The sequence below is a fragment of the Myotis myotis genome, unplaced genomic scaffold, assembly GCF_014108235.1.
Source record: "Myotis myotis isolate mMyoMyo1 unplaced genomic scaffold, mMyoMyo1.p scaffold_m19_p_26, whole genome shotgun sequence".
Lineage (NCBI taxonomy): Eukaryota > Metazoa > Chordata > Mammalia > Chiroptera > Vespertilionidae > Myotis > Myotis myotis.
This window is the reverse complement of record NW_023416331.1, coordinates 1-72089: the sequence shown is the minus strand read 5'-3', so window position 1 is coordinate 72089 and position 72089 is coordinate 1. Positions and strand designations below refer to the sequence as shown.

The 72089-nt window shown below is 37.3% G+C and overlaps 1 protein-coding gene and 1 non-coding gene across 5 annotated transcripts; both read right to left on the bottom strand.

Annotated features, from left to right (window-relative positions):
* Positions 1 to 17884: 17884 nt before the first annotated feature.
* LOC118679663 (butyrophilin-like protein 9) lies at positions 17885 to 52575 on the bottom strand. Of its 4 annotated transcripts, none has more exons than XM_036356673.1 (16): positions 52560 to 52575; positions 50125 to 50145; positions 46888 to 46899; positions 46585 to 46662; positions 44295 to 44315; positions 42738 to 42758; positions 34631 to 34651; positions 33800 to 33820; positions 33076 to 33096; positions 32172 to 32192; positions 31446 to 31466; positions 29270 to 29290; positions 22731 to 22751; positions 20061 to 20081; positions 19069 to 19095; positions 17885 to 18895 (listed from the first exon to the last, which is right to left on the bottom strand). In XM_036356673.1, exons 1-16 carry the CDS (start codon positions 52570 to 52572, stop codon positions 18684 to 18686), a joined length of 573 nt encoding a protein of 190 aa, XP_036212566.1. In that variant the 5' UTR covers positions 52573 to 52575; the 3' UTR covers positions 17885 to 18683. The 4 variants fall into 4 exon arrangements, with proteins under 4 accessions (XP_036212566.1, XP_036212567.1, XP_036212568.1 ...); XM_036356675.1 differs by having other exon boundaries at positions 18820 to 18895; positions 31450 to 31466; XM_036356676.1 differs by having other exon boundaries at positions 18820 to 18895; positions 31446 to 31462.
* A 15635-nt stretch (positions 52576 to 68210) lies between these two features.
* On the bottom strand, positions 68211 to 68353 carry LOC118679667. The gene has a single exon (XR_004975283.1). It is a non-coding gene; the product is annotated as a small nucleolar RNA SNORA57 (small nucleolar RNA).
* Positions 68354 to 72089: the final 3736 nt, after the last annotated feature.

The window sequence follows — 72089 nt, the reverse complement described above, 5'->3', positions numbered from 1 at the left end:
GAGTGGCTGAAAAAGCTGTGGTACAGCCACATATGTATTTTTTTAAATGTTTTGTAGAAAATGCCTCTGATGGCAATAATGTGATCTATAAGTCATTCAGATAATTTAATTATTTTTAAAGGAAAAGTAATTAAAATATATGATAAAGTCCAAAAATTTAAATAACTGAGATGTTGCCATCTTTACTTAATTGATTTGGTAGTGATATGAGTCAGCTGTATTATCATTGATTTTTGTTTGTATTTTCATCTTTCTTCTTGCTAGAGACCAACAATTCCCTACTTATTTCTCAGCCTCGAGTCTGATGGAGAGAATGGATTTACTTCCACAGCCTGTGGGTACTGTTGTAGCAGGATGTTTTGTTCCAGCTGTGCTGCTAGATAAATGGTCATCCCATGGTTTGGTACCTTTGGTCTTGCACCCAATCTTCTTTCTCACCTGCCTCTGTCTTACCTATCATCTGAAGTTACACTTCTTCCTCCCAATATTACACTTTAAGTATAAAAGCCCTCGGCTGATAAGGTCTGCAACAGTGATTTATTGCTAATTGAACTGATCATTTGTCAATCAATGTTCTTAAATTTTCTATAGCACACATAACATCTCCAACTCTAGTCTTTTTTTTAATATAACTTGATCTGTCTTTCTATAATAATATTGTTTTCTATTTCCCCTCTTGCCCATATGATTCTCATTCACTGTCACTTTATTAATTTTAAATATCATTGGTATATAATATTATAGTAGTTATATTAATTTCAGGTATATAATATGGTTATTTAATAGTATTATACCTTCTGTCACTTATTTTTGTCCTCATATGTTTCTACTTTTGAGTATTTACTTGATGTGGACAAAATATTATGTATCTGATATACACAAAAAATCAAGTGAGGCAATGAAAAAAACTGAAAATTCCAAAAGTGATACATAATTATGACTGAGGAAGAGTAGATGACAAGTTATAATTTCTTTTCTGTTATATTTTTCTAATTTTGGATTCTAAAAGATTAGTCAATACTAGCAAAAATGCTTCAGTGTAAGTTATGATTTTTTATGTAAGAAAACACCAGAGAAACTTTTCTGTACATCCCAATCATTGTACTGAAAAAAACAACAACAAAAACAAACAAAACAAAACAAAACAAAAAACAACTAGTGTTCATTAAATATTGCAAATCAAGTACATTTTTAAATCCTCACCCAAGGAGGTTTATTGATTTTAGAGGGAAGAAGGGAGAGAGAAAGAAATAGAGAGAGAGAGAGAGAGAGAGAGAGAGAGAGTGAGAGATTGATCAGTTGCCTCCCATATACACTCTGGGGATCAAACCCGTAATCTAAGTATGGGTTCAGACCTGGAATTGAAACTGCAACCTTTTGGTGTACGGGAGGTTGCTCCAACCAACCCAGCCACCCATTCAGGGCAAAAACAAATACATTTTTAAAAATTAGGTCAAAGTAGTCAGTCTAATGACACCTTCTTGCATAAAACATTTTTAGAGCAAAATATAAATCTCATGTTAGGGTAACTTAAATGATATCCCACAGATGGCCAGCAATAACATTTTTTACATTCTCTATCTTTCTATGAGTGTTACTTAAGAAAAGGTTTAACGCCGAAACCAGTTTGGTTCAGTGGATAGAGCGTCGGCCTGCGGACTGAAAGGTCCCGGGTTCGATTCCGGTCAGGGGCATGTGCCTTGGTTGCGGGCACATCCCTAGTGGGAGATGTGCGGGAGGCAGCTGATGGATGTTTCTCTCTCATCGATGTTTCTAACTCTCTATCTCTCTCCCTTCCTCTCTGTAAAAAATCAATAAAATATATTTAAAAAAAAAAAAAAGAAAAGGTTTAACAAAAATTGCCCACAGTCCATTTAAGCATCAATTTCTTTTTTAATGTGAATCAGAATCATGGCCACTACACATTGGATCTCTATTTCACTCTTAAACCTCCCAGTTAGTGCACATTAAATGTACTCAGCATGAATATTGATAGCCTCTTAGAATTCCACAGCTATGTGTCCTTAAAGCTTTTATTTCATTATTATGCAGAGTGGCCAGTATGAAAGTGTTAGTTTTCAATCCCATAAGGTCATATTTAATGACTTTTAGACTGTATATATCACACTTGTTGCTAAATCGGGTTATATTTTTTTTAAACCAATGATATTCTAATGAGATTTGGGAAAGGGTGAATTAAATGATATCGCTTTAGGAGATTAAATTGTGAGGTTAGCGTAGATAGAAGAATAAAATTTAGAATACACAGAAATGATAACATTCATGATCTTTACAAATAGGAAAAGGAAAAATATGGGGAGAGAAATATATCACCAAATTAGAGTGCTCTAGTGGAAGTGAGAAAGGATGATAAGGTAGGTGGAAAGGATGATAAGGTAGAAGAGAAAGGAAGTGAGAACGGTGGATAAGGTGGGGGAGAGGTAGTGAGCTGATAGCTCCTTTGGAAAAGCTAGTTAAGAAAAGAGAAGAAAATAGAATTAGGTTGACCAGACCTGAGAGAATCACAGATCCAACTTTTAGGCCTTATATCCTGGGGTCTGCTCTATCCTTGTGGCTCAAATACTTTTTTAGAGGCACTAGATTCATTCTTTCTCTCTCTCTCTCTCTCTCTCTCTCTCTCTCTCTCTCTCTCTCTCTCTCACACACACACACACACACACACACACACACACACCATAACAGCAGTCACAAAAATGAAACTTACTTTTAAGGTGACTATCAATCCTCAATGGCATGCTACAGTGACCTAGAGTTTCCATCTCAGGAAGGAACCTGATTCACACCTGTCGCTCATGGCCCAAAGGAAATTCCCAACTCTGTTGGCTGTGTTGGCAGATTCTGAAATGTCTTTGTGTTCCATCCACAACCACAGAGGGAAGCTTCAGTCACAGCAGCCTCCCGAGCTCCATAGCTAAGTGGAGTTGGAGTTAATCTAGGAGCAGGAAGGAGACTCTGGACTCTGGACCTCATAGGATCATAAAGCAGTATTGTAGTTGCCGTTGTTCATTTGCTCATGTAAATGCATGCACAAATAGTTACAAAGACACAGAAAGATCAATTGATAAAGAGCAGACTAGATTTGATTTTTCTTTTTCTCTGAAATCAATCCCATTGAGACTGTCTAATGCTGAAAGAGGGAGAGGTTGGATGTTCATTTGATAGTTTATACAGGCGGATAAAATTAAGGCAGGATGTTATACAATAGGTTCCTCTATTGTCCACCCTTCATTTTTGGGCCCTCTCCCTAATCCTCTTTTTTCTTTTGTTTCCATAGACAAATCTAGATGTTACTTTTTGTATGTTCCAGAGTTTTAATATTCATATTTAAAGGGTGCAAACTATATTCAACAGAATTACATAAGGAAAAGGAACACTTTTACAGAAAAGCTCCCTATCCCCAAAAACCTATTATATTGTCTTACTATGTTTTATTTCCTATATATAAATTGGTAACTTGTATGATTTCCATGGACAATAAACAAAATCAGACAGCAGGAAAAAGTGAAAAATGCATTGAGAGAGGCAGGAAAGAGAGGATATAATCTCTAATTCAGTACAGGCAACATGACACCCTGAAATGGTAATCACAGTTCGTCATTTTTAACTTCATTGAGCACAGATGGATGCAGGCATGGATTACAGAAGGAGTGAGAAAAAAGAGAAACAGAATAACAACTGGATATGAGTTATTCTAATTGGCCCTTCATTAATTTGAAAGTCTTTTGTGGAAAAGAATGTTTAAGTGACTATATTAAGTGAGTCTATTGAACCAGGCACTGTAAAATTCACTGAAGTCAAAGTAGTGCCAAGAACAGCAAAGAAAGTTCTAATAAACAAACTGCACACAACGTGATAAACATGTAAATTTGTAAGTCTCTACAAATTTAAGAATATTGAAATCATAGTATGCATTGTCTCAGATCACAATGGCAGAAAATTAGAAATCAACTACAATCCAAATCAACTACAATAAAAATCAACCAAACACATGGAGGCTAAATAGCATGCTATTAAACAATGAATGAGTTACCAAACATTTCAAAGAAGAAATAAAAACATCCTGGATACAAATGACAACGAAAACACAACAATCCAAAATGCATGGGCCACCCTGAAAGCAATCCTGAGAGGGAAGATCATAGCACTATAGGTCTACCTCAAACACACACACACACACACACACACACACACACACACACACACACACACACAAAACAAAAAAACAAAACAAACAAAAAAAACTGGTAGTAAATTATCTGACCCCACGACTAAAAGAATTGGAAAGAGATCAACAACAACAACAAATGCCAGAATAAGTTGAAGGAAAGAAATGATAAAGATCAGAGTGGAAATAAATGACATAGAGAACAACAAATATAAAAGATCAATTAAACGAAGAGCTTGTTCTTTGAAAGGATAAACAAGATTGATGAACCTCTAGTCAAACTCATCAAGAAACAAAGAGAGAGGACCCAAGTAAACAAAAACAGAAACAAAAGAGGTGAAGTAAAGACTGACCCCACAGAAATACAAAAGATTGTACAAAGAAAAATACTATGAACAACTCTGTTCCAACAAACTGGATAACCTTGACTAAATGGACATATTCCTATAAAAATACAGCCTTCCAAAACTCAATCAGGAAGAATCAGAAACCCTAATTAGGCTGATAACTATGGATGAAATTGAAGCAGTAATAAAATAACTTCTATCAAACAGAAGCCCTTATCAGGACAGCTACACAGAGGGATCATATCTCAGCAAAAGCTTATATGACAGTCCTGCCTGGTTTGGCTCAGTGGATAGAGCGTAGGCCTGCGGACCGAAGGGCCCTGGGTTCGATTCTGATCAGGGGCACGTGCCTGGGTTGCAGGCTTGGTCCAACATTCAGGAGGCAGCCAATCAATGATTCCTTCTCATCATTGATGTATCTATCTCTCCCTTCCTCTCCCTTCCTCTCTGAAGTCAATAAAAAGTGTATTTTTTTAAAATAAAAGCTTATATGACAAAGCTACTGCCAATATCATACTCAATGGGCAAAAAACTAAAGCCATTACCCCTAACAATAGAAACAAGACAGGGTTGCACACTTTCACCACTCCTGTTCTACATAGTACTGGAAGTGCTAATAATAGCAACCAGACAAGAAGAAATAAAAGACATCCGAATTGGAAAGGAGGAAGTAAAACTGTTATTATTTGCAGATGACATAGAAAATCCTGAAGACTCCATAAAAACTACTAGATTTAATAAATGAATTTGGCAATGTGGCAGGATATAAAATTTACACTCAGGTAATAATGAACTCTCAGAAAGAGAAACTACACAAACAATTCCATTTACCATTGCAACAAAAAAATTAAGATAGTAAGAAATAAATGTAACCAAGGAGGTGAAAGACCTGTACTCGGAAAACTACAGGATGTTGAATAAAGAGATAGAGGAAGATTTACACAAGTAGAAGAATATACTGTGTTCATGGATTGGTAGAATCAACATCATTACAATAGCCATATTACCCAAAACAATCCATAGATTCAATGCAATCCCTCTTAAAATACCAATGGCATATTTCTCAGACTTAGAACAAACTGAAAATTTATATGGAATCAAAAAAGAGCTCGAATAGCTGCAGCAATCTTGAGAAAGTAGAACAGAAGAACAAAGTTGGAGAGATCACAATGCCAGATATCAAGCTATAGTACAAAGCCACTGTTCTCAAAACTGCCTGGTACTGGCACAAAAACAGACATACAGACCTATGGAACAGAACATAGAAACCAAAAATTGACCCAAGCCATTATGTTCAATTGACAAAGGAGGTAAGAGCATACAATGGAGTCGAGAGAACCTCTTCAATAAATGGTGTTGGGAAAATTGGACAGATACATGCAAAAATGAAACTGGACCACCAACTTACACCATACACAAATATAAACTCAAAATAGATAAAATACTTAAATGTAAGATGTAAAACCATAATAATACTGGAAGAAACCATTAGCAGCAAAATTTCAGTCATCTCTCATAGCCATGTGTTTGCTGGTACATCTCCTAGGACAATGGAAACTAAAGAGAAAACAAATGGGACTATATAAAAATAAAAACTTCTGCACAGCAAAAGAAACCATCAACAAAATAATAAGAGAGCGCACTGCATGGGAGAAGATATTTGCTAATGCCATCTTATAAGGGGTTAATCTCCATAATTTATAGGGAACTCATACAACTTAACAAAAGAAAGACAAAAAATCCAATTTTAAAAAATGGGCAAAGGATCTAAATAGACAGTTCTCCAAAGTAGACATACAGAATGCCAAAAGTCATAAGAAAAAAATGCTCAAAGTCACTAATTACTCCAGAGCTGCAAATCAAAATGACAATGAGGTATCAGCTCACACCTACCAGAATGACTATCATCAACAAATCAACAAACGACAAGTGTTGCTGAGGAGTGGACTTGTACACTGCTGGTGAGAATGCAGATTGGTGCAACCTCTGTGAAAAACAATATGGAGTTTCCTCAAAAAATTTAAAATGGAATTCTCATTTGACTCAGTCATCCTACTTATAGGAATATATCCCAAGAAATCAGAAACACCAATCAGAAAGAATATATGCAACTATATGTTCATAGCAGCACAATTTACTATAGCTAAGAATTGGAAACAGTCTAAATGCCCATCAGCAGATGAGTGGATTAAAGAACTGTGGTACATCTATACAATGGAATACTGTGCATCTGTAAAAAAGAACTCTTGCCCTAGGCGTTTTGGCTCAGTGGGTAGAGAATTGGCCTGTGGACTGAAGGGTCTTGGTTCGATTTTGTCCAAGGGCACATGCCCAATCCCCAGTAACAGGTGTGCAGGAGGCAGCCAATCAATGACTCTCTCTCATCATTGATGTTTCTATCTCCCTCTCCCTTCCTCTCTGAAATTAATAAAGAAATATATTTTTAAAAATAAAAAAATGAACTCTTACCATTTTAGCATGGATAGAACTGCAGAGCATTTTGCTAAGTGTAATAATCTAGTCAGAGAATTATAAGTATCAGAAAATCTCATTCATATGTGGTATATAATGAACAACATAAACTGATGAACAAAAATAGAGCCAGAGACATAGGAGCATTGAACATTCTTTCAAACCTCAGAGGGAAGGTAGGGGAGGGAGGGTGTGTGCGTGGCGGGGGAGAGATCAACCAATGAAATCATGTGTATATGCATAACCCATGGACACCAACAATAGGGTGGGGAAGGCATGGGGTGGAAGTGGGGGTGGGGTGGCAGAGTTCAATGGAGGAAAAAGGAGACATAAGTAATACTCTCAACAATAAATATTTATTTTTTTAAAAAAGAAAATGCACACACCAATAAAAAAGGACACCAAACAAACAAACAAAAAACTCCAAAGAACATATATGCGTAACCCATAGACACAGACAACATTGTGGTGATAGCCACAGGGAATATGTGGTGGGCAGGGGCTGGGTGGAGTTAATCAAAGAGGGGAAAAGGGAGGCATCTGTAATAGTGTCAATAATAAAAAGCAAGTTTAACAAAGAAAAAAAAGAACCTAAACCTTATCTCCTCTAATACCAGAATCTGGCTGTTCATTCCAAAACACTGTCTATCATGGCATTATCTCACTTTAAAGTTATACTGACAAATCACAGGCACTTACTCCAGCATAGGGAACTAGAAACTTCCATGAGTCCTTTGCCTTCACACATGCCAATTCTACTGTTCTGCCTGCCTACCCAGGCCCATTTGTCAATTATCTAAAGAAACTCAGAGATAGATGCTGAGATACCAAGTTCTTATAAGACTATTGCTTGTTTTGCCTTTCACCTTTTCCTACTCTTCTATTAGTTACTGACTCCTTGGACCTAGGCATTGGGTAATTTTGGACAGCACAATCACATGCTTTATTCCATGAACTTGAAATGTAAGTTAAACATATGGATGGGAGGTGTCTTAAATCTCTTGACAACACTTGAAAGAGCAAGGGAATCTCCCCCCTTTTTCGTGAAAGTCTCTACATATCTGTGATGAGGAGGAAAACTTAATTAGAATGAATGTTCTCACCAGTGCTAATTTCCAAGGATGTTCACCTAAAGACTAAAGCATAGCTTATCTTGCTTCTTAGGTAGTGGCAACTGGAGCCTTACCCTCTTCAAACTTTCACCTTTCCAGGTTTATGGAAGGAAGCTCTGTATTCTCCTTATTTCCACAACCTTATTCAAAGAGGAAGGAGACTCCTAAGGGAGGTGGTCTCTACTGTGTATCTGTTGTTCTTGAATTAGGTCAATCCATAGCCTCTCTTATGTGCCTCGTGTGGAATGAAAAGACAGGGAGAGAGAATGTGGTTAGGAAACAAAAAGCAGACTTCTTCCATGTCACAACCACCACAGAGTATAAAATTAATCCCAAAACTTGCTTAGGGAGGGTACAAAAAGCTTCAAGTTCTGCCTAACCAACCAGCCAAGAATCAATCTTCATTGTAATTGCTAAGAATACATATTTTGAGTGATACAGTTCAAGGAGGTCTGGCATCACAATCCATTTGGCTACTCAACTGCTTTAAAAACTTAACATAGTTCTAGATAAATGTTTCTCAACTCCAGCTACACATGAGAGGTACCAGAAGAATTCTATAAAAAAGTATCATTGCAAAGGTCCCACCTCAGACCAATCAAATAAAAATTTCTCGGGGTAGGGAGGAGGGGAGGAAGAGAAGGTAGGGCTATGAACCAGTAATTTTAAAAAAAATTGTCAAGTAATTATACTTGACCCAGGATTAAGGAACACAGGCCCAGGCTGCCATCTCCATGCCTCCTGCTCCTTATCTATCAGCTCACACTGTGCCTTCAAGGCAGATAAGGTGGATGGGAGTGCATTGTTCAAGGACCCTCTTATCACACCAGCCTCAGAGGGAACAGACAGGAAATATTCTGAACTCTGTTCTTCTCATTAAGAGTTTCACCCACAAGTAACTGAAGGTTTATGATCCATATCACCATCTTCATGGTGTAAAGGTACTGTGGAGCCGCACCTGTAACCTTTGTTCTGCACCACTAAAGCCATGAGGGCAGCTAGAGTGGGGTTGCTCTTTGAATAGAGCTATGGCAGAATCCTGTGATTCTATCTGAAGATATTTTATTTTATTTATTTTTTAAATACTCTGACTTTAAAGAACATATAAAGTCATCTTTGAAATGAGATTATAAAAATAAGAGCTTGCTTATGAAGAAATTGAAGGTCATTACTCTGTGACTGCACCAAATAAAACTTGTAGCCACCTTGTAAATGTAGAGAAGCCAGCCCAGAGTTCCTTGTATCTGTTATTCTAACAAGTCTATTTTCACTTTTTTCTTCATTGTTCTCAGGTAGACTTAGGATGGTGAGCTCTACCTTTCATTCTAGCATGTGTGTTTATGAACCAATTCTGAAGAATCATCTGCCCAGAACCCTATCTCATACCTGATTTTAATAAATCTTTTCTGCTATTTTGTCTTAACCTGTAACCTTTAAACTTTTCCATGCTCTTAGATTTATTGATAACCATTAATATTTCAACTCTGTGTCAAAATTGTAGGATTTTAAGGGTTGGATTCTCCCCTCACCACCCCCCCCCCCCCGCCTTGCATTATTCTTGGCTGAGTAGGTATTTCGTGGTGCAAAGTATAGCCAGCTGAACACTTTAGATAACCCTTGTGTGTCTGTCTGTGAGACTGCAGAAGCATTTCATCAAGACAAAAGGAGAAACTCTTTTAACTCCAGCCAGGTGAGTAGCGTCTAAGATCTCATCCTTTGAAGTTACTGGATTTGGTGTCATTTTAAAAATCTCCAAAACAATGGGCTTGACTTTTATGTCCTGTGGGTTATCCAAAACCCTAAGTTTAGCCTCAGTCACTTAATATGAGGTGACTTCTTGTGGGGTTTTGTTTTGTTTCTTTTTATGTTTAATATTCCATAAGGAGTGTGTGAGTGTGAGAGAGTGTCAGTGTGGCAGCTTGCCATGAGGTGAGGCCCCCAGTGAAGAGGACTGAGATGCAAGGTCATGGCATGGCAATGGCCAAGGGATGTTTACCTGTAGGGCACTCACACATTGAGTTTACTAGTGCCAGGAAGGCTGTGTTCCTACCCCTTTCTGTAGACATAGGAAGTGCTGGAGCTAAACAGATTGGAGGGTGAAGTCTAGTTTATCTGTGTTCTAGTTTATCCATTTTGCCTCACTTTCCTCATCATTAAAATGGGAATATATCAAATTACATGGTATTGTAAGATTTAATAAAATGCTGTGTATAAAACTTTGTGTAATATCAATTTGGCTTTTTAAAAATATACTCAATATAAATTATGATTTGGATTACTAATTGTGAAAAGGATACTTCTAAAATAGATATAAGTACCATGTGGATTTTCTGAAAATAAAGTGAATTGTCATGGTTCTTTTAAGATTCTGTCTTTCATGATTCCTCCACAGTCTTCTCCAGCCTCTCCTGTGTAGTTAGGCTACTGGCTTTGAAGCTGTGAGCCATGGGTGAACCTAGTCTTGGTTTGGGGCCCTGTCAGCTGCTACCACTTTTTATATATAAATCTGTTTATATAATTTCTGTAGAAGTTGAGCTAAGTTTCAAAATGATTACCTTTGCACACCTTCCCTCATCCCAAAATAACCCATTGGTGGCTGTATAACTAAAGAACCGAGGGAGAGATTAATAATTGGGAAGAACCTGGACAATGTGAGGAAGTCTCAGCTGGGCTACAAATGGACAGCTAACAGGATCTGCCAAGTTTTTCTAATGCACTAACATAATACACAGACCTTCTGGATCTCCACATCCATTACCTGAGGATTTAACAGACCTTCTCCCAGTCACACCTCTGAACTGTATTACAAATATCTAATCTAATAAAAGACAAACATGCAAATTGACCGTACCTTTGCTATACCTTAAGCCACGCCCACCATCCAATCAGAGTGACTATATGCAAATTAACCCAACCAAGATGGCGGCCGGCAGCCACAGAGCTGAAGTGAACAGTGATGAAGGAAGCCAGCCTGCCAATGGCTCTCAGCTCCACTCAAAAGCAACAAAGTTTCAATTATAGAAGGTAAATAAACCCCAGATACCTGCTTTCAGCAGGTTGTGGCCACGGAGCTGGAGCAAGCAGGAGCCGGCTCTCAGCTCCACTGAAGGCAACAAAGTTTCAATTACAGAAGGTAAATAAATCCCAGAATAAAAAAAATAATAAAGAAAAAAAGGAGAGGCTGGGAGCTTCCGTTGCCAACGTGCTTGGCCAGCCTGAAAACGGCCCTAAGCCCCTCACCCAGACTGGCCAGGCACCCCAGTGGTGACCTCCACTCTGAAGGGGGTGTGACCACCCTGCAAACAGCCATCAGCCCCTCACCCAGGCTGACCAGGCACCCCAGTGGGGACCCTCACCCTAAAGGGGGTGTGACCAGCTGCAAACAGCCATCAGCCCCTCACCCAAGCTGGCCAGGCACCCCAGAGGGGACCCCCACCCTGATCCGGGACACCCTTCAGGGCAAACCAGCCAGCTCCCACCTGTGCACCAGGCCTCTATCCTATATAATAAAAGGGTAATATTCAAACTGACCCTAACAGCAGAATGACTGGGAATGACTGGTCACTATGACACACACTGACCACCAGGGGGTAGACGCTCAATGCAGGAGCTGCCCCCTGGTGGTCAGTGCGCTCCCACAGGGGGAGGTCTGCTCAGCCACAAGCCAGGCTGATGGCTGCCAGTACAGCAGTGGTGGTGGGAGCCTCTCCTACCTCCTCAGCAGAGCTAAGGATGTCCGACTACAGCTTAGGCCTGCTCCTTGCTGGCAAGTGGACATCCCCCGAGGGCTGCCGGGCTGCCAGAGTGATGTCTGATTGCCAACTTAGGCCCAATACCCTGGGGAGTGGGCCTAAGCTAGCAGGTGGTCATCCCCAAGGGGTCCCAGACTGTGAGAGGGCACAGACCGGGCTGAGGGACCCCCCCACCCACTGAGTGCACAAACTTTTGTGCACCGGGCCTCTAGTTTATTATATAAAAGGTTAATATGCTAAGTGTCTGACCATTCGACCATTGGAGCTTTACACTGGTAGCTAAAACATGCACTGACCACCAGGGGGCAGACATTCAATGCACAGACGTGGAAACATGGAACAGATTGATCAATCTCAGGGGGAAGGTGGGACGGGGAGGGGGGAAATTGATTAACCAAAGATCTTATATGCATACTAGAGGCCCAGTGCAAAAATTTGCTTACCAGTGGGGTCCCTTGGCCTGTCCTGTGCCCTCTCACAATCCTGGACCCCTTTGGGGATGTCAGACTGCTGGTTTTGGTCCAGTCCATGCAGGATAACCTTATGAATGGTCCTCTATAAATGAGGGCCTTTCAGATGATGTCTAATGAAGTCCACTAAATCATCAGTTCCATAATGGGTCTATTCATGTAGGTGTTTGAGGATGGGATGTACTAGAGTCTCAGGGAATAAGATCATACCATGAGTGTTGATCTTCCATAAAACTTTTGGAGCTCCCTCCTTTCTCCTTTCTGGATCCAGGGTGTGGGTGAAGCAGATTTGGGGCCAACAGTGCCCCAGCAGCAGCCTAAGCCATGGCTGATTCCATGAAGAATCGGGCTCCCTCCTTCCTCCTCTCTGGGTCTGGGTGCAGGTGAACCAGATTCTGGGCTGACAGTGCCCCAGCAGCAACCTAACCCACATCTGATTCTGTGAGGAATTAAGCTCCCTCTCCTACTGGTCTGAGCATCGGCCCCCTGTTTGTCATTGCCTGTCATAGCTACCGGTTGAATGGTCCAATGATCGGACGGTTGCTTAGCCTTTAAGATATATAGACTAGAGGCCCGGTGCACCCTCTCACAATCCGGGACCCCTCAGGGGATGTTGGAGAGCCAGATTCAGTCCGATCTCCATGGACCAGGCCAAGGGACCCCACCAGTGCATGAATCTGTGCACTGGGCCTCTCGTGTCTCATAATTTCATTACCATATTTCTTTCATTTATTTTCAACTTCTTGATTTGCAAGAAGTCTGAGGATGCATATTAAAGTCACTATTAACTTTGTACATAATCTGACACTACAGACACCAAAAAAGCTTTGGGATTAATTTATGTGAAAATTGTATTGTTCTTATCACCAGTTTCTTCTTGATTCTTCTTATTAATGGGAATATCTTCAGTTTAAAAACTGAATTGGCTGTGTAGCTCTCTTACAGCAAATGAATAATAATGAGCTCCATAAACAAAGACACATTCTGGTGAAATCATTACTATGCACTTTCCCCCTTTTCCCTCCTGAACTGACAAGTGTCCTGTTCAAAGCTGTATACATCACATGACTCTAGATGCCCTGCAACACAAACTCCATATCAGAAAAATGTGATTTTCACAAATAAACCTAGATGCAGAGATTGTGGTTTAGTGTATAGATTCAGGGGCGAGTGGGGTGACCTTGGATGTGGGATACAAAACACAGCGCTGACATCAGAAAGGCTTTGTCAGAGATCCATATACTGTCACTGGCAGCAGTTGCCATAAGCAATGCCACCAGCTCACTGACAAAAGCAGGAGTTAAATGAAGTATTTGTATTTAGCAAAAATAATGCCTCACATACTAAATATTCAACCACAAAAGTAATAAACAACGTTGATGCATATGTTAGATATTTTTCTTTTAAAAGTGATGGAACCCTCTTGCACTGCTGGTGGAAATGCAGACTGGTGCAGCCACTATGGAAGACAGTATGGAGTTTCCTCAAAAAACTAAAAATGGAACTCCCATTTGACCCAGTGATCCCACTTCTAGGAATATATCCCAAGAAACCAGAAACACCAGTCAGAATGGATACATGCATCCCTATGTTCATAGCAGCACAATTCACCATAGCGAAGATCTGGAAACAGCCTAAGTGCCCATCAGCAGATGAATGGATTAGAAAACTGTGATACATGTACACAATGGAATACTGTGCTGCTGTAAAAAAGAAGGAACTCTTACCATTTGCAACAGCATGGATGGAACTGGAGAGCATTATGTTAAGTGAAATAAGCCAGTCAATGAAGGAAAAATACCACATGATCTCACTCATTTATGGATAATAAAGACCATTATAAACTGATGAACAAAAATAGATACAGAGGCAGAGCAGCATCGCAGAGACTGTCAAACTACAGAGGGAAGGCTGGGGAGGGTTGGGGGGCAGGAGGGGGGAGGGTAAGAGATCCACCGAAGGACTTGTATGCGTGCATATAAGCATAACCAATGGACACAAGAAACTGGGGAGTAGGGGAGGCCAGGGGAATGTCAAGGGGAAAAAAAGGAGACATATGTAATACTCTTTGTAATACTTTAAACAATAAAGCAAAAATTAAAAAAAAATAAAATAAAATTAACCAACACACACACACACACACACACACACACACACACACAAATAAAAGTGATGGAAAATCTAATTTATGCGTAAAAAAATATTTTTTTTTCTGAAAGAAAAATAAAGTCAAAGTTGACTGCTTCCAGATATAGCATGAAGTCAGAACAACATCTTTATTTTATTTTAAGATCTTGGAGTAGAAATATCAATTATGAAGTGTTTGCAAGTTCCCTTAGTCTTCTTTCACACTGTCAGAGACAGCAGCTGCTATTGTTGTCCTTAACTCTTTTAGTACATTTGCAAATGGGGAACTTTTACAGCTACATCCCCTGCTGCTTTCACAGATCCCAGGGCCACTTAAAATGTAAAAAATATTCCTAAGTGTAAATGATACAGCAAGATACTGGGATCTAGAATTGGCCCATGGATGACATCTGGACTTGAGAAATGCACTATGCTAACTGTCCAATGGTAACACAAACTTATATTAGGAGGATTTTTCAAAAGTCTAAATGATTTTTCAAAAGCATGAGAACATCATTCCTACCTATGCCAAACCCCAGCCTCTTTGGGAAAAAAAAACACAATTCTCTAATGAGATTATTAGGTACTTAAGCAAGTTTCTTTGCAACACCAGGATAAACATGTATTTAGGGGTTTATTTGTGTAGGTAAAGCCAGGAAAGGTTTGGTGTTGTAAACACTCTGACAGTTCTTGATATAAAAGGCCTATAGGAGAAGTGTACAGGGCCAGTTCTTCAGGCTACATACAAATAACTATTAGACATACTTCTTAGCATAGGCAAAAATATACCTTTAAATAATAAAGGTATAATAAGATACATTGGACAATATATGCAGCAACTGGAGCTTCCTCACCTTATTTGCAACCACAAAGGCTCAGAGTCTGTAGATCACATCAGCTTCAGAAAACCTTTCCAGGTGTCAGCAGCTGTGCTATAAGTAACTGACCAGTAAATGGAGGTTTGTGTACCTGCCACAATGAAAGCCAAACTCATGAGGCAGGTGCTTGTGGAAAAGAAAAGAGGATTTATTCAAGAACCAAATGACCTGAGAGAGTGGCAGGCTCCTGTCTCAAAGAGCAATCCCTTCACCCTCTGTCTCAAAGACCATCTCCTCTTCCTGCTCAAGTCTTCTGTTCTTATATGGATAGTGAGAGGAGAGCTTTCCCCCTATCAGATTATCTTGCTGGCTCTTGGTGTACTAATGGCCCTATCCATTCATATTGCTAGCTTTTGGCAGCTCAGTGTAAGAACCTCCCCCTAACGCCATCTTGGCCAATGGGAGACACTCTCCTGGGCCCCAGATGACTGTCTGCACCCATGTAACAACTCCCCCTTTCCAAATTCTGGATCCTTGCAATCTCACAGGGTAAATGAATGAAGGTCTCATCTTCTGTGGTTTCTTCCTGTTGCCAAATGCATACTCTCACCTATGCCTGGGTCCAGGGATTCTTACTGTCTAATAAAAGAAGTGGGGGAAGAGTCAAGAATGGAGGGAAGCCTTTACAGGAGGAAGACTGTTGTTTTCTGAAGATGGCGTACGCAGTGTGTAGAGGATGGGGCTACTGAACTAGAGGAGCTGGTTAAGGGCTTCATATTGTAAGAGGCGGTGCTCCCAAAGTGAGACCTATTGTGCAGACAAACAATCAATTCTTTAGTGAGGGCTATGCCCCATAGTGTGTGTGTGGAGAAATGTAGTGAAATCAGAAACTGGGGAGACTAAAGGACCCCCATCATCTAATCTTGAGCATGGCTCTGGGTGTCACTCTCAATAGCAGGATAAGTTTGCTAAGGAGGTCCCTGTCTGGAAAATGCAGAATAGAATGAAAAGTCACGTTGTCACTTAGCTTTGGGAGGCTGTCCCTATCCAAAGAGGAATTTTAAAAGTCTTTCAGGAGTGAAGGTCCAGCTTTCCCTTGCAGTATCAGCAGCTTCAGCAAGATCTGAATCCTCCTCAGGTGGCACCCACTTCATCTGTGTGTGGTGGATCCAAGGAGTGAGTCCCGTGAGCTTTAGGAAAGAGTGTATTGTCAGCAGGACATCATAGGGACTGGCCTATTGCTCAGCTAACTGCTGCTCAGGACCTTGAGTCTTCCAGGTCTTTAGTAAGATTCGGTCTCCCAGCTAGAATGTGTGTAAGGGCCTGTCAGACAGGTAGATGGACCTGCAATGAGCAAACTTGTGCAAAATTGTCAGTTTTTGCCCTAGGTGTTGTACATATTGTTTGATTTTTAATTTATGTTCTAAATCTAAAGAAGGTGTCCCTAACACAGGAACTGGGAAGGGTCTCCCATAAACTGTCTAAAAGGGTCTGGTGTGCTTTGGGCACTCCCCTACCTACCCCAGAGCAAAGCCATAGGGAGCATCTGGTCCCATTTCAAATGTGTTTCCTGCATATTTTCACCAGGGTCTTTCTTGTGTGGTTCATTTTCTCATTCTTCCCATAGATTGAGGCCTCCAAGATGCATGTAGTTTCTATTGAATCTGTATCTGTGTTCGTCAGCAATAGATGTGTCCTATCTTCTGGGGGGATTTTTGAAGCGAACAATGGTTTATTGTCACTTTGAATGCTATAAGGGAGTTTAAACATAGGAATTGCTTCTTCGAGTAGAAGTTTTGCTACCTCAGTTGCCTTCTTAGTTCTAGTGGATTATTCCTCTGCCCATCCAGAAAAAAAGTGTCTACAAAAACTACTAAAAATGTAAAGTTTCCTATGGTTTTAGGCATCTGTGTGAAGTCACCTTGCCAGTCTTCAAAATAGGCATATCCATTTATGTTACACTCCCTTTCCTATAGGGACACGTTCTGTTTTAGATTTGTTTCTGGTGCCTATCTGACAGGCTTGGATAACGTTCTGAATGGTCCTGTGTAAATGAGGGCCCTTCAAATGATGCCTAATGAGGTCCACTAAAGCATCGTTTCCATAATGGGTCCATTCATGTAGGTGTTTGAGGATGGGATATACTGGAGTCTCAGGGAATGAGAACATACCATGATTGTTGATTTTCCATATAGAATTCGGGTCAGTGCTAGAGAATCCCCATGAATAGCTCTTTCCTCATCTCATTCTGTGTAATAGAGTTTAAATTCTGACAAGGTCAGGTGGGGAATTAAAGCCCAAACAAGTGGTGGACCTCAGGAGGCTGGTCTTGGGGTTTTTATCAGCAGTTTGGTTTCCCAGGTAGAAAACACTTCAAGAAGAATTAATGCCAATCATTCTAAAATTCTCCCAAAACTTCAACAATCAGGGAATGCTTTCAAATATACTTTATGAGACCAGAATTGCTGTATACGAAAACCAGACAAACACACTATAAGGTTGAAAACTCAAGCCTGATATTGCTGACGAACACAGATACAGAAATTCTCAACAAAAATATTAGCACAATAAAGTCAATATTTAAAAGATCAGACACCATAATCAATAAAATTTATTGCACAAGTGTAAGGATGGCTCAATATTCACAAATCAATCATGTTAAGAAAATGAAGGACAAATACATGATCATTTCAATAGATGAAGGAAAAGCATTTGACAATATTCAATATGCATTCATGATAAAGACTTTGAACTAACTGGGTATAGAGGAAAACTACCTCAACATGTTGGAGGCCACATATGACATCATTGTCAACAGTAAGGAATTGAAAGCTTTTTCTCTAAGATCAGAAACACAGTGATGCCCACTTTTATTCATCATGGTTCTGGAAGCCTTAGCCAGAGCAATTAGGCAAGAAAAAGCAATAGGAGTAATTTTAAATCAGTCTGTGTACCATAGCTTCATCTTGAGAATGAACCAGTAAGATAGAAAAAAATAATTGTGGCTGCTGGGAGAATTGTGATCATCTTTGGGGCCCAATGTCATCATTACTCAGGGAAGGGTAGGCCTATGAAGCACATAGTCACTTCTCCTCCACATGGACGATGCTCCAGGGCCCTGAGCCAGAGGACCAAAGTCTGAAAAGTGGTCTTAGAACACCATAGAATGTGTTCTTGGGAAAGCTGAAAATATAGGATCCAACTGTCATGTTACAGAGGATACTTCTCCAGACTCATAATCCAGGAATATCCCCACACTAAGGGGTCTTTCTTTTAGAGTAAGACGAGTTTCTGGGGAGGTGAGAGCCCAGTATTCCCCGTCATAGAACCTGATGGCCCAGAAACCATTCCCTGGGGACATTGTGACCCTCCCCTTCTTTTTTACATTATCCCACAAATTCACAGGTCCCAGGACTGCATGTGCCCAACCTCTACCTCCCAGTGGCATTTCCCTGAGCTGATGTCCTGCTGACCCAGCACACAGGGAAGGGAGTCAAATCTCTGCAAGGAACTGGGTAGATCCTGACAAGTCTCTTGCCAGGTTACTCGCTTCCCATCTTCAGAACGGAGGAGGGCAGGATGGGCAGTGGCTGCATTCAGAGTCACATTTACTGCAAAGACAAATGAACCATCATATTTCCTGGAAAATTCTGTTGCCTGGGCCCAAGGGTCCCCATCCTGTGAGGGCTTCTCTGGTTCCGGGCAGACCCAGCGCTCCTCCACTCATCCTCCCCTGACAGTGCCTCCAAAGGAGCAGGGTCCCTCTGTACCACCACACACTCACCAGCTTTCGGTTCTTCTTTCATCCAAACTGCAAGAAACATATCAACATGAAAACCCACCACCTGAAAGATAAAGCTCCTGTCCTCCCAGAATATCTGAGTATGAATTCCGAAGCATTAATTCAGGAATGAAAGCAGCAATGGAAATATTTGTTCATGTACTTGCACCTCTTTTCACAGCCCGCTGAGTTATATCTGACTTGAAGAACTGACTCATCCTTATGTTCTTCATCTGACTTTTGTATCTGGTAAGTGTCTTTAACCTATTTAGAATATTGGAAAGAAATAAAGAATCTACCTGTATAGCCAAATACATGTTTTTGCTATGGTTTCCTCATCCTTTATCTATCAAAGCATACTGTGAGATACAATATATTTAAAAAGCTGTTATTTGTCTTTCTCTTACTGGATTATTTCACTTAGCATAATAATCTCTAGGTCCATCCATGCTGTAGAAAAACGTAGAGGTTTTATTTTTTACTGCTGTGCAGTATTCCAGAAATACAATATGATTTCACTTATATATGGCATCTAATGAACAAAATAAACTATCAAACAAAATAAAAATAGAGGCATGGATACATGGAATACTGACAGTTCTCAGCATGGAAGGGGGGGAATGGATGAAAGGAGGTAAAGGGATTAATTAAAGAACATTATGCAGAACCCACAGACACAGACAACAGTGTGGTGATGGCCAGAAGGAAGGGGGAGTGGGGCTGAGTGGAGATGAGCAATGAGAGGGGGAATGGGACATCTGTAATAGTGTCACCAATAAAAGTAAAGTTAAATAAAACCACTAAAATTTAATATTCCAAACATGTTATTATCTGTTAAAATATTGAGTAATCTATTGATTTCATAAAATGTACGTTTTGTAGTTTCTTTGATTTTCAATATATTTTATTGCACACTCTTCAATGTGTTAACACTCTACAGTGTTAAGATATATTTGATAATAGCATTATTTTTCAACAGTGTCCATGGCACTCACCAGCATATGATTTAGTCCCAGCTGCAAAAGAACAAAAGAGAAAATCATTTTTTTTCTTTTCTTTTGTGTTTTCTCTCATTGTCTCTTCCATTTATGTCTGTTTTTGTCATATTTCTTCTTTTGAATCATTTGGACCTTCTCTTTCTCTACTATATTCTCATATTCCATTTTTTCAAACATGATGATAAAACTTAGGTGAGGATAGCTAGAAATAGGAAAGCAACTAAAGGTGGGAGGGGAGGAGGACAAGTGGAAGAAGTGTGGCTAAAATAAAGACAGGAAGGAAGCAGGAGATGGGGAAGAACTTGTGGCTTGAACTTTAGAGAAAATTATTGAAGTTTAGAAAGATAGTGCTTTAAATGCTTTTTTTCTGACTAAAGTATATTTTATTGTATTACTGTACCCTATTCTACTACTATAGGGTAGAATCAAACAAAGACAGAAGATTGAAAGCTTTGAGAGATAAGCATAACTCAATTGAGCCTTCCTCCCATCACCCAATTGCAGGAGCAAGATTAATTAAGATCAGAAATAACATCATGAGAGAAAGTAGATATGGCTTCCTGTGCTATAAATAATACCAATCATTTGTCTTTCATTGAAGCTTGTACCTTTTTTCATAATAAAATGCAAGCACACTCACATGCACAAGACAGATATTTTTTAAGGTAATGAGGAGAATACAGTACAAGCGTTTTCTGACCAAAACTGCATCTGTAGCACTCACTAGTCATATGAATCCTGCCACACACATTAAAGAGATATATTCCCAAATACCATTCAATCTGAAAACAAAATAAAATATTATTAGAAAAGATGAATATTATATTTTCAGAAACATCTTAGGATGTGAGCTTCTCAAGTCATTTACAGAAAAAAAACTAAAATTTATATATATATATATATATATATATATATATATATATATATAGTGTGTGTGTGTGTGTGAAAAAATTCTTCTATATTCATAAAGTATTTGCATTTTGTAGAATTATCTACTATGCCAGTGGTCGGCAAACTGCGGCTCACAAGCCACATGCAGCTCTTTGGCCCCTTGAGTGTGGCTCTTCCACAAAATACCACGTGCGGGCGCGCACGTACAGTGCGATTGAAACTTTGTGGCCCATGCGCAGAAGTCGGTTTTTGGCCTGGGTGAGTCTATTTTGAAGAAGTACTGTTGATATTTGGCTCTGTTGACTAATGAGTTTGCCGACCACTGTACTATGCCAATAAAATGCATAAATATAAAGAATAAACCCTATGGTGGGTAGAAAATAGCCCCAGGAAATTTTGTGTAAAATATTTGTATTCTTGTGAACCCTTAGGTAATATGATTAAGGGCATTGGATGACTGAGCCTCATTTTACATTTGACCAAAGAATGACATCAGAATTTACACATTTCTGATAGGACAGTGGATGGAGGAACTTAGCAAGTTTGCTGACTACTGCCATCTCCGAAGGTTTGGGGAAGTATCAATTACATAGAAATAGGCTCTAATACATGGCAGACATACAGCGAGAGAGAGAGAGAGAGAGAGAGAGAGAGAGAGAGAGAGAGAGAGAGAGAGGAAGAGAGAGAGAAAGAGAGAGAAGGAGGGAGGGATAGAGAGAGAGATTAGAAACTTTGAGTACATCAATCTAAAGCTCTTATAAACTAATGCTTATAAGGGAGAAGTGAACAATATGGAATGAAAAACAAAGAAATAGCAAAGAATGGAACATAAATGGAGAGAACTTAATATAGGAGAAGTCCATACATAAAAGTAGTTAAAAAGGAGAAAATTTATTAAATCAAGAAAAACAACTTAGTAATATTAGTATGGTGACTCCCTTTAAAATGTTCTTAATCCCTTAATACTTGATATTATTTAAAGTTTTATTATTTGACTAAAGGCCCAGTGCACTAAATTCATGCACTGGGGTGGGAGGTAGAATCCCTCAGCCCAGCCTGCACCTTCTCGCAGCCCAGGAGCCCTCGGGGATGTCCGACTGCCAGCATTAAACCTCTTCCCCCTGGTGGTCAGTGCGCATCATAGCAATCGGTTGTTCTGGTTGTTCCACCATAACGGTAACTTTTGCTTTTATTATATAGATTAGTCAGTTCTTATTATTGCAGTAGCTATGTGGTATAAAGTTGCTTAAAGCACTGAATTAGAGAACACTGAACCACTGCTCCTAAGCAAATGTGGGGTTAGTTTCCAGACACATCTAATCACAATATTTTTGTCTATCTGTGAACAAAACCTACCTGTATTTGCATTTCTATTTTAATTTATGCCTAAATGAGCTCATGTAAAGAAAATCACTTGAAAGAAAAAGAATTGAGGTACTGACAGTGGAAGATTTAAAAATCAAACAACCTGTCTTTGTTGGAAAAAATTCATACATCAGAAATATTAAATGTACAAAACTTATGCAGTAAGTTGTTAATAAAATTATATTGACAGATGGATCTGTCCACATTGATTGCAACAGTAGGAGAAATCAGAGGTAGTATGGGAGAAACTGAATGACAAATGATGAGGCAAACTTCATCTGAGAAGATAACAAAGCAAAATGATAAAAATGTATATGTTAATTAAAAACATGATCATTGAGAGTAGAAGGCAAAAATAAAGAAAAAAATGAAAGAATGAAATACACAGTGAAATGTGTTAATTGGACTTGCCTTTTTGTTGTCCATTCTTACCTGAAAAATAAAAGAAAGAACCAGTTCATTAAGAATGAGAGCACAATGTTAGGAAGGAGAATAAAAATTTGAAACCCTTTTATAGTTTGCTCCATGGTATAAATTGATCTATATCTCTGATTCATCAAACAGAGACAAAACTCTTTTACTTTCTCACACCTCTTGGTGCAAAAGGAATTAACACAATAATACAAGATAGCACAATGGGAGGAGATAAACTTGAGCATCTTCTGAGATAAACTGAATCAATCATTTGTGTTTCATTGGGCTTTCCTTTTTTTTAAATAAAGTGCAAACACTCTCACATATATGAGATAGATACTTAAAAAGCATATTTTTAATACTTTTTGTGCTTGTTTTTAAATGTTTTTTGGCTGCTACTAAATTTATGTATACATTAAAACACCCATCTGTCCATGACCATTTCTGTAGCTATTGTCATATGAATCCTTCGTTGTAGATTAAAGAGATATATTACTAAATTTCATTCCTTTTTGAAAAAAATTTATAATTAAAAAATATCAGTAGGAAGAGAAGGATGCTAAACCTTTAATGATTATATTAATGTTGTATGAAAAAAATATTTTAGATATATCTTAGGGTAACTTTTCATGCTATGAAATTAAAACTTTGTAATTGAGATATACTATTAATGACATTTTATTAAGTTATAATGACTTTCTACAAACATAAAATAATTTCATTTTGAAAAACTAATGATTTTGTCAATGGAAATTAAAAAAAAAAGTAAAAGCACAATGGCGGGAAAGAAAAAGGAAGAAACCTGTAAAATTATGCAAAATATTTGTATACTGCCAAAAACTTGGGTTATATAATCAAAGGCAATGGAACAGTGATCCTTGAGTTCACTCTCCAGCAATGAATGACTTCTGAATTTACATGTTATTTGACAGAACAATGAAAGTTTGGAGTCTTCTCCCATTTAATAAAATTTGGGGAATTATTGATAGTATAGTAATGGCCCTGTCAACTTGAATACTTAAAAAGGTCCCAACTTAAAGGACATTTTCTAGAAATATATGAATGGTAACCATGTGCCTATTTTCCTAAGCTCCTTCATCTGACAATATTCATCATGTAACTATGACAAGTCCTTGGAAGACAGATGAAGACAATATTGTAGGGAAAGAAAGGTATGGAACCAAGTAGGGTGCAATGATAATGATGGAAGATAACAAAATAGAAATGGAGATAAGTTAATAAGAAACATGTTAATATCCAAAAATGGAGGTTGGAAAATTGTACATCCAGGAGAAGGGGAGCCAACATATAGAGAAAAAGACAGGGAATGGCAAATATACCAAGAAATAAGTCAAAGAGTTTTTGGATATAGGGTTGTCAGAAAAATATATGAAATGATTTCTTAAGATCATCTGGCAAATAAAATAAAAATATCTGTGTAGCAAAGATGGTGCTGCTCAGTGGTTGAGCATCAACCTATGAACCGGGAGGCCACAATTTGATTCCCTATAAGAGCACATGCCCCAGTTTCAGGCTCAATCCCCAGTAGGCGACATGCAGGAGGCAAATCAATGATTCTCTCTCTCTGATGTTTCTATCTACCTCTCTATCCCTCTACCTACCTCTCCAAAATAAATAAAAATAAAATAAATATTTGAGTAAACACTGTGGAAAACAAGCATAAAGAATATTGGTTCTTTGAAAAAATTGAACATAATATTAAACATATTGGAATGTAGATAAACATATACACATGTATGCATCATGCACACAAAATAAAGATACCAACAGTGGCAGATGGCTACTCTCTTTTATTTAGAGAATATTCTACCAAAAAAAAGTTTAAATGAGTTAATTTACTAAATTGAGAAAAAAATATTAGGAATAGTAATCCTGGTACTTACCTTTTCAAAATGTACCTGGCTGCTTTAAATATTACTTAGATTTTTATTACCCAGTGTGCTTGCTTTAATATGGTTTTTGGCTGCTACTAAATTTATGTACTCAATTCTCATTTTTGCTATAGCTCTGTTGTATAACATAGCCCCAAACACCAAAACAGAATCTTGAGGCATTTCTGCTTGAGAAAATACAGTTAGGTTCCTGAGTGCCCTTATTCAAAACAATTTCTTTTCTTAATCTATGAATACAGAACCTTGTTTTATGTCGGTTTCTATTTCAATTCATGCCCAAATGAAGCTCATCTTCATTAAATCTCAGGAAAGGAAAGATATAAAGTAGTAAATATAAGTAAAGCGAGTTCTAAGTCCAATGAACTAGGCATTTGTTGGACTAAATGTTCACACCAGTCACTGAAAATGCCAATGACTCAGAGGTATATGTTAATAAAATGTACCTGGCAGAAAGCTGCATTCTTATAGATTGAAGAGACAGCACAATTCAAATCACGACTAATGGGTAGAATTTTTAAAAAATGACAACATTCAGTTAGAAGATAAGACAAAGTCATGTAAAATATGCATATGTTGGACTTGAGGAAGATGATCATTGACAGTTGAAGGCAAAGGAACAATTAACAGATGAAACCAAGAAGAGGTACACAGGAAAATACATTAATGGAACTTATACTTTTCCTGCAAACTTATCAATAAAATAAAAGGAAAAAGACCCTAATCTATTTATTAAAACTGAGGGCAGAATGTCAGGAAGGGAGAAGGACAAAAATGGAAACACTTCCATAGTCTCCTTTGTGGTTCAAACTGACCCCCATGTCTGATAATTAGAAGCCTAAGCTCCAGAAGCCTTCTCATTGGAGGAAATGTTTTGCTTCCATCCATCTCTCAATGACAAAGGAACTAACAGTAGAAGTGATACCATAAGAAGAGGAAGTGAGGATTTTCTCTGTGTAAACAACATTCATCATTAGTCTTATATTGGGCCTTCTACATTTTTCTGAATAAATTTAAAACATACACAAGATAATTACTTAAAAACAGATGAGAAAGCAAAGAGTAAAAGCACCCATTTGTCCCAAACTGTGTTGCAGTAGTCAAATGAAGCCTGTTAAATTCATGAAAGAAAAATATTCCTAAACTCCATTCCCTCTGAAAATAAGTATACATCTGAAAAATATCAATAGGAAAATTAAAATGTTAAACTTTTAATGATTATATTGTCCCATAAAAGACTTTTCTATTATATTTTAATTTGATTGCTCCTTATAGTATTCACATAAAAATTCAGATTTGATAGGTATATTATCATTGAACTTTCTTTGTGATATACAATCCTTCCTATAAGCATTTTAAAGAGATTGAAGTTTGCATAATTAATATGTTTAATTATGAGTTTGGTAATACAAACTCAAAGAAAAAAGAACAAATTGTATGTTTAGAAAAAAAAGAGAAAAAAATTGTAAAGTATTTGTATATATGGGGTCACTTTGGAATATATACAAGAACTGTGGGAGAATGAGACTCAAGTTCATACTTTGTCAATGAATGACATCAGATTTACGAAGCCTTTCAAGAACAAAGCATGTGAATCTTCCATTGGGAAGTTTGGACTTTCTCATCTCACATATTTGAATACACAACTGATATTCTATTTTGGAAACCATGTGCTTATCACCCTAATTCCCTTCATCTCACCAAATGCTTAGTAAAATTATTGCAAGTCTCTGGAAAAAAAGAGAAAAACAACAGGGAAAAAAATGCTATAAAATGGGGGGGAGGGTGAAAAATTAGGAAAGAATGAAATGTGTAGGCAAATTAAATGGAGAGAAATTAACATGGGACAAGTTCATAACCAAAATATTGGGGTGAAAACAGTAGACTTCAAGGAAAAAAGCAGGGCAACTGATGGCAGATAGAGTAAAAGGCAAAGAATATAAAAGACACCCAGAAAGCAATCAATTTAAAGGGGTTTGGGAGTAACAAATTGTCCCCAAAATTGCCAATTTTTTCTGAGGTCTTTCTGAAAAACAAAAAGAAAAGATCAATGCAAATATTATGCCAAAGTGGCATGGAGGATATCCCAATTAAATCTATCAGGAGGCACATAAACACACAAATACATTGTACACACACACACACACACACGTATACACACACACACACACACACACACAGGCAGAGAGCTTTTTTGTCCAGAGAACATTTTGGAAAAAAAAAATTGTAAATAAGCATACTAGAAGAGAATTTACTGAACTGAGAAAACATTTAGAAACATTATCTCTGTTATTATGTTTTAAAATAATCTTATTTATTTTAACATTATTCTTTTATTGTTTTGTTTGTTTAGTATATTCTTTGCTGTTCTTATATCATATAAATTCTTGTTATTGTGGTAGCTGTGTTGCATAAAGCAGCCACTAACATGAATTAAAGGTTCTGGAACTCTTTCTTAAGAAAATAAAAGGATAAAAATAAAAGTTAAGTTTCTAGGCAGCTCTATTTACAGCACTTATGTCCATGAATTAATTCATAACATACCTTTATTCTATTTAAATTTGCATTTTAAGTCATGCCTGAATGAAACTTAAGTAAACCACAAATGAAAGGAAAGTGAGTTTTAAATGGCAGTGGATGGATTTCAAAATCACGTGACCTAAGCCTTTCTTGGAAATAGTCAGACATCACAAATTTTTAAAATACCAAAACTGCACAGGTATATTATTAATAAATTTGCTTAACAGACAAGATTGAGTCTGCATTGATTGCAACAACAGCACAAATGAAAGAGGTTGTGATAGGAGACAATGAATCACAAATTGAAAAAAATAAGAAAAAATTAAGTGAAAAGATGTGTCTGGTGGAGTTGAGGAAGGTGACCGACAGTTGAGGACATAGGTACAAGAAAGGATGAAACAACAAGTAAGGACAGGATAGTAGATTCCTGCCTTTCCTTTTTCCTGGTCACTCTTATCTAGAAAATGAAGGGGAGAGAGAAAATAATTCACTCAGAATGAAGGCACAATATCAAGAAGGAGTAGGACAGAAATTTGAAACCCTTTCATAGTTTACTCCCTGGTTAAAATTGAAGGATATTTTTGAGACTTGGAGACATAAGGTTCCAAAGGACATCTCAGCTGTTAGCGACAAGGTTGGATTACATCTTCCACATCTTGGTGGAAAATAAGCAAATACAGGAAATGGCACAGGAAGAGAAAGTAAAATAGGACTTCTTTGGGGAAAACCTGTGTTCTTTACTCATTTATTTTTTTTGGTACTTTTCCTTTTTTCCTGAATAAAATGCAGGCATGCATGCACACATGAGGCAGGTACTTATATCATGAGGAAGCATACAGTAAAGGAACCCACGCATCCAAAAGTGTAACTGGAGCAGCATAGAAAGCTTGCACCATCATTAAAGGGATACATTGCTGAATTTCATTTAATCTGTAAACAAAAATAAAACTGAAAAATATTATTATTAAATGAAGGATGTTAAACTTTTATGATTCTATTAGCATTGTATGAAAAATCTTAGTAGTCCCTGAGACTATAGCTTCTCATGTCATTCACATAAAATTTCAAAATTGAGAAATACATTATAAATGACTTTTCTTACTATAAGTTCCTATATAAATATATAAAAAGAATTGCAGTGTACCCAATTAATAAGTAGATCAATAAAATGCAAAAAGACAGAACAATTACTATGTTATTAAAGAATATAAACCAAGAAAATTTTTCCAAAAATATGCATGTACTTGGGAACACTTAGGAAATATGATCAAAGACAATGAATGGAGTATGAGCCTAAAGCAAATACTAGAAATATGAATGATATCTGAATGTACACAGTCTTTGAAACAACAGTAGATGGAGAAATTTTACTCAGCAAGTTTGGGATCTTATCGCATACTAGGAGCCCAGCATGAAATCATGTGGCGCCACCCACCCTCCGGTCCAGCCCTGTCTCCCTCCCCGGGCCCCACAGCAGCTGCGCTGCTGCTGGTCCCCTGCCTCTCTCTCCAGTCCTTAAAGCAGCTGTGGCTGCTGCTGATCAGGCCCTCCCCCAGCGCAGGTGCACGGAGGCCCCTGCCACCTCTTCCTCAATGCTGCACTTGAAACCTCCTCATGTCCAGTTAGCAATTACAGTGCCTCAGTCAATTAACATATTTCTCTATTATATATATGTGTGTGTGTGTATATATATATATATATATATATATATATATATATATATATATAACTTAATGAATGGACAGTTTCCAGAAAAAAATATAGAATGTAAACCATATACCCATAAGTCTCATCTCCTTGGTCTTACAAACTTCACAATGAAACTCTGTCAAGATTCTGGGTGATAGAAGATGAATTTTATAGAGAAGTAACATAAAATGGAAAAAGTATGAATGGGAAAGAATGGAAGGTAGAAAAACAGAAATGGAGAGGAGTTCATAAACAAAACCACTGGTAGAGAAAAATAGATGTCCAGGAGAGAGAAAGCCAACAAATGGCATGTAGATAAAAAACAAACAAACAAGGAAAAAATAGAGAATATTAAAAGACACCATGGAAGTGGTTATTTAAATGTTTTTGGAGTAAAAGATTGGCAGAGAAATTTACCAATTCTTTTGCAGATATCATCTGAAAAATAAAATGGAAAAAAATCCATATAAATATTATGAAACAGGAACACAAGGAAAATTTAAACTAGTGAAAAGTTCCCATGTAATGGTAAATGTACCAGGATGTACACACACACACACACACACACACACACACACACACACCAAAGTAAATGAAAGCTACCTTTTGCCCTGAGAATATTGTTCAAAAATTAAAAGGAATGAATCTACTAAATTGAGAAAAATTGCAGGAATATAAGTTCCAGTAGTTACTTTATAAAAACATTTTGATCTCTTTTGACATTACTGAGGCTTTTATTACTCATTTTCTTAGATTTAATGTAATTTTGTTTTTTGCTAAATATATATCATCAATTCTCATTGTGGCAGCTATATTGCATAAAGTAATCACAAATGTGAATTAGCAAATACTGAATCATGGCTTCCAGAAAAAAAGAACACAGGATTTGGTTTTTGGTGCCTCTACTCACATTTTTGTCAAGCAATAAATATAAAACATTGTTTATTGTGAATTTCTATTTTAGCACATACCAAAAGGAGGTTCACCTTATCTTAATCTCTTCTCCAAAAAAAAAAAAAAAAATGCAAACACCAACCAATACACAAGCGATTTACTTAAAAAAAGATGAAGGGGCAAAGAGAAAAGGCAGCCATTTGTCTAAACCTGTGCCTATAGCAGTAGTTATATGAACATTCCTACATGCAATAAAGAGATATTTTTTTAAATTCCATTCCCTCTGAAAACAAAAATAGAACCAGAAACATGTTATTAGAAAAAGAGGACATTAAACAATTTTTGTTGTTAATCCTCATCCCAGCATATTTTTGGAGAGAGTGAAAGAGAGGCAGAGAATGGAGGAGAGAGAGAGAGAAATATTGATGTGAGAGAGACACATCAACTGGTTGCCTCTGGCAGGCACCTTGGCCAGGGCCAGGGATTGAACCTGCAACCCAGGTACATGCCCTTGACTAGGAATCAAACCTGCTATCCTCAATGTGCGGCCAACATGCTAACCACTGAGAAACACCAGCCAGGACTAGGACATTATACTTTTAATGATTATATTGGTATTTTATTAAAATATCTTTTGGAAACATTGAAGGATAATACCTTTTTGTGTCACTCACATTAAAAATACAGAATTGAGCCAAGTCAGAGTGACTCAGTTGGTTGAACTATATACTATGTACTGCAAGGTTGCTGGTTTGATTCCTGGTCAGGGTACATGCCTGGGTTGCTGGTTAAATCCCCTGTTGGGGAATGAAAGGAGGGCAAATGATCCATGTTTCTCTCACACACAGATAAATCTTTCTCTCTATTTCTCTCCTTTCTTCTCTCTAAGCATGTACTCAGGGGAAGATTTTTTAAAAAAAATTCAAAATAGATATATTATCACTAACATTTTCTTAAGATATAAACACTTTCTACAAATATTTACAATGGATTGCAGTTTGACAAGTTGATTATTGTGTCAATAAAATGTTTTAAATGAAGTCAAAATACTATTGTTAAAAATAGAATTTCAGGAAAAATCACATGAAATATTTTTATACCTGGTAACACTTAAGTAATATATACAGGGGCAAATACCCCTCAAATTTACAGTTGACCAATGAATGATATCAGAGGTTAAAGAGACTTTTGAATGGGGAGAGGAATGTGGGAGAAGTCCATAAGCAAAGTTTTGACTGACAATGCTAGACATTTAGAAGAGGTGTGAATCTTCCGTCCTGCCTCAGAGTTTGCATTAAATGGTCCCTTGAACTTGGAAAAAAAAAAAAGGCAGAGGTCCTAATTTAATGGATATTTTACAGACAGTATAATAGAGTGGAAATCATGTGCCCGTTAGCCTTTTTTCTTCACCTCACAAGATGTATAGTGGAAAATGTGGCAAGTCTCTGGAAAGCAGAAGAAATCAAAGTTCATAGGGAAAGACAGATATGAGATAGAAAAAGAAGAAATGGGAAGATAGGAAGTTATGAAAACTAAATAGAGGGAAATTCAAATGTGATAATTATATCAACAAAATAATTGAGGAAGGAGCAGTAGACTTAAAAAAAAAAAAAAAAGGTGAGCCAATGAATGCCATATAGGGAAAAAGGCATCAAGTAAACAGTTTGTTAGGGTATGGGAATTAAATTAATTAATTTACCAACTTGTTCCTGAAGACTGTCTGAAAAATAACAGTAAAAGAAATTGTAAATATTGTGGGGAAAAATTGTGAATAAAAATCAATTTATTGTAAAGTACTCATGCAAAATTAAACTTTGGCAAATGCAGATGAACACACAACACACACACATAGAAACAGTGGCTGAAAGCTTTCATTTTCTCAGAAACTATGGTTTCAAATTTTAAGCGAGAAAACATCTGCATATAGTGAATTAAGAAGAAAATAAGATTGAGGAATAAAGTTCTGTTAGTTACCTTATAAAAATATTCCTATATTTTTGACATTTTTATAACTTTTTTTTGGTTTGTTAGTTTTACCAAGATCTTTGGTACTATATATAATATAGGATGAGGCAAAAGTAAATTTACAGTTTTTCATTAAATAAAACAATAATTAATAAATAAATAATAATACAAGAATAAATTCTGTTTTGTGTATTCACAACTTTAACCTACCTTTGACTCTGCTTGTACTCATGTCTTATGTTTGCAATAGCCATGATGCATATTATAGTTGAAAAAAATATTAATCTGTATAATACTGAACCAGTTTTTCTAGAGAAAATCTGGCTTAGGTTAGTAGACATTTAGGAGAAGTGAAAAGCAATGAATAGCATATCAATACAAAGGCAAGAAATGTTAGAGACATTAAGAAAACAGTAATTTTAAATTGTTTGATAGGAAAGGGATGTCAGGACCAATTTACCAAAGTTCGTCTGAAGTTTGTCTGAAAAATGAAATGGAAAGGAATTGTAAATATTGTGGGAAGCAAATGTGAATACAATTCAAATTTATTGTAAAAACACTCATACAAAATTAAGCTTGTCACCTTGCAGATAAACACACAACACACACAAAGGAACAGTGGCTGAAAGCTCTCATTTGCTCAGAGAATATTGTTCCACAAGTTAAAGGGAGAAAGGACTGAATATAGTTAATTAAGAAAAAGCATTTTGCAATACAGTTTTGTTAATTATCTTATAAAAATACTCTTAATTTTTTGATAATTTTTTTGGTTTGTTAGCTTTAACAAGTCTTTGCTACTCAATATATATTTAAAGTGGAGTAAAAGTAAATCTACAGCTGTTTATTAAATAATCTAATATAATAATAGAGGGATACGCAAATTAGCCATGACGCCATAACGTCACAACCAGTCTACAAGCTGTGGAGAGCTACAGGAGGGCAGGGCAGCGAGCTGAGCGATGGCGAACCACCAGCGGCGGTGGGCGGGCGGCCAGCTGAGGCAAGCAGCAGCAAGCTACTCGTGCACAGATTTGTGCGCAGGACTACTAATATAGTAATAAATAAATAATAATGCAACAGTATACTCTGAGTTTCATGTACTCACAATTGTAAACCTACATTTGACCCTACCTGTATCCATGTCGTATGTTCGCAATAGTTATGCCATGTATTATAGTTGCAACAATAATTGATTTGGATAATATTGAACCCCTGACTCAAGAGGAAATCTCTGTTAGGTTAGAAGACATGATGGACAAGTGCTAAGCAATGGCATATCAATACGTAGCAGGAAATGTTAGAGACATTAAGAAAACAGTAATTTTAAATTTTTTGATAGGAAAGGGACGCCAGGACCAATTTACCAAAGTTCTTCTGAAGTTTGTCTGAAAAATGAAATGGAAAGAAATTTTAAATATTGTGGGAAGCAAATGTGAATACAATTCAAATTTATTGTAAAAACACTCATACAAAATTAAGCTTGTCACATTGCAGATAAACACACAACACACACAAAGGAACAGTGGTTGAAAGCTATCATTTGCTCAGAGAATATTGTTCCACAATTTAAAGGGAGAAAGGACTGAATATAGTTAATTAAGAAAAAGCATTTTGGAATAGAATTTTGCTAGTTATCTTATAAAAATACTCTTAATTTTTTCTTTTACTTTTTTATACATTTTTTGGTTTGTTAACTTTAACAAGTGCTTTGCTACTCAATATATATTTAAAATGGAGCAAAAGTAAATCTGCAGCTGTTCATTAAGTAATATAGTAATAAATAAATAATAATGCAAGAATATACTCTGAATTTCATGTACTCAAAACTGTAAACCTACATTTGACCCTGCCTATTTCCAGGTCTTATGTTTGCAATAGTCATGCCATGCATTATAGTTGCAACAAAAATTGATTTGAATAATATTGAACCCCTGATTCAAGAGGAAACCTCTGTTAGGTTAGAAGACATCAGGGACAAGTGTTAAGCAATGAATGGCATATCAATACAAAGGCAGGAAATATTAGAGACATCAGGAAAGCAGTCATTTTAAAGTGTTTGGGAGTAAAGGGATGTCAGAACCAATTTACCAAAGTCCTTCTGAAGTTTGTCTGAAAAATGAAATGGAAAGAAATTGTGAATATTGTGGGAAGCAAATGTGAATACAATTTGTCACATTGCAGATAAACAAACAACACACACAAAGGAACAGTGGCTGAAAGCTCTCAGTTGTTCAGAGAATATTGTTCCACAATTCAAAGGGAGAAAGGACTGAATATAGTGAATTGATTAAAAAAATTAGAATAAAGTTTTTATTTATCTTATAAAAATACTCTTAATTTATTTTGACTTTTACAATTTTGTTTTGTTTTGTTAGCTTTAACAAAATTTTTGCTACTCAATATATAGTATATACAAGGTGGGGCAATAGTAAATCTACAGCTATCCATTAAATAATATAGTAATCTATATTAATAAAAGTATAATATGCTAATTAGACTGGACAACCAAACGACCTTCTGGACATTCTTCCAGACGACCTTCCAGATGAAGCCACAAGGGCTTCAAGGGCTGAACCCCTTGCATGATTTTCTTACATTGGGCCTCTAGTTAAAAAATAATAATGCAAGAATATACTCTGAGTATCATGTACACACAACTATAAACCTACTTTTCCCTCTTCCCCTTACTCATGTCTTATGTTTGAAATAGCTATGCTGAGTTTTACAGTTACAGCAATAATTGATTTGGATAATATCAAACCCCTGGTTCAAGAGGAAATCTGTGTTAAGTTAGAAGACATCAGGGTCAAGTGCTAAGCAAGGAATGTCATATCAATAAAAAGGCAAGAAATGTTAGAGACATCAGGAAGGCAGTCATTGAAAAGTGTTTGGGATTAAAGGGATATAGAACCAATTTACCAAAGTTCTTCTGGAGTTTGTCTGAAAAATGAAAGGGAGAAAATGTTATTTATGAGAAAGAAACCCAAAGACATTTCTGCAATATTGAAAAATAAGTACATAAAAGTAACTAAGGATTCAGATAAACACACACACACACGTACACGTGCACACACATACTTGCAGGCACCCAACAGTGGCTGAAAGCTCCCTTTTGAGGAAATTAAAAGGTGAAAAAGGAATTCATGAATTGAGAAAATTATAAGAATATTAGTTATGATAATTGCCTTATTAAATTTTTGTGATTTTTTTTTACCTTACTTAGTCTTTTATTATTAACATTTTAACTCTTTTTTCTTTTTAAATCTTTTTAAATTAAATTTTGGGATGGCATTGGTCTATAAAATTATATGTTGCTAATAATGCAATTAATTCTATGATACATCATTAGTGTATCACATTGTGTGCTTATCGTCCAAAGTCAAATCTTGTTCCTTCCCTATTTCTTTGATCACCATTATCATTTACTATCCACCATTTTCCTTTGGTGACCATCATAATGTTGTCTGTGTCTGTGGGGATGTTTTTGTTTGTTTTATCTTTATTGTTGAAAATATTACAGATTTTCTATTTTATTTCCCCATTGACCACTTCCACCTTGCTCCTGGTCCCCCAAACCCACCAGATTCCCAGGCCCTCAATGCACTATTGTCTCTGTCCATGGGTTATGCATATATGCATTTTATGCATACAATTCTTTGGTTAATCTTTTCCCTTTGGAGATTCCTTAGTCTGTTCTATGCTTTCATGTCTCTCTGAGGTGTTTTTTGTTTGTTTGTTTTTTCTTATTTAATCATTTGTTGCTTTCAGTTTTATATGCTCTGTATGAGTGAAACCATATGGTTCTTGACTTTTTCTATTGGACTTATTTTTATCAGCATGCTATCCTCAAGAGCCATCCATGTTGTCACAAATGGCAGTATTTCATCTCCTCAAGAAGACATATAAATGGCCTCACATATTTGAAAAGATGCTCAACTTCACCAGCTCTTAGGGAAATGCAAATAAAAACTATAATGAGATACCACCTCACACCTGTTAGAATGGCTATTATCAACAAGACTAGTAATAACAAGTGTTGGAGAGGTTGGGGAGAAAAAGGAACCCTCATTCAATGCTGGTGGAAATGTAAACTGACACAACCACTATGAAAAACAATATGGAACTTCCTTGGAAAATTAATAATACAGTTTTCAAATGAACCTACAAACCCTTTTATGGATACCTACCCTAAAATTTTGAAAATATTTATTTCCAAGCATATATGCACTCCTGTGTTCATTGCAGCATTTTTCATGGTGACCAAAACAAAGAAGCAAGCCATTTGTCCTTCCATACATGATTGGCTAAAGAAGAAGTGTACCTACATACAATGGAATCCTACTCAACCACAAGGAAGATTTTAACTTTAATAAGAGCTCTGTCTGTGGCTAAATATATAGTCAACTAGTGAACTGGTGCACGAATTCATGCACATTGAAAGAACATTAATTAGAAGAAATATTTTAATATCGCTATTCACCCTTTCTCTATAATAGAAGTGTCAACTAAATTCATGACCCACAATGACAGATGGAAACACATGCATGCAATTGGCGCCAGTGAGAGCTTTAAAAGTATTGTGCATGTGTGAGTCAACTTAGCCTTTTATATATACATAGAATAAACTTGCTTAATAAGACCTGCTTTCTGATTTAGCTAAAATTTTTCCAGTCTGGTGAAGCACTCCAACTTCTCTTTCAGGTAATTTTCAGCAACACAGCAGTAAATAGCAACATTACATAGATTATTATTGTAGATCATGCAGGGAGAACAAAGGGTAAAATATTTAACTGTGGTAGTATTTGACTATATTCTTCACAGTGAGAAAACCTGAAGTCATTTTCAAGATCCACCATTTCTCGCTTCTTTTCAGTCGGGTCAAGTTTCTAAGCTTTCTAAATCTCCGTTTTCTAGCTAATGAAAAGAAAATAGGATTCCACCGAGTCTCCTATTCATTTACTCCAGGACTTCTATGAAGATCAAATGAGATGAGGCGTGGGAAAATGCTTCACAGACATTTGGTTAAGTGTGAAATGTTTTCAACTGTGTTCATGGGCTGAAGAAACTGCAAGGGGGCTAGTTGCTATAGAGAGAAAGCCGGGCATTGCTATGTGACATCATTACCCAGAAACCACAGCGACTGTTTCCAGGCTGGGCTGGGCTGTGGACTGCATTTTATGCCATAGGGTTTCAGCAGTGTTGGCTGCAATTTGGTGGGCTGTCACTCCATGGTGGTGGTGGGGCCTGTGTCTCACTTGGGGGAAGCTGAGTGTTGCTTTGTGGGTACCAGGTCCACAGTGCCCTTTCTGTGTGTGTGTCACGGCGGCTCCTCCATTGAGCATCTGTCCCTGGTAGTCAATGTTCATCATAGCGACTGGTCGGAAGGTGGGAAGGACACTTAGCATATAGCCTTTTATATAAATAGATTCTCCTATTATGGAAGCTAGCCATATAAAATTGCCACAAACAATGATTTATAGAATCCAGAATCAATGCTCCTATTGGTTATGCAAGATTAGGTTGAAGTGTTCCTCTCTTCACAATATTTTGTCATTTCACACATAACCTTATTTTAGGTGAGCTTGATTTTAACTCATGCCTGAATAAAGTTTACCATAAAAGCCCTAGCTTGTTTGTCTCAGTGGATAAGGTATAGGCCCACAGACTGAAGGGTCCTGGGTTCTATTTCAGTCAAGGGCATATACCTTGGTTGCAGGCTCCTCCCTGGCCCAGGCAAAGGTAGGGGTGTGTGGAGGAAGCTACCAATCAATGTGTTTCTCTCACATCATTGTTTCTCCATGTCTATCCCTCTGTCTTAAAAGATCAATGGAAAAATATGCTTGGGTAAGGATAAATAAAAAAAATAAAAAAAATAGTGCCCCATAACAAACTCAGCGAAAAGGAAGGGAGAGAAAGTATTAAATGACATTAAGTGGGAGTGGGGGCAAGATACATTGTTGGGCTGAAGCTATGTTGGGCAAAACATTCAGATCAGACACTTTAAATATAGCAAAACTGTACAGGGAAGTAATTACTAAAATTTTCTTGTCAGAAAGGCAATGTTTGTTTTTTGTTTTAATGTTAAATGCAATAAACATTAATATTTAAAGAAAAGCAATTTTCCATAACTAGAGATAAGGAAGGCCACTTCATAATACTAAAGAGATCCATACAACAAGAGGATATAACCCTGAAAAACATATATGCACCCAATGTAGGAGCACCCAAATACATAAAAAAAACTGGAAGATATCAAGGGAGAGATTGACAACAATACAATCATAGTAGGGTACTTTAATACACCACTGACATCACTGGATAAATCCTCTAGACAAAAAATCAACAAACAAACAGCAATCCTAAATGACTCACTAGATCAGATGGACTTAATTGACATCTTCAGAACATTTCACCCCAAAGCCATGGAATATACATTCTTCTCAAGTGCACATGGGACATTTTCAAAAATAGACCACATATTGGGTCACAAGCAAAGTCTCCCCAAATTCAAGAAGATTGAAATCATACCAAGCATCTTCTCAGACCACAATGGCATAATATTAGAAATAAACTACAATAAAAACAACCCCAAACACTCAAAGACTTGGAAGCTGAATAGCATGTTATTAAATATTGAATGGGTTACCAAAAAGATCAAAGAAGAAATAAAAAACATTCTGTAAACTAATGACAATGAAAACACAACAATCCAAAACCTATGGGACACAATGAAAGCAGTCCCGAGAGGGAAGTCTATAGCTCTACAGGCCTACCTCAAAAAACAAGAAAAAATGGTAGTGAATCATCTAACTCTACATCTCAAAGAATTAGAAAGAGAGCAACAAGAAAAACCCAGAGTGAGAAGGAAGGAGATAATAAAGATTAGAACAGAAATAAATGACATAGAGACCAAAACAACAATACATAAAATCAATGAAACCAAGAGCTGGTTCTTTGGAAGGATAAACAAGATTGTTGAACCTCTCGCCAGACTCACCAAGAAGCAAAGATAGAGGACCCAAATAAACAAAATCAGAAATGATAGAGGCTAAATAACCACAGACCCCACAGAAATACAAATGATTGTTAAAAAATACTATGAACAACTCTACTCCAACAAAATAGACAACCTGGAGAAAATGGACATATTCCTAGAAAAACACAACATTCCAAAACTCAATCAGGAAGAATTTAAAAATCTCAATAGGCCGATAACTGTGGAAGAAATTGAAGCAGTCATCAAAAAGCTTCCAGCAAAGAAAAGCCCAGGGCCAGACAGCTTCACAGCGGAGTTATACCAAACATTCAAGGAAAAACTAAAACCTATCCTCCTCAGACTATTCCAAAAAGTTCAAGAGGAAGAAACACTTCCAAGCTCATTCTATGAAGCCAACATCACCCTAATACCAAAACCAGGTAAAGACAACACAATGAAAGAAAATTATAGGCCAATATCCCTCATAAATAGATGCCAAAATCCTCAACAAAATCTTAGCAAATCGGATCCAGCAGTACATCAGAAAGATCAAACATGATGACCAAGTAGGATTTATCCCAGGGATGCAAGGATGGTAAAATATCAGCAAATAAATAAATGTGATACATCACATAAACAAATTGAAAGAAAAAACCCCACATCATCATATCAATTGATGCAGAAAAAGCATTTGACAAAATCCAACACCCATTTTTGATAAAAACTTTCAGCAAGGTGGGAATAGAAGGATCATACCTCAACATAATAAAAGCCATATATGACAGGCCCACAGCCAACATCATACTCAATGGAAAAAAAACTAAAACTATTTCCCCTAAGAACAGGAACAAGACAGGGATTCCCATTCTCACCACTCCTGTTCTACATAGTACTGGAAGTATTAGCCATTGCGATTAGACAAGAAGAAGAAATAAAAGGCATCCAAATTGGAAAAGAAGATGTAAAACTGTCCTTATTCAGAGATGACATGATATTGTATATAGAAAACCCTAAAGACTGCATCAAAAAACTATTAGACATAATAAATGAATTCGGCAAAGTAGCAGGATACTAAATTAATGCCAAGAAATCTGTGGCAGCCCTGACTGATTTGGCTCAGTGGATAGAGCTGTGACCTGCGGACTCAAGGGTCCCAGGTTCGATTCAGGTCAAGGGCATGTACCTTGGTTGCAGGCACTCACCCAGTAGGGAGGTGTGCAGGAGGCAGCTGATCGATGTTTCTCTTTCATTGATGTTTCTAACTCTCTGTCCCTCTCCATTCCTCTCTGCAAAAAATCAATAAAATATATTAAAAAAAAGAAATCTATGGCATTTCTATACACCAATGGTGAACTTACAGAAAGAGAGATTTAAAAAGAAATCCCATTTACCATCACACCAAAAAAATTAAGATACCGAGCAATAAACTTAACTAAAGAGGTAAAAGACCTCTACTCAGAAAACTACAGGACATTGAAAAAAGAGGTAGAGGAAGACATAAACATATGGAAGAACATACCATGTTCTTGGATTGGTAGAATCAACATCATTAAAATGTCCATACTACCCAAAGCAATCTATAAATTCAATGCACTTCCCATTAAAATACCAACTGCATATTTCACAGACATAGAACAAACTCTCCAAAAATTCATCTAGAATAAAAAAAGACCCCGAATAGCTGCAGCAATCCTGAGAAAGAAGTAAGTAGGTGGCATCTCAATACCAGATATCAAGCTGTATTACAAAGCCACTGTTCTCAAAACTGCCTGGTACTGGCACAAGTTCAGGCATATAGGTAAATGGAATAGAATAGAGAGCCCAGAAATCGGCCTGAACCAATATGCTCAATTAATATTTGACAAAGGAGGCAAGAACATACAATGGAGTCAAGACAGTCTCTTCAATAAATGGTGTTGGGAAAATTGGACAGATACATGCAAAAAAAATGAAACTAGACCACCAACTTACACCATACACAAAAATAAACTCGAAATGGATAAAGGACTTAAATGTAAGATGGGAAACCATAAAAATACTAGAACAATCCAAAGGCAACAAAATCTCAGACATAAGCCAAAGCAATTTCTTCACCAATACAGCTCCTAGCGCATTGGAAATTATAGAGAAAATAAACAAATGGGACTACATCAAAATAAAAAGCTTCTGCACAGCAAAAGAACCCATCAACAAAGCAACAAGAAAACCCACTGCATGGGAGAACATATTTGCCAATGTTATCAGTGATAAGGGTGTAATCTCCAACATTTATAGGGAACTCATACAACTTAACAAAAGGAAGATAAACAATCCAATCAAATATGGGCAAAGGACCTAAATAGACACCTTTCAAAAGAGGACATTCAGAAAGCCAAGAGACATATGAAAACATGCTCAAAGTCACTAATCATCTGAGAAATGCAAATCAAAACAACGAGGTGCCATCTCACACCTGTCAGAATGGCTATCATCAACAAATCAACAAATGACAAGTGCTGGAGAGGATGCGGAGAAAAAGGGACACTCGTGCACTGCTGGTGGGAATGCAGACTGGTACAGTCACTATGGAAGACAGTGTGGAGTTTCCTCAAAAAACTAAAAATGGAACTCCCATTTGACCCTGTGATCCCACTTCTAGGAATATATCCCAAGAAAACAGAAACACCAATCAGAAAGGATATATGCACCCCTATGTTAATAGCAGCACAATTCACAATAGCTAAAATCTAGAAACAGCTTAAGGGCCCATCAGTAGATGAATGGATTAGAAAACCGTGGTACATCTACATGATGGAATACTATGCTGCTGTAAAAAAGAAGGAATTCTTACCATTTGCAACAGCATGGATGGACCTGGAGAGCATTATGCTGAGTGAAATAAGCCAGTCAATGAAAGAAAAATACCACATGATCTCACTCATTTATGGATAATTAAGACCATTATAAACTGATGAACAAAAATAGATACAGAGGCAAAGCAACATTAAACAGACTGTCAACCTACAGCGGGAAGGCCGGCGAGGGTTGGGGGGGGGGGGGTAAGAGTTCAACCGAAGGACTTGTATGCATGCTTATAAGCATAACCAATGGACACAAGACACTGGGGGGTATGGGACACCAGGGGAAGGTCAAGGGGAGGAAAAAAAGGAAACATACATAATACTCTTTGTAATACTTTAAGCAATAAAACAATTAAAAAAATTTAAATATAATAATATTATATGCAATAAACATTAATATTTCAAGAAAAATAGATTTTAAATATTATTATATTACCAAAACTGTACTAACATAATATAATATCACAAAAGTTGTAGGAGATATTAAAAATCTGCAAATAACAGGATTATTTCTATTATATTCTAAAACATTTTTTTCTCTGGCTCTATTTCTGTTCATCAGTTTATGTTGTTCATTATATTCCAAAATGACTGAGATCATGTGATATATATCTTTCTCCTACTGGCTTATTTCACTTAGCGTAATGCTCTCCAGGTCCATCCATGCTGTTGCAAATGGTAAGAATTCCTTCTTTTTTTACAGCAGCATAGTATTCCATCGTGTAGATGTGCCACAGTTTTCTAATCCATTCATCTGCTGATGGGCACTTAGGCTATTTCTAAATTTCGCTATTGTAAATTGTGCTGCTGTGAACATAGGGGTGTATATGTACTGTCTGGTTGGTGTTTCTTGTTTCTTGGGATATATTCCTAGAAGTGGGATTACTGGGTCCAATGGCAGTTCCATTTTTAATTTTTTGAGGAAACTCCATACTGTTTTCCTCAGTGGCTGCACCAGTCTTCATTTCCAACAGCAGTGAAATATTTGCATAAATTGTAAGGACAGGGACATCAAAGAAATAATAATGTGGTAAACTAAGAAATGAACTTAGCTAACTTCAGTTGAAATCATATCAAAACAAGAAAAAATGATGTACAATTTCATGTGTATGTTAGTGTAAGGAAGATGATCTTTGAGAGTTGAAAACAAATGCAAAATAAGCAAATGAAAATGAGTAAGTGCAAAGTGAAATACATTAATGTGACTTGCCTTTATTCTGTTCATCCTTATCTGAAAAAATGAAAGAAAGAAAAAAAAAGTTCAAACATAATGAAGGCACAATATCAGGAAGAGAAGAGAACAATACATTGAAACGCTTCCATTGTTAATTCTTTTATTAAAAGAGACCCACATTTCTAAAGAGTGAAGCTAAAGAATCCTAAGATCATTTAACCAATGAGAGCCAGTGTCACCTTCATACCCATTAGTGCAAAAGGAATAAGATGGGAAATGAAAGCATGGCAGACCTCAAGTAGAATTTCCTCTGGGATAAACTATATCAATCTTTGGTCTTGCTTTGGGCCTTCCAATTTTTCAGACTAAAATGCCGAAAGACACACATATCTAAGACAGGTACTTAAAGTGTGATGCAAGAGCAAATTAATAATGTGAGCCGTGGTCGGCAAACTGTGGCTCGCAAGCCAGATGCGGCTTTTTGGCCCCTTGAGTGTGGCTCTTCCTAAGCCTTAGGAGTACCCTAATTAAGTTAATAACAATGTACCTACCTATATAGTTTAAGTTTTAAAAATTTGGCTCTCAGAAGAAATTTCTATCATACTGTTGATATTTGGCTCTGTTGACTAATGAGTTTGCCGACCACTGGAGAGAAAAGTACCCTGCTACCAATACCTGTGTCCGTATCAGTAATCATATGAAGCCTGCTTATATATATAAACAGTTCTGTTCCCAAGTTCCATTTTAGCTCTAAACTAAAATATAATTGAAATGTAACATTATAAAAGGAGGAGGATAAGTTTTTAATGATTCTATCAGGGCTCAATGAAAAATGTCTTTTTGGACCATGCTCTGACAAAAGCTTCTCATGTGATCCACATAGAGAGGTCTGAGTTAAAGACACACTATACATAACTTTCCTTAAGATATAACATCCTTCTGCAACATGTAAAAGGTACTGCAGTTTTCAGAATTATTGGCTGAGTAAAAATGTGAAAGAATAAAGAACATTTAATGTAGTTGGAAGGAAAATGTCCAAAAATATTTATATAAATGATAAAACTTGGCTAATATGATCTCTGGGAAGTTGAAAGAGTGAGGCTCCAGGTCACACACCATTTGAGAATGACATCAGGGTTTACACAGTGTTTGACAGGGCAATGGAGGAAGGAACTGTGCTCATCACATTTGGAATCTTCTCCCATTACTCAAAGTTTGCATAAAATGGCCCCTTGAACAACAACAACGAAAAGGCAGAGTCCTAATTTCATCGATATTTTATGGACAGTGTATATAGAGTGGAAATCAATCATGTGCCGAATCTTCTTCACCTCACAAGATTTGTTGTGAACACATGGCAAGTCTCTGGAAGCAGAAAATACCAAAATTTATATGGAAGTACAGGTATGAGATGGAAAGCAGAATAAACTGAGAAGGAAGAAAGTTAGAAAAATAAACAGGTGGAACTGAATTTGGAGAATTACATAAGCAAAAAGTGAGCCTGTGGATGTCATATAAGGAAAAAGGCAGACAATGCTAGAGACAGTAAGTAAACAGTTAGGATTAGGAGTAAAAAGTTTATAGAATGTTTACCATGTATCCCCACAGGTTTTTCTGAAAAAAAAAAAAAAAATATATATATATATATATATATATATATATATATATATATATATATATATATAAAATGTAAAAATTGTAAAAATAAATAAGAATAAAAGTCAAATTCCATGCACATTTCATTTCAAATTAATCCCGTCAGGCTGCAAATAAATACATGTGCACAACATCACACATTGGCACACATAAAATTACACACATGCACAAAATTGTGGTTGAAAACACAGTATTTTCCAGGGAGTATTCTTTTTTTTTTTTTTCAGGGAGTATTCTTTTCAAAATGAAAATGATGATAAAATGAGCATATTAAATGAAATATAGAAACATGGAAATAATAATTCCCAAGGTTGCCTATTAAAGTATTTCTTACTTATTTTAACATTAGGAGTTTCTTGTTCAATCTGTACGATTTGTAAGTTTTTGGTTTAGTTAATGTGTATAGTCAGTTATTGTTTGCAGCAGCTATGTTGTATGCAGTAGCCACAAGCTGTAAGTTAGAGTATCTTGAACCAAAACCTGTATAAGGACAACAGCATTGTATTATAGACCACTCTATTTACAACATTTATACCAACCTTGTGTTATGTGAATTTATATTTTAACTACCAACAAAATAAAACACTCTTTAATTAAATTCTATGAAAGGAAAAAGAGAAATGAAATATTACATGACAATCAGTTGGGTAAATGAATTGACATAACCATATCTTGGACAAATTTTGACATCAGCCTCATGGAGTATAACAATATGGTAGAGGTATATGAAAAGTAAAATTTACTTGACTCAAAAAAAATCTATATCCTAATAAAGGGTGTCCCAAAATTCACGCAAGAAGTAATTTTGATAGAAAACACAGGTTTATAATTGAAAATTGAAAATTTTTTATTGATTTATAAAGTATACAGTATAGGGTTTATGTATGAAATAGCATATTGGGTAAATGGCCTCCACGGCTTTGCTGGCACATACACACTTTTTTGTTATTGCCTGAGCAGCTGCATTTTTGAAAAAGAATGGTCCGATGATGTCTCCAGCCCAAAATCCGCACCAAACAGTGGCACGTTGTGGATGCATTTGTTTCTCAAAAATCACTCGTGGATTTCCTGAACCCCAAATGTGACAATTTTGTCGACTAACCAAGCCATTAAGATGAAAATGAGCCTCATTGAAATTCAGCCACATTTATGCAAAACGGTCATGGAAAATTTCAACGAAAGAGTGCATATGTGCCAGCAAAGCCGTGGAGGCCATTTACCTGATATGCTATTCCATACATAACCCTATACTGTATACTTTATAAATCAATAAAAATGTTCAATTTTCAATTATAAACCTGTGTTTTCTATCAAAATTACTTCTTGCGTGAATTTTGGGACACCCTTTATATAAAAACCCTGGCGCCCTCACATCCAAAATGACCGGAAGGACGAGGGAACACTAGGCGAGGGACCTGAGAGAGCGGGAGCTAATCAATCCACGGCAGCAGAGACTGGTGAGCCGTGACTGGCGAGCAGCTGGAAGGCAGACCTCTTGGTCCCTCCTCCCGCCCCTCAGACTCCAATCAATCAGTGGCAGAAGCTGCCTGGAACTGGGGACTGGCTCCCTTAGTCCTGCAGGTTCAGTCTCAAGAGGACAGGACAGGCACCAATGGACCAGCGCTGCGGGCACAATCCTGACAGTGCTGCTGGCCTCCGGGAACTTGGCTCCAGGCAATGCAGCCACTTCCCCTCCTAGATGCTCCACAAGGAAGAAAGGACACCGCCAGCAGCGCCAGGGGCGACCAGCAGTGACTGCTCTCCCCAGGCTTCCTCCAGGTCACTGGGGCCCGCCCCGCTCCAGATGAAGTGTGACCACTGCACACGGAAGGAATGTAGTAAAAAATAAAAACCGACGACCAAGTGACCAGAGGGGTGACCGAACCCCAGGCGCACCATGTGCACTTACATAGCGCCAGGCACTTGGATGTGAGCAGACAGAAGGAAACAAGACCTTCAAGACCTGTCCATGTCCCAAGGTGTGTTTGCATTTAAAACCAAGTGGGGTGATGTCAGAATTACCCAAGCACGCCCCCACCCCCTTCACGTGCCCAGATACCTAGGGTCCCCTGACAGCTGGGCTGAGCTCTGCTCAATACTCCCCTGCCCAATGCACAGTGACAGCACGCAACTCCGCGCCAAGCCCGAGCAGGACCCCTGGCCAGGCTCCTGCAAACCACCCACAAAGGCGTAGGTCCCGCCGCAGCCTCCAGGCAAACGGACCCACCTCTCGGCCGACCAGCCTGGAGTCTGGGTGGAGGCGAAGGCTTTGAGAGGAGATAGCTCCAGGGCGTGTACCCGGCCTCTAGTAGATAATAAAACAAACAATTAAAACAAGCAGTAATGGTTATTATTGAATGTCAAAGGAAAATGGCAACCTTCCGTTTGAAAGATAAGCACGGAGGAATAATGATGTGAAAATATGGGTATGTTGGATTGGGATGATGTTCGTTGGAAATTGAAGAGGAAGTTACAAGTAACAGATAAGACCATGACTAGATACACAAACATTTAGATTATATTGACTTACCTTTGGAGACATCTGTAATAGTATCAAAATAAAGAAAAAAATAATATTAGAAGGGGAAAAATTAGTTATATTATTATTTTAAAAAGTTAACTTGCCTTTTTCTTCCTTAAAATTAGAAGGAATAAAGCAACATTAATTCCAACTGAATGCAAATGTCAAAAAGAGGTAGAAAAATTTAAAAAGTTCCATATGTGTCTCTTCTTCCTAATACACATGCATATTTTTAAAATATATTTTTCTTTTTTAAAAGTGTTAAAATATGTTACCAATTTTTATAGTTGATGCATAATATTACATTATTTTCATGTGTACAACCCAGTTATTAGACATAGATATAACTTGCAAAGTGATATGTCTGATAAATCTAGTACTTATCTGGGACCATATGTAGTTATTAAAATATTATTACTTTTAAAAATAATTTGTCAATAGTGATTCACCATCTTATTTATTTATTTTTTAATATACTTTTATAGATTTCAAAGAGGAAGGGAAAGGGAGAGATAGAAACATCAATGATGAGAGAGTATCATTGGTTGGCTGCCTCCTGCATGCGCCCAACTGAGGATCCAGCCTGCAACCCAAGCATCTGCCCTTGACTGGAATCAAATGGGATTTTCTAGTCCACAGTCCAATGCTCTGTCCACTGAGCCAAACCAGCTGGGGCTTAAAATATTATTGACTAAACAGACCAAGTGCCCATCAGCAGATGAGTGAATAAAAAATTGTGGCACATTTACACAATGGAATACTACACAGCAATAAAAAGGAAATAACTCTTATTGTGGGAAACTGTTTATTGCCTTCACTATCTGAGAAGCATAGACAGAGAACTCCCTGAAACCCCCCTGAAGGCTGGGTGCCTTTGAAGTCCTAGCAAAGGTCTGAGCTAGGCGCCACCTCTGTTTGTCCAGACAGTGGTAGCTGAAACTACTCCCCCATTTATTATTATGTAAATCCTTGCTGATGGGCTAGTCTGCCTGTTAATGAGGGGTCGCCTGCCTAAGGGCTATGCTATGGGTGCATCCCAGATCAATAAAAGATTAGAGCAGCCTGAGCAAGGTGGAAGTCCTTTGGGACTTGGCCGCTTGGTCCCCCAATATTGCAAAATTATCTCGTGTCTTTTTCTCTCATTTGTTGTGCGGCTCCTCTTTCAGATACCGAACCCTACTCCACACAGAACGTAGAGGGAGTCTTACTCGACATCTTATCATTTGCGACAACATGGATGGACCTGGGGAGTATTATGTTCATTGAAATAAGCCAGTCAGAGAAAGATAAGTATCACATGATCTCCCTCATATGTGGAATCTAATGACCTAAATAAACTGATGAACAAAAATAGACCCAGAGACATAGAAGCATGAACAGACTGTTGAATCTCAGAGGGAAGCCAAGGGAGAGTGGGTGGGAATCAAACAACCAATAAACTTGTATGCATATGTGTCTAACTGGTGGACATAGGCAATGGGGTAGTGAGGGTCTGGGGGAGGGGGAACCAGAGCAGGCTGGAATTGGTTAATGGGGGAATAAATCATATAAATGGAGGACCTTGTAATACTTTCAACAACAAAGATGGAAAATACATATTATCAGATCTTTTTGCTTCTTTCATTTGAATTCGTAAAATTTATGACCACATTTTTAAAAATGGACTGAACTCCCTATACTGTACTTTACATCCCTGAGACTATTGTGTAAATACCAATTTTACTATGTAATGCCTTCATATTTTTCACCCAATGCTCACCTCCCCCTTCTGGAAACCATAAATATGTTCTCTGTATTTAAGAATCTGCCTCAATTTTGTTGGTGTCTTTATTTTCTTCTTTAGATTCCACATATAAGGGAAATCACGTGGTGTGTGTCTTTTTCTGTCTTATTTCACTCAACACGATATTCTGCACATCCATCCACCTTAACATGCATTTCTGAGAATTGGACTCACAGTGTTCAAAGATCATCCCCCAAATGCCGGGAAACTTTACTTAACTTCCACACATTCCTGTTGCCAAGGAGACTGTGATTGGAAATGATAACATACAATACCACTGCCTCTAAACAGTGAGGTGGATATGCCATATATCAATCATATATCCACTCCAATGTATCATTGATCTTGCATTGGGCCTTCCACCAACTTAAGAATAAAATGAAATATCAAACTCATGTACAAGAGAACTATGTAAAAAGAGAGTGAAATAAAAAACTAAAAGTACATCTCATTCTGAAACACTATCTATAGCAACAGACTTCTAAAGTCTAATTCATATATAATTAAATCAATATACTCTAGAAATGAAATCATATGAAAATCACTATCATTAAAAATTGTCATTACAAAGAGATGTTAAAGTTCTCAGTTTTATTTCCATTGTAAGTTAATGCTTTGGCAGCATTCTAGTTTTTTAATGGCCATATCTTTCAAATAAAAAAATTGAGAATTGAGGGCATATATAATTTAACATTTTCTGACTTGTAAAAGCTTCTATAAATATTAACCAGAAATTAATTTCCCAAAATGAAAATTGTTTCATTGAAAATGCAAAACCATAAGAACAGTTACTATGGTTGGAAAGAAATCTTCTGAGAATAATCATGGGCAATGTTTATACATTGCAATCATTTGGACAATGTGTCCAAGGGCAGGGAAAATAATAGGCCTGAACCATGGAATGATAACAAAATGTACACAGGCTTTGGAAAACAGTATATGGTCAAACTTTACTCAGAAATTTTAGAATTATTTGCATCCCTTAAGGTTAGGACAATACCAGTGGTATAGTAAAGGGCGCTCCAGGATGGATGGCTGACAGTAGTACAATTTTGAATGTGTTCAGGAAAAGGAAATAAAATGCAAATGATGTGCCTATCAACCTAGTGCCCTTCATCTTGCCAACTTCTCAGGGAAACTGTAGCAAGTTGGGTGCACATAAATATCCAATGGTGATAATGAAAATATGGTATTGAATAAAAAAAAGTAAATAGAAAAAAAATGGAAGCCTAGAAAATTGAAATGGCATAAAATACATAAAAAGTAAATGGAAATATATGAAGTTTAGAAAATTAAACTGGAGAGACATAACATGACAGAAGAACTTAGCAAATTAATTGTAGAAGTAAAGGTCAAACAGAAAGACAATTGGTAGCACGTGGATTAATAAAAGGGAATATAAAGGCCTTACAACACCAGTCATTTTATTGGGGTTCGGAGTAAGCATTTCATAAAACATTTACCAATTTTTTCCACAGGTTTTTCTGGAAAACAAAATAGAGAGATCAATGTAAAAATTGTGTAGATGAGATAGGAATAAAACTTGAATTTCAATTTAAAATTAATCTCATCTGGCTGCGAGTAAACACACATGCACAACATTACCTATAGGCACACACCAAATCACACACACATTTGCACAAATATTGGTTGAGAGCTCAGTATTTTCCAGGGAGTACTCTTTTCAAAATGGCAATGATCAAAAAAGTAATTAACTGAAATAAAAAAAGCATGCAAATAATAACTCTCAAGGTTGCCTTGTAAAGTATTTCTTATCCCTTTTGACATTAGTTAGGATTTTATCATTCAGTTAGAGGCCCAGTGCATGAATTTGTGCATGGGTGGGGTCTGGCCAGCCTCCAATCAGGGCAGGTCAGTGCTGGGCCAGCTGGGGGGAGGGGCCTCAGGCAATTGACTGGTGGGCCCTACCCCTGAGTGGGGTAGGGCAGCCGACTGTGTGTGGGGACAGCCATGCAGAAGGGCTGTGGACACTGGGCCTGCTGGCCCCACCTATGAATGGGATAGGGGGGGCAATCGGGGGCATAGATGGCTTGGGGGAGGGTCTGCAGGTCAATTGGGGTGCTGGGGGCTGGCCATAGGAAGGGGCTGTGGTCAGTGGGCCAGCTGGTCCCACCCCTGAATGAGGTGGGAGGGCCGATTGGGAGCCAGTGGCCTGGGGGAGGGGCCGCAGGCTGTTGGTTGACTGGTGCTGATACTGACTGAGGTGGGGGAGCCACTCTGGAGTGGGGTTGAGTGGAGGGAGGAGCTGCAGATCGATGGGGGTGATGGTGGCCCATCAAGGGCTGGGATGGAGGGGGAGAGGTTACAGGAGGTTGGCCTGCCCCACCCCCCGATTGGGCAGGTTCGCTGGCCACAGTGGGCGTCATAGCGAACGGTCGTTCTTGTCGTTATGGCGTTCCGGTCTCTGGCTTTATATATATATAGTTATGTACAATTTGTAAGTTTTTTGGTTTAATTAATGTGTGTAGTCAATTGTAGTTTTTACAGCAGCTCTGTTGTATACAGTAGCCACAAACTATAAACTAGAGGATCTTGAACCAATACCTGTAGAAGTACAGAAGGGTTATATTCCTAGAACTCTCTAATTGCAACGTTCTTATCAACCTTCCGTTATGTGAATTTCTATTTTAATTACCAGCTAAATAAAAAACTTTTAAATTAAACTCCATGAAAGGAAAGAGAGAAAGGAAATATCACATGACCATCAGTTGTGTAAATGAGTTGACATAGCCATATCGTGGACAATTTTGACATCAGTCTCACTGAGTATAACAATATAGGAAGGTGTATGAAAGTTAAAATTTACTTGTGGCAAAAGGAATGTCTGCAAAGGTGATGAAACAAACAATTCAAACAAACAATACAAAGTTATTATTGAATATTAAAGGAAAAGGGCAACCTTCAATTTGAAAGGTTATTAAATATTAGGAATAATTATGTAAAAATACGGATATGTTGGTTTTGAGTTGATGACCATTGCTAGTTGAAAAGGGCATTACAAGGTGCAGAAAAGACTATGAATAGGTGTACAAAAATGTATATTAAGATGACATCTGTAATAGTGTCAACAATAAAGAAAGAATAATAATAGAGGAGGAAAAGTTAAGTGACATTATTGTTTTAGAGATTAAATTGCCGTTTTCTTCCTCACAAGTGAAATCCTTCTGTAAATATTAATCAGAAATTAGTTTTCCAAAATGATAGTTGTATCATTGAAAAGGCAAAACCATAATTGCAGTTACTATGTTTGGAAAAAATCTTCCAAGAATAATCAGGGGCAATGTTTGTACATTGCAATTACATGGCAATGTGCCCAAGGGTAGGAAAATAACAAGCTTTAAGTTCATACTTGATCAAGGAATGATAGCAGAATTTACACAGGCTTTGAAAAACAATGAATAGTAAAATATGCTCTAAAAGTTTAGATTATTTACAACCCTTAAGGTTAAGAAACTATCAACAGTATGGTAATGAGTACTCCAGTATAGAGGTGAGTGGTGCAATCTTTCAATGTGTCCCGGGAAGATAAATAAAATGCAAGCCATATGCTTATCGACCTAATGCCCTTCATCTTCTCAACTTCTCAGGAAAACCGTAACAAATTGAGTAAACAGAAATATCCAATGGTGATAAGGAAAAAATGGTATGGAATAAAAAAGAAAAGAGGAAATAGAAAAAAATGGAAGGCTGGGAAATTGAAATGGAAGGACCTAATTGTGGGAGAAACCCATAACCAATTGATTGTGAAGGGGAAGGTAGAAATCTAGAAGAAGAGTAAGTCAGAGAAAGGCCGACAGTGTAAAAGGCAGGGAATTTTAAGGAAACAAAGTACTGGTCATTTAAAGAGGATTGAGAATAATGGTTTTAGAATATTTACCAATACATTCCATTGGTCTTTCTGAAAAACAAAATGAGGAGATCAATGTAAATATCAGGATGAAGAAAGAGACAAGAAAGAAAAGAGTAAAGGAACCATCTGTTCAAAATTGTGCACGTAGCAGCAATCATACAAAGCCATTTATACATATTAAATTGATAAATTCCTGAAATGTAGTCCCTTTAAAATTAAAATGATCATGAAAATAATGGCATTCCCAAGAATGTGTTAAAGCTCTAACACTTATAGTTGTGTAGTAGAAAAAAATCTTGTAGATCATTCCAAGGTAATTGATTTCCCAGACTTTCAGGGGGAATTTTGAATCTTGAGAAATATATAATCAGTGAACATTCCAATTGATATAAGATGCTCCATCACATATTAACAAAGATTGCAGTTTAGTAGTATTAAAATTGGGTTAATCAAAAAGCAAAAGGAAAAACACAGGTGATGTGGTTGTATATAAAATTATTCCCTTGTAAATATTTGTATACTTGTGAGTATATAGGTAATGTGTACAAAGGCAATGGAAGAATAAGCTATGTGCACAATCGACCAATTAATGATATTTTTATTCTAAATATGTCTATTTCAGTGTAGATAAACACACACATGGCACACAGACACTCACATATAAAGTGAATGGGAATTCACTTATATCCAGAGAGTATTGTTTCCCCCCCTTCTAAAAGTTATTAAATTTATTTCCTGAATTTAAAATATTGGAATATATATTGTGATGGTTACCTTTCAAAAATGTTCTTAGTCTATTGTTACATTACTTGAGCTATTATCATTTGGTTTGCTAGCTAAAACAAATTGTCTGTTAAGAAATATGTATAAACAACTTTCATTAGTGCTTAAATATATACTTCTTAATTAAATCACATGAAATGAAAAGATTTAAATATCAAGTGAAGGTGAATGTGGATATAAATGGAAAGACTGATCATATGTTGAAGCAGATGGACACTTTAGAAACTTTGCAAATGCCCATCCTTTAGAGACAGATCAGTAATAAAATTTAGTTGACACAAATGTTTGCATCAACAGGAGAAATCACAGAAATAAAATCAAGTAAATTGAATGAATAATGAAGAAGGAGACTTCAGTGGAAAGATTAACAGGACAGATTGATATTGTATTTTACCCAGTTCTGAAGGCTGGATAATATAGTCATGCCCAAAAAGTCTGGGTGGCATAGGGAAGATCTGACAGTCACAGCTGGAAATAAATCATTGGCCAGAATAGGCGTGGCCACTGCAGCTCAGGAATATTTTATATTTCAGCTCCTTAACAAATGAGTTCCTATCTCTTCTCCTGTACTCTTGCTGCTCACACCTGACTCCTGGCATATGGGGCGCTCACACTTCGCAGTCGCCCACATGGCCCACAGCCATGAAGACCACACATGCAATGGACTGATAGACTGGAGCTAGCCTGATGCTACATCGGACCCAGCTCCACCATGGAAGGGAAACTCTGAGCTCTGGCTTTGCTTTTAGCTCTGCTGAATCCCCAGCTGCACCTTTTCCAGGACTGGCCTAAGGGAAGTGGGACTAATTCCATCCAAATAAAGCTTTCTACTACATCTGCTTTTCCCACTGGGGACTCCAGAGCTGCTTATTCCAGTGGCACCAAGAGCCCCACTCTCACTAGCAAAGGAGAAAGGCAATCCGCCCAATTCTCTGATGACAAAATCGTATACATGGACTGTATAGTGGTTCTGAGGAAGATGTTAAGAGTTGAAGACAAAGATAGAAGAAATAATGAAACCGTGGCTGGTACACAGTAAAATGTTTATAGGCAAACCTTTCTCCTCTTCCCACTAATGGAAAAATAAAAGGGAGAAAACACCAAATCATTCCAAATGAGAGTACAGTGTCAGGAAGGAAGAAGAACAAAAATCTGAAACAATTCTTAGTGCTCTATGGGGTTCAAAATGACACATATTTATGAGAATTGAAACCATATGGTACAAAGTTTACCTCAGCAATCATAGTTTATGTAGTTTTGCCTATATACACACTTTGGTGCCAAAGGACCCAAGATTCAAAATGACACCATGAGAGGAGGTAGATAGGAATTCCTCTGGGTTAAACAACATCTCTCATTGGGCTTTCATTGGCCCTTCACCGTTTTCAGAATAAAATACAAACATGTGCATATATCCAAGATAGACACTTAAAAGTGTTGAGGAAACACATAGGAAAGGACCCATCTTTGCAAATGTGTTATTGTAGTAGTAGCCATTTGTAGCCTAATACAAACTGTGAGGATTTATTGATAAATTCCATTTCCCCTAAAAACAAAAATGTAATTAGAATATATCACTAGAATAGATTTGGTAAAACTATAAATTTCTAATTAGTGTTTTATTAAAAATTCCTTCAGGATTATGGTAGGATAAGTTCTTCTTATATCACTAACATAAAATTTCACAGTTGAGAAATAGATTATCAATGACCTTCCCTTAAGTTGTGAAGTCATTCTAAAAGCATTAAGAAGAATTCCAATGAACATAGTTAATAATTGTGTCAATGAAAATGACCAAAAAAAGAGAAAAAATGAAGAAAGAAAATTATTGTGATAGAAAGAAAAAATGGCCAAAAGTATTGTATAAATTTTTGTATATTTGGGAAGAATTGAATAATATGATCAAATAGAATAAAAGAGTTTACATGAAAATACATACTACACCAAGAAATAACATCTGAATTTACATAGATTTTGAAATAACAATAAAGAAAGTGTCCCCTTGAACTTCAAAGGATGTCACAGCTGAATTTCAGAAAACATTCATACAATTAAAGACATTCGACTTCAATTTAATCCCCTTCATCACTACAAAATTAATAATGAAACTATGACAAATCTACAGATATATAAGAAGCTAATGTTTACCGTAAAGAAGGAATGGGAAAGGATGAAATATCAGGCAAAAGAAATGGAGATATTCACATGGGTGAAGACCAAATCCAAAATATTGGAGAGAGAAGGGAAGAAGGGTAAGCCTGTGGATGGCCTCTAGATAAAAGGCAGGGATGTTGGCAGGTACTTAAAGAGTTATAGGAGTGAAGGGTAGTGATATTTACCAAATTTTTTCCGAAGATCACCTGCAAAATATAAAGGAAAGATCCATGTAAATGCCAAGGAAACAAAAACAAAGAAAATTAAATTTTATTCAAAAGTTTACATTTAAAATTAAAATGATTAGAATGCAGATCAACATGTGCACACATGTTATGGGAAGGAGCATGTGCACACACACGGTGTCTGTATGGTCACTTTTGTCAAGAATATGAGAGAAAAGTAAAGAGGGGATAAAATGAGTCATTTTAGTTCATGAGAAATAAATTTAAAAATATTAGGTCTCAATAATTTTTGAGGTTTTCATTATTCAGTTGGTAAGATTAAGTAGGTTCTGTGATTGTTGCTAAATATATATATATTCAGTCAATTCAGGTATCAGAGTAGCAAATTTGTATAAATTAGACAAAGTCACCGAGTTAAAGTATATACAACCATTTATTTTCTGGAGGTTATACATAGTTATACACTGGGCATCAGCTTTGACATCAATTTCAAACAATGTACATAATCTTGTTTTATTTTGGTTTCCACTGCAACCCCTGCCTATACTTAAGCTTTTATTAATTAAATCCAATGGAAAGAAGAAAAGCAATGTATTAAACGTCTCTGAAGTGACTTCTAAGTTGCAGGATTTGAGCATGTCTTGGACAAAACTGACATATCAGCCACACTGAAAACGCCAGTACTTCAAAGGTATGTGAATAATAACCTTTGTCACAAAGGACATATTCGCATAGGTTTCAATAACTGCATGAATCAAAGAAAAAATAAGGGATCTATTTTTGTTCATTAGTTTATTTCATTCATTAAATCCTATATATGAGTGAAGTCATGCGATACTTGTCTTTCTCTGACTGACTTATTTTGCTTAGCATGATACTCTCCATGTCCCTTCATACTGTCTCAAAGGGTAAGAGATCCTTTTTTGCAGCTGAATAGAATTCCATGCTATAAGTGTACCATGGTCTTTTTATCCACTCATCTACTGAGGGCACTTGGGCTGTTTCCAGATTTTAGCCATTGTTAATTGCGCTGCTATGAGCATAGGGGTGCATGCATTCTTTCTGATTGGTGTTTTGGATTTCTTAAGATATAGTCCTAGAAATGGGATCACTGGGTAAATGGCAGTTCCATATTAAGTTGTTGAGGAAACTCCATAATGTTTTTCATAGTGGCTGCACCAGTCTGCATTCCTACTAGGTTTCTGTTTTTCAACATTCCCACTAGCACTTGTCATTTGTTGATTTGCTTATGATAGCCAATCTGACAGGTATGAGGTGACAGCTCCTTGTCATTTTAATTTGCATCTTTCTGATGACTAGTGCCTTTGAGCATTTTTTTTCATATATCTCCTGTCCATGTGTATGTCAACTTTGGTGAAGTGTCTACGTAAACTGATAAAATGGATCTAGAGACGTAGACGCATGGAACAGACTGATGAATCTCAGAAGGAAGGCAGGGATAGGTGGGTGGGGAGAGATTTACCAGGGAATTTATATGTATATATGCATAGCCCAGGGTCACAGACAATAGTGTGGTGAAGTCTTGGGATAGGTGAGTGTGGGGTGGAGGGGATCAATGGGCAAATAAAAGGAGAACATCTGGAATACTTTCAACAATAAAGATAAACTGAGTTGAGGAAGATGGACATTGAGCCATTGATTTATCATTGAAGACCAAGGTATATGTAACAGAGGAAACCATGACTAGGTACAGAGGGAAATACATCAACAAGAGTTGTCGTTTTCTTCCTCATGTTTATTGATTAAATAAAATAAATAAAGAAAAAAATTCATTCTAAGTGGGTGTAAAACGTCAAAAAGGGAGGAAGACAAAAATTTCAATAATACTTCAATATTTTTTTCTGGGGTCCTAACTGATAACACGTTTTTGAGACTGGAACCACAAGGCCCCTCACCAATCAGAGGAAATGTTGCTCTAATTCCATGCAACGTTTGTTTCCAAGAGATCTGGGATTCAAAATGACACCATGAGAGGAGCTGCAATCATTCCTCTGGTTAAACATTGTCAAACACTGGTTTTCTACTATGCCTTTACCTTTTATAGAAAAAGAATAAAATCACACACTCTAATACTACAAAGGTGGTCAAAAAGTCAGCATTAAAATTAAAAATAAAAAACAGAGATGAAGAAGTGAATAAAGGCAAACATCCCCAAAAAAGATATCCATAGCAGTTGGACCTGGAGATTATTATGCAAATAAAATAAGCCTGTCAGAGAAAGGCAAATATCATATGATCTCTCTTATATGTGGAACCTAGTGAGCAAAATAACCTGACAAACAAAATAGAAACAGTAGAATGGATACATGGAACAGAAAGATATCAGATGAGAGTGGGGAGAGAGAGAGATTGAATAAATTAAGGTGAAGGGATTAGACAAAAACATATGTGCTTTATTATTTTAAAATATATATTTTATTGTTGATAGTATTGCAGATATCTCCCATTCTTCCCCCTGCATCGACTCCCCTCATCCCTGCCCCTGTCTTTCCCCAAGTCTTCACTACCCTATTGTTCGTGTCCATGGGCTATGTATATCCTATATAATAAAAGTGTAATATGCAAATCGACCAGCGGAATGACCATCTGGATGACCACCCAGATCACCATCCTGGACCACACTATGACACCCACTGGCACCAGGCCAGCCAAGGTGGGTGTAATGAGATTGGTTGGGGGTCAGCCATCGCCCCATGATCACCCCTCAGAGGAGGCCCAGGCCACCGGCCAGTGGAACAATCAATCTGCGGGCTCCACCATTGCACCATAGAGAGAGGCCCAGGCCACCAAATGGTGGGCTGTGGTAGGTGGGCGAGGCCTCCCTAGGTGGGGCCTCTCTCTGTGAGGGAAGCCCAGGTTCCTGGTGCCAGAGGGAAGCTGGGGAAGGAAGGCCTACTCTTCTATGAATTTTGTGCATCAGGCCTCTAATAATTATATCAGTTCTTTTCTTTTCCCCCTGGCTCCATATGAAGGTATGTCAGTCTGTTCCATGCCTCCATGCTACAGGTCTAAAATATATATACTCTACATATAGACACATGCTGATAGCCATAGGGAAAGGAGGCGAATGTATAGGTGAAGTTTGGCAAAGGCAGAGAAATGGGGCATTCCAAATAGTGTCAACAATAAAAATTAATTTACAAAAAAGTAATAGTAGTAAAAACTGTCACATACATTAGACATAGTATTCAACTGCATTTCTTTGAAATCAAGATGTCTTTACAAAGATATTTTTTTAATCTTTATTCTTGAGACTATTACAGATCTACCCCTTTTCCTTCCCCTTTACCCACTCTATCCAGTTCCCACCCTATCTCAAGCCTTCACCACTCCATTGTCTGTGTTCAACAGTAATGCATATTTTCTCCAGCCCCCTCTCCCTCTGAGATTCATCAGTATGTTCCATGTTTCCATGCCTCTGATTCTATTTTATTCATCAGTTTACTTTATTCATTAGATTTCTTATTCATTTATTTTGACTTTTAGATTTAATTATTAATAAATAGTTATTATTGCCATTTTATTGTTCATAGTTTTTAATCTTCTTCTTCTTATTCTTCTTAAGAATATCCTTCAACATTTCATGTAATACTGATTTGGTGGTGATAAACTCCTTATCTTTTTCTGGTCTGTGAAGCTCTTTATCAGACCTTCAATTCTAAATGATAGCTTTACTGGGTAGAATAATCTTGGTTGTAGGTCCTTGGTATTCATCATTTTGAATATTTCTTGCCACTTCCTTCTGGCCTGCAAAGTTTCTGTTGAGAAATCAGCTGACAGTTGTTTGAGCAATCCCTTGTAGGTAACTAACTGCTTTTCTCTTGCTGCTTTTAAGATTCTCTCTGTCTTTAACCTTTGGAATTTTAGTTACGATGTCTTGGTATGGGCTGCTTTGGGTTCCTCTTGTTTGGGACTTTGTACTTCCTGGACTTGTAAGTCTATTTATTTCACCAGGTAGTGGAAGTTTTCTGTCATTATTTTTCAAATAGGTTTTCAATATCTTGCACTCTCTCTTCTCCTTCTTGCACCACCATAATGCAAATGTTGGTGCACTTGAAGTTGTCCCAGAGGATCCTTATACTATCTTCATATTTTTTTAATTTTTTCTTTGTGCTTTTCTGATTGGGTGTTTTTGCTTCCTTGTATTCCAAATCATTTTACTGTTGAATACCTGTAAAGTATTCTTCATTTCAATTAGTGTATGCTTAATTTCTGACTGGTCTTTTTCATGTCTAACATTATCACTATATCCTTGAAATTCTCACTAGATCCCTTGAAGCTCTCATTAAGATTCTTGAGCATCCTTATAACCATAGATTTGAACTCTGTATATAGTAGTTTTCTTGCTTCCATTTAATTTATTTATTTTTCTGTTGATTTCTTCTGTTCTTTTATTTATGACATATTTCTTTGTCTCTGCATTTTGGCTGCTTCCCTGTGTTTGTTTCTATGTATTAGGTACAGCCGTTACGTCTCCTGGAATTGGGAGAGTGGCTTGTGGATTAGGTGTCTTGTAGGGCCCAGTGGCTCAGCCTTCTCAGTCACCTGAGCTGGGCACTCTAGGTGTGCCCATGGGTGGGCTGTGTGCATGTCTTACTGTAGTTAATCCTTGATTGCTATTGGTATCATTGGGAGGAATTGACCTCCAGGCCAGTTGGCTGTGAGAACCAGCTGGGAGTACAGTGGAAGAGCTGCTATGCAGGAGACACCCATATGGAGCAGGACTTGCTTCAAATGATGTTTATTGCTAACTGAGTCTGCCTCTTGAATTTGTTGCTCCTGGATGTGTAGAGTTGTAATCTGGTATAACCTGAAGCTATCCACTAGGTACACTGGCTCTGGGGGCCCCTGCCCCCCCAGCGCTGGAACTCAGAGGGAACAAGACTGTGTAAGTTCATGAGCCGGCCATTTAAGAGTAACTGCCTGGATCTCCAGCAGCCTCCATGTCACTCAGCCACAATCCCCACTGGTTTTTATAGCCTGAAGTTATGGGAATTTCTCTTCTTAGCTCTGGAACCCAGGGCTGGGGATCTGCTGTGGGGCTGGGACAGCTTGATCCTCACAGGAGGCCTCTGAAGGTGAGATATCGCTCCAGAGTAAAAAAAAAAACAACAAAATACCACATGCAGGTTCTGACCAGCCCATTCCACACCTCCACACCTCCTACCAGTGTTGATGTGCTTTCCTCTTTACTTCTTTAGTTGTAAGACTTTCATTCAGCCAAATTTCATGCAGTTCTGAATGATGGTTGTTCAGTATTTTAGTTGTAATTTTTATGTGGTTGTGGCAGGCAGCAAGCACTGCCTGTACCTATGTGGCCATCTTGGTTCTCCTTGTGATATTTTAAGGTTTATATTCATTTTTAAATTTATTTTTATTTTTCAAATATATTTTTATTGATTTAAGAGAGGAAGGGAGAGAGAGAGAGAGAGAAAGAGAGATAGAAACATCAATGATGAGATAGAATCATTGATCAGCTGCCTCCTCCATGCCCCCATACTGGGGATCAAGTTCGCAACTCGAGCAAGTGCCCTGCCTGGAAATTGAACTGTGACCTTGTTCAATGGTCAATCCTCAACCACTGTGCCACACCAGACAGGCAATGTTTATATTCTCTTTTAAAAAATCTTTATTGTTGAAAGTATTACAAATGTCCTCTTTTCTCCCATTGACCTCTTCTAGCCTGCCTCCACCTCTCACCTCAGGTCTTCACCACTCTATTGTCTGTTTCCATTGGTTATGCACATAAGCATGCAAGTTCTTGGCTGATCCATTCACACCCTCTCCTGCCTTCCCTCTGAAGTTCAAAAGTTTATTCCATGCGTATATGTTTCTGGATCTATTTTCTATGTCATTTACATGAAAACCTGAGAATTTAGTTATTATAATGATGGGCTAATCCATGAGATATAAAATTATTTTACAAATATTTAACACAAATGCAGTTGGTCATAATTAAAACTGTATTATTGAAAATAAAACCCGGTTGGTGTGGTTCAGTCAGTGGTTGAGCATTGATCTATGAATCCAGAGGTCACTGTTCGATTCCTGTTTGTGGCGCATGCACAAGTTGTGTGCTTGAACCCCAGAGTAGGGCAGGCAGGAGGCAAGCGATCAATGATTCTCTCTCATCGTTGATGTTTCTATCTCTCTCCCTTCTTCTATGAAGTGAATAAAAATATGTTTTTTAAAAAATAAAACAAAATGAAAGTATTTATTATGTTTGTATATTAGACATTTTCCAAGGTAATCATGGATAATGTTTGTATACCTTGGTAATTTGGGAAATATGTTCAAAGGCAATAGAAAAATGAGACTCACATTCACACTTGACGAATGAATGGTATCAAAATTTATACAGGCTTTAAAAAGACAAACTTCATTTAATATGTTAGACATCTTCTCTCTTCTCTAAAAGTTAAAGGAATATAAATGACTTAAAAAATGGGCCTTTTGACTTGGCACAGCTGACAGAGGATCTCTCAGACTTTCAGAACTAGAACCTTGTGCTTATCAACTTAAAGCCCTTCATCTCACCAACTGCTTAATTAAACCATGGGCAGTCTCGGGGAAACATAAAAGCCACTGCTGATAGTGAGAAATTGTATGGAAATGGGAAAGAATGAATATGAATGTTGGAAGGTTGGCAAATTCAAATGGAGAGACTTAATGTGGGAGAAGTCCAGAACGATTTTTGGAAGAGAGAAGCATAGACATCCAGGAGAAGTGTGAGTCAATGGGTGGTATATAGATTGAAAAGCAAGAAAGGTTAGAGCAATGAGAAACCAGTCATTTTAACAGGATTGCAAGTAACGTGTTGATAAAAAAGCTTACCAACTTTCGTCTTGCCTATTTCTGAAAAAACAAACAAACAAAGAAATTAGTGCAAATATTAAAAATATAGAAAGAAGATGCAAATTTAATGCAAAATGAATGTTTAAAACTTTCAGGGTATACATAATGCACACACACATACACACAATTGCATGTAGGCGACATACAATCATACACATAACTGAAAAATATAGTGTTTGAAATCAGTTTTGACCAGGGAGTATTCTCCCCAAAATGAATACGGGCATAATGATTAATTTTATTACATTAGAGAGAAGTTAGGGATATTAGTTCTTATGGTTGCCTTTCAAATTATTCCTTTTGTCTTTCACATTAGGTAGAATATTATTGTTCAGTGTATAAGATTTAATAAGTTCTTTAGTTTTTAATAAATAGCCCTTTGAGACAGCATGGAGGGACCAGGAGACTATTATACTAAGTGAAATAAGCCCGTCAGAGAAAGACAAGTACATATGATCTCCACTCATATGTGAAATCTAATAAACAAAATAAACTGATGAATGTAGTGGATCCAGAAGCATGGAAGCATGGAACAGACTGCAGAATCTCAGAGGGAAGGCGCGGGAAGGTGGGTGGGTGTGAAGTATTCAACCAAAGAACTTTTATGCATATATGCATAATACCTGGACACAGACAATAGGGCTGTGAAGGCCTGGGGTTGGGGGTGAGGACAGGCTAGAAGGGGTCAATGTGGGAAAAAGGGGACATATGTAATACTTCCAATAATAAAGATTTTTAAAAAGAAAGAAAAAAAGATGGAAAAAATAAAAATAATAAGTAAATGGGTATAGCCAATTTTATTTTTTGAAGCAGCTATGTGTTAGAAAGTAGCCACAAACTTCAAATTAGAGACTTTTCTCTGATAGTACTAGTTCTTCTACTATAAGAGAATCTTCTAGAGGCACTGCAGGGTAACCTTCAGAGCATTGTCATCAACCAGTGAATGCTTAACCTTGCATTGTGTAAACTTCTATTACAAGTAACATCTAAATGAAGTTCTTCCTAATTATATTTCATGAAAGGAATGAAAATGAATTAATAAATGGCAGTGATTTGGCCTAAATAAAACAATCCAGGCATATCTTAAATAATTTTTCACATCAACCATATTGAATATGTCTTTATTTCAAAGGTTCATGATTAATAAAATTTACCTGGTTCAAAAGGAATAACTGCACAGAAGCAACAACCAGACAAATAAAACAAGGAACCATGAAGGATATTTGAATAGCTAATGAAAAGGGCTAAGTTGGAAGGGTTAAAGGGAAAATCATGCAAGATGTGTATTTGCGGTTGAGGATGATGATCTTTGGGAGTTAAAGAGAAAGTACATGAAAAGGATGAAGCCATGACTAGGCATAAGGAAAATACATTAATGGAACTTACCTTTTTCTTCTTAATTTTTATAAAATAAAAATTTAATTTAAAATAAGGGCCCAATAACAGCAAGAATGAAGGACAAAATTTTCAAAAATTATCATAGTTTCTCTGGGGCCATAAATGGCACATATTTCTTAGAATTGAAACCACAACGTTCAGAGTAAATGTCACCATTCATGGGAAACTTTTTAACTCCCATACACTTCCTGGTGCTAAAGAGGCTAAAATGGAAATGACACCATGCAAGGAGCTTGAATATCACTCCCTCTGGCGTGGGGAGAGGATGTGTCCTTCAATAGTTCTATAATAAGCCTTCTACCTTTTTCAGAATAAATAGAAAATACACACTCATACTGAAAAAAAAAAGATGAGAAAAAAAGAATAAGGGCATCTATTTGTTTGCAACTATACCTTTAGCATTAGTCCCATAAAGACTGCTACAGACATTAAATCAGCATATTACTGAATTATATCCCTTTGCAATAAATATTACATCATTGAAGAGATGCCATTACATGGGGAATGTTCAAGTTCCATGAATTATATTTCTGTTGTAGAAGAAATAATTGGCGATATCCTAGGGGAATTGGGAAACACCCTAAAGCTTTTTCCCTCTAGTTTGTGTGTGTGTGTGTGTGTGTGTGTGTGTGTGTGTGTGTGTGTGTGTTTCAGAAGATAACAACAGGCCTCTTCACAGTGTTCAGGAAACCACCAAACCAAGCCCATCACACTGGTCTCAGAAGCTTGAGCAGCATAGATGACCCAACCACCATCAGCTGACCTCAAGAGCACAACAAAGCCTAGATTCACAGAACTCAAGCAACAGAAATCCTGTTATCACCTAGAGCCCTTTAAAAAGCGAGAGGGCAGTCAGTCACTAAGGAAGATCTGGTGTCCAGAGCAAATGTGGCCACACATAGGACTGACCAATCAGACTCTTCCAGATTGGGATTTCCTTGCCCCCTCTTGCTCTTTCACATTCCTTACTTGCATGATTTAGTTCCAAGACTATGCAATAAAACTCCTAAATCAGAGTTAATCAATATGTATAACCTCCTTCTCACCCTTATTCCTTAAACTTGTGTTTTTATTTGGGAAATTGATCTGACTGTTGTCTCCAGTCTCCTCATCTGTCTGCCTGATGAGTAAACCTTTTTTTCTTCTTTTTTTCTTCAGACTTTGGCTTCTCTGTGAATGATGGGCAAGGACCCAATGACTTTGTTCCATATAATTGTTTTCTGTATCTTATGTTTCACATGAAAAATGGAGAGCTGATATATATCTGATCATTCTCTGTCATATAAAATCCTTCTACAAGTGTCTAATAGAAATTGCGGTTTGCCAAAATTAAAATGTGCCATTGAACATGTAAAAGAGAAGCCAGGTGTTATGGTTGTATATGTAAAAACATTTCCAGGGAAATGATGGAAATATTAGTATATCTGCTACACGTGGATATTATATTTAGGGGCAGTGGAAGAATAAGCCTCAAGTTCACATTTGACCATTGAGTAATATCAGAATTTACACAGGCTTTGAAAGGACAATGGTTGGACAATATGGACAAACTTCACTCAGCAGGTCTGGAAAGTATCACTAGTATATTGATGTGTTTCTGAACATGGAATCTGTGACAGAGGTCCTATCTTTTGATATATTCCAGAAACATATATAGAATGGAAACCATGTTCCTCTCAACCTTATACCCTTCATCTCTCTAACCTTTTAGTAAGACTTTAGCAGGTCTCAGGAAACAGAAAATACCAAATACTGTATTGATAAGAATACAGTAATATGAAAAGTGTTTGTGTATGTGTGACAGGGGGGGACTGGGGAAATGTGGAAGATTGGTAATTGAAATACAGAAAACTTAATGTAAAAGAAGTCCATAAGCAATATTTGGAGAAGGAAGGGTAGACAACTAGGAGAAGAGCAAGACATTAAATGGCATATAGATTTAAAGGCAAAGAATGTTAAGGCAATAAGAACCCATCCATTTAAAAAGATTGGAGAGCAACAGGTTTTCAAAAAATTTACCCATTTGTTCCCAAGGTCCCTCTGAAAAAAAAGAAAGAAAGAAAAGATCAATGGGAAAAACAGCAACAAGAAAAAATTCAATATTTTAAAATTTTATATTAAAAACTATCAAGATGCAGATACACATACACACATATACAGCCTGTGGGTCTCAAATAAATTTGTTAAATTGAAAAACTATTTCAGGAATAATAATTTTGGTGGCTACCTTTTAAAAATCTTATTGATTCCTTTGACATAATTTATTTTATCATTTAATTGTTAGATTTAATGTATTTTCATTAATGTATTGAATATTTGTAGTTGATTCTTACTATTGTGCATTATGGTGTATAAAGTAATTATAAAATTAAAAGATCTTAAACCACTTCCTCTAGAGAAAATACAAGTGTAGGTTCCTGGTACCTCCAGGCACATTTCCACAACCAATGAGTGCATGCTTGCTTTGTGTGGATTTCACTTTATCACATGCCTATGGAGCCACCTTAACACGTAGGAGGAAGGAATATGAAGTATTAAATGTTAGTGGAGAGTGTTCTAAATCAAATGACCTAAGCATGAATTGAACACTTACACTTCAGCCACACTGTAAAATGCCAATACTTCAAAGGTATATGATTAATAAAAGTTAAGGAATAAATTACCACTTCATTGAAAATGAAAGCATAATCTCAGCAAAGAAGGAGGACAAAATTTAAAAATGTTTAAAGTTTTCCTTGTGGTTCAAACTGATGCATAATTCTGAGAACTGGAACAATAAGTTTCAAAGACAATTCACCAATAAGGTCAATGTTGTTTTTCACATTCCTCAAACACTTGGTGCAATAGGAACTAAGAATGGACATGTAAACATTAAAGTTGTCAAGTAATACTTCTTCTGAAATAAACAGTATCATTAATTCATCTTTCATTGGGCTTGACTTCTGGCATTTTGGAATAAAATGTTAACATGTGTTAATATAAGGGACATGTACTTAAAACATGGTGAAAAGGCATCTAGTAAAAGCACCCATCTGTCCCTAATTGTATTTGTAGGAGGAGTCATATGAAGTCTGTTAAAAGCTTTAAAATATATTTCTAAATCTTGTTTCCTCTGAAAATAACTTATATTAATGTTTAAAGAAAAAACTTTAACTTTTAATCATTATATTAGCGTGTTATGAAAATATCTCGCCAAAACCGGTTTGGCTCAGTGGATAGAGCGTCGGCCTGCGGACTGAAAGGTCCCAGGTTCGATTCCGGTCAAGGGCATGTACCTGGGTTGCGGGCACATCCCCAGTGGGAGATGTGCAGAAGGCAGCTGATCTATGTTTCTCTCTCATCAATGTTTCTAACTCTCTATCTCTCTCCCTTCCTCTCTGTAAAAAATCAATAAAATATATTAAAAAAAAAAGAAAATATCTCATGAAAAAATATCTTATAAATATCCAAGGACAATAAGTTCCTGTCATTGATATAATATTTCCATATTGAAAGATATATTATTGATCATATTTTCTTAATATATAATGCCCTTTACGAAAATTTAAAGTATTACAGTTTGCAGAATTAATAACTATTTCAATACAAAGAAAGAAGAGTCACTATGATGAAAAAAATACAGCCAAGAAATATTATGTAAAATATTGTATAACTGCGAACACATAGATAATATGATCAAAGGCAATCAAAGTTTGAGCCTCAATTTCACACTTGAACAATGATTGATATCAAAATTTACACAGTCTTTAATAATGGATAATGGAGTGAGGAACTTCATATAGGAATTTTCAAGTCTTCTCTGCTATCATAAGGGTGAAAGAAATATAAATGTTTAAGCTACATAGTAATCTGTCCTTTAACTTGGATTATGTGACAATGATCTCAAGTTAATATATGTTTTACATAAAATATATAGAGAATGAAAATCATATAACTAATAGCCCCTTCCCCTTTATCTCAAAAAATTTATAATGAAACTATGGCAAGTCTCTGGAAGATAGAAGAAGCTAATGTTCATAGGAAAAGAAAGGACAAAATAAAAAAAGAAAGAAAAATGGAGGGTTGGTAACAGAAATGGAGAGAACTTAGTATGGGAAAAGTTTGTAACCAATAGATTGGAAAAAGATAGAACCAACGTTCTGGAGAAGTACAAGCCAATGTACAGTTTTTATAAAAAGGGAATGATAGAGGCACCAAGAAAGCAGTCATTGAAAGAGACAATGGAGTAAGGGATTGTCAGAGAAATTTTACTAAACTGTTTCTGAAGATTTTTTTTTTTTACCTGAGTCTCGGCGCTTGGGGATAGAACCAGTGGACTGGAAATCGTCAGCATGGAAGGAATGACGTCCAGGGGGCAGGGGCTCTCTGCCTCCGTTCATTACGGGAACTGGGACCGCACGCCCGAACCTCGCCAAGAAGAGGAGGGTTGAAGATCTTTTGAAAAATAAAATGGAAAGCTCAAAGTAAGTACCATAAGAAAAATACACTAAAGAAAAAATTAAATTATTGAAAAATTCTAGTGTGAAGTTAAACCTGTCATAATTCAGATAAAGAAATACACACACACAAGGGTACATGTACACACATGCACACACAGTGGCAGAAATCTATCTTTAACCAAACAAACACCAGCCATTTGAATTGCTATGTATATTATTAGTAAAATTTGTGTAACAGAAAGTGTCTGCAAACATAGACTTAAACAATAAAATAAAACTAAGACATAATAATGGGAGAAATTGCATAACAAATTACAATGGCAAACTTTGGTTGGAAAGATAAGATAATGAGACAAATTAATACCAAAAGACAGGTATGTTAAAATTTAGCAAGTTAATCATTGAAACTTGAAAACAATACTTATGCATCAGACACTTTAAAAATACCAACATTATTAATAACATTTACTTGCTGAGATAATCTTTCTACATAAATTCAAATGAACACACTAAAAACGTAAGTAATATTAGAGGATATTGAAGTGCAAATGAAGATAGCAAACCTCTGTTGGAAAGATAAAGAACCAAAATCAACTTATATAACAAAAGGCTAATATGCAAATAGACCGAACTGTGGAACAACCAGAACAACTGAACAACTGGTTGCTATGAGGTGCGCTGACCACCAGGGGGTGTGTGTGGAGCATGGCTGGCATTGCCTATGGCGGGATGGTGGAGCAGGGGTGCCAGACCAAGGTGGGGCGCTGGTTGCTGTTACCGGGGTGAGCCTCTGGTGATTACTGAAAATTCTTTGTTCCCGCAAACTGCAGGCCTGCCTGGTGCTCACACCTGCTGCCAGCGCCAGCTCCGCTTGCACCCACTGCTGGCGTTGGAGCCGCTGCTCACACCCACTGCCAGCGCCAGCCATGCTCAAACCCACTGCTGGTGTCTAGCGCAGGACCCAATCACTTGGTGCCATCAGTGGAAGCAAGTGGCAGCTGATGGCCCAATCGCCCCTGAGTGCTTCTCTACCGCCCCCTGCTCCTGAGGGGTGATTGGCACAACAGCTGCAACTCACACTCATTGACAGCACCGGTCCTTCTGGTACCCGCTGCTGGCACTGGCCCCAATTGCTCCACACCATCAGTAGGTATGAGCAGCAGCGATGGGATTGCGGCTGCTGGCAGATAGGGGTCTGGGACTGTGGTGGGAGGTGCCGGGTGGGGGCATAGAGAGGATGGGCCCACTGCAGCCTCGCGGACCTCTATTCCTTTCAAGGCGCACAAATTCATGCACTGGGCCCCTACTGTAAAAATAAATATGTTGAAGTTGAGGAAGATGATCATTAAAAATTGAAAACAAAAGTATAAGAACCAAATTAAACAATAGCCAAGTACAAAGCGAAATACATTAATGGACTTGCTCTTTTCCTATTCACACATATCTGGAAAATGAAAGGAAGAAAGAACCAATTCAATCTAAATAAAGAGGTGATGTCAGGAAGGGAGGAGAACAAAAATGTGAAGCACCTCCAGTTTTCTCTCTGGTTCAAATGATTTTTCTTTGTGAGTATAAGGAATATAAAGTTCAAAAAGTCAGAAATCACCAACCAGAGGTATGCTACTTGATATTTCCTCCCCCTTGGTCCAAAAGCTACTGAAATTGAAAGTGAAACCATAAGAGGACTTAGAACAGGGTTTTCTTCTTGGTAAACAATGACACTCATTGGTCTTTCATTGGGCCTTCTATATGTTTTAAGACAAAATGCAAGCACACACATATAGGAGATACTCTAAAAGTGATGAGGAAGCATACAGTAAAGGCACCCATTGTCAAGAACTGTATGTGAATTAATAGTCACATGACACCTGCTACATACATACAAAAGATATATTCCTAAATTTTACTCTGTTTGAATACAAAAATATATTTTAAACATGTCATTAAGTAAGACAGATTTTAAATTATTAATGTTTATTTAGTATTTTATGAAAGTGTCTTTTGGAAAATTCTACACTAATAGCTTCTGGTGCCATTCACATAAAAAAAAAATGGAATTAAGATATTATCAGAAAAGGGGATCCCAGATGTCTGCAGAGTAGATGGAAGCTAAGCTTACCTCCTCCCAGTGCCAAACCAGAGTTACAACTAATTTATAGATCAACCAACTGAATAGTAGCAGAAAAGAAGTCTTCAAACCAAGGATTTATAGAAGTAGCCAGATATGTCTATTTGCCATCTGTCTGTCCTCTTTGGAGAAGTATCTGTTCAGATCTTTTGCCATGACCCAGAAATTTCTCTTCTAGGACCATTTCCAAAGAAATCCAAAACACTAGCTTGAAAGATTATATGCTCCCCTATGTTCATTAGAGTATTATTTGCAATAGCCAAGAGTTGGAGGCAGCCCTAATGCCCATCATTACATGAGTGGATAAAAAACCTGTTGTACATTTACATAATGGAATACTACTTGGCTGTAAAAAGAGAGAAATTGTAAATTTTGTGACAGCGTGGCTGGACCTTGGAGAGTATTATGCTGAGTGAAATAAAACTGTCAGAGAAAGACAAATACCATACAATTTCACTTATACATGTAATCTAATGAACAAAATAAACAAACAAAATAGACTCAGAAGCCACATAGAGACTAGTAAAATGGGGAGAGATATGGGAAGGCCTGGCCCTGCACCCATATGTGGCAGGTGAAAATACTCTAGGAGGCAGATTGGCCCCTCCTTCCTACAGCCACACACTGTGGAGACAGAGACAAACAGTGGATTGATGGATCACTTGGAGCTTCAAGCAGGTTGCTGAAAGCCAAAGAAGGACAGTTCCTGAGAGTGGTTAGCACCTAAGTACCTCAGAGGGAGCCCAGAATTGGCAGAAAGAACAGTCAGCCATGGCCATCAGAAGAATAGGATCCAAAGCGAGCTCTAGAGATTCCAAAATGATCCTGGAGTAAGTGGAAGCTACACTGACACTCTCCCAGAACCAAACTGGAATTACAACTAAAATACCAAAGAACAGCCTGAATAATCAAATGAAGACTAGCTGGATAAACCCTGATAACCAAGAGAGAAAGTGTAGACCCCATAGAGACTGGTAGGAAATGCAGAGGTGTGAAAGGGCTGACTGGGCTCTCACATATAGCAGCTGAGGTTCTAGAGCAGCGGTTCTCAACCTGTGAGTCTCGACCCCTTTGGCAGTCGGGCGACCCTTTCACAGGGGTCACCTAAGACCATCCTGCATATCAGATATTTACATTATGATTCATAACAGTAACAACATTACAGTTATGAAGTAGCAACGAAAATGATTTTATGGTTGGGTCACAACATGAGGAAATGTATTTAAAGGGCCTGAAGGTTGAGAACCACTGTTCTAGAGAGCTATATCAGTTGTAATGGGTTCCCACTGAGAACTCTGGGATCAAAACCCCAACCTTGGCTTCCGACCCCAGAGCACCAGAACTGAGAAAGGTGCCCACATAACAACTGGCTGTGAAAAGCAGCAGGGTTGCTGGCTGCCAGGAAGAGCTGGCTAGAAATGCAGGCACCCTCTTAAAGGACCAATGCACAAAATTTTGTGTGCCGTCACTCACCTTGGGCTGTGGCAGAGGGAGGGCAAACTGGAAGATAGCTGTGTGAGAAGAATCCAGGGTTGAGGGCTCTGGGTTAGAGCTTGGAAGGCAGCCACCCTGGGTTCTTGTGCTGAGTCATTCC

Bases quoted from the DNA above. Each gene is read 5' to 3' on its own strand.
- LOC118679663 (XM_036356673.1), bottom strand. The intron at 42,759-44,294 runs GTAAACATTCTA...TCATTTTTTCAG, and splicing joins AAAACCTGTGGGGATACATG to ATAAGGATGAACAGAATAAA. The intron at 22,752-29,269 runs GTAAATTTCTCT...TTTATTTTTCAG, and splicing joins TGATATCTGCAAAAGAATTG to GTAAGAATGGACAACAAAAA.